Source organism: Molossus molossus, unplaced genomic scaffold (genome assembly GCF_014108415.1).
Source record: "Molossus molossus isolate mMolMol1 unplaced genomic scaffold, mMolMol1.p scaffold_m16_p_15, whole genome shotgun sequence".
In the NCBI taxonomy this organism is placed as follows: Eukaryota; Metazoa; Chordata; class Mammalia; order Chiroptera; family Molossidae; genus Molossus; species Molossus molossus.
In genome coordinates, this window is record NW_023425350.1 from 6,989,693 (window position 1) to 7,061,781 (window position 72,089).

The following is a 72,089-nucleotide window of genomic DNA, read 5'->3' on the forward strand; positions in this document are numbered from 1 at the left end:
AGACCAAGCAAACGAATATCCTGAGAACTGGGATATTCCCAAACATGTTCATTCTTCCTCACAAGTGAGCTCTTGACGCTCAAGCCTTCCTAGGTGAGCTGTGCAAAACAGCGAAGGGTCGCCAGGGCAGTACTGGGGACCTCAGTCCCCTGTGCCTTCTTTCCAGTCCCATGACTGACACTGCCTCACACACCCAGAGTTCCATCCCCTCATCCCCTGCCACTCACCACATTTTTCTACCGGAAAGTCTTACCACCACATGTAGGTCATTAAAACACATTGTCCTACCCGCCGGTGTGGCTCAGTGGATTGAGCATCATCCCATGGACTGAGAGGTCCTGGTTCGATTCCTGGTCAGGGCACATGCCCGGGTTGTGGGCTTGATCCCCAGTAGGGGGCATGCAGGAGGCAGCTGATCAGTGTTTCTCTCTCACATAGATGTCTCTCTCTCTAAAAAAAAAAAATCAGTAAAAACATATTTAAAAAAAAAAACTCATTGTCATTTTATAAGCCAAATAAATTTGAGCTTTTTTGCTCTTCCCCTCAACACTGACTTCAAATTTGTTACATTTCACAAGAAATCTACACTAAAAACTGAAATCCTAAAACGTCTCGCATTCCTCTTCCGACAGCATGAAGGGTCAATCACCACGCACAGTATACACACAGCAGTCCCAACAGGTATTCAGTGATCGTTTGTAAGCCTGTTTCTGTTCATTTGCTCAACTGCTCAGTCCTATTTGTCTTGTATCGTCATGCCTGGTACTTTATGGGGTTTAGGCGATGTTTCCTGATGTAATTAATTCTGCATGCAGGGTGTTCCGACTCAAGGTAACATCCACCCCTTGATCCTTGTCTGCTCTCTGAACCACATGGATGAGGTCTAGCGTATTTTCAACATGAGAGACTTGAAGATATATAAAAACAATTGAATCACCCAGAGTGTGTCTTTTCATCTCTAAGGAAACACCTAAGCCTTTCTAGTTAGCCCAGGCATTCAAAAGTACTTCTAAAAAGTTCCTTACAACACTAACGTTCAGATCCCTCATCACCATGACCTTTCTTACACTGAGTGGCCAAGAGCACTGTCTCTCCTACCTCCGTACTTCCATAAATCCAATTCCAGAGGCGTATTTCTCCCTCCCGTCTATTTTATGCACTCTTTCTAAAAGTGAATCATACATATTTTCATACAGTGTGTAGGTGCAAACATTACAAAGAAAACAGTCCTGTCATGCCTCATCAGAAGTGTTTCTATAGAATTGTACTGGTTTATGCCTGCATTGGATTAATGTCTGACCAGATTTAAATCCAGTGTCTCGTTCTAGTGTGTGTGTGTGTGTGTCCACGCATGTGTGTGTGTGTGTATGAATCTTGTCAAGTTCCTCTTTCTTGCTAGTACTAAGATTCACTGTGTTTATGGCATTGCTCTATTTTATGAGAGAGGGAGAGAGAGGGAGAGGTTGTTTAAAAACTGTGGAGATGGATGTAAATTTTTATTCCTCTTGCAAAGACTATTCTGTTAGATGCTTTCCTGACCCTTTTTTTCCTCTACTTTTCATTTACTCCTTTGAATTCTTATGGGTTTTTCCTTCAGATCTACATGTTGTTTCCCACAAGACAATTAATAATCTCTGACAAAGAGAAAGATTATTGATCCTAAGAAGGACACTGATTTAATTGTCTGTACCCAATTGCATTGAAAGGTGATGAAATTCCATTCACTTAAGTTTAATCACTTTGTGTTAGACAAATCTGCCTTTCCTTCCTTACAAAAGTGGTTCTGTCTGTTATATGGAGAAGGGACAAGTGAAATCACCTATACGCATAACTCTCTCCATCAGAAGCTGCTTACTCCCATCACTGAGACAGGTACAACCCATTAAGGCTGTCTGAGAATGAGTACATAGTATGAAAGCAGAAAAGAGTTCATAAAGTTGCTGGCTGTCTCTAATCGAATCCCACCAGTATGGAGATGTTACCGCAGTAACAAGGTTTGTCAGAGATCATTATGCCTAAATGGATCCACCCACTCATTCATCCCTGCGATTATAAAAACAGATTCAGCACTGTGCTCATACTTCGAGACACATAAAGACGAGCCAGACACTGATTATACCCTCCAAACAGCCTCAATTACAGAAGACAAGGGCATGTACACTTATATAAGATGATGCAAGGAAGACCCTAGGTGTGCTTGGAGACATGGTCACATGCAAGCGTCAAAGTTTCTCAGAAAGTAGAATAGCTTTCAAATAATCAGTAGTGTAGGAAGCCATTCTAGTAGTGATAGTGGAAGGAACAAAGTCTCCCAGGCAAGACATCAAGAAACTCATGATAGGAATATCGAGTTCTTTCCGATTAGCATCAGAAGTCCATGGTGTTCAGAAGAGGGGTACATGCTCTGTGCATGACACCATGCTGCAGGCGAACGTGGAGAGGGAGGAGATGGAGCTGAAGTGAGGGCATTTGAGTCATGAAATGAGTAACAGACTCATGAGACATTACCTGCGTCTATTCTCATAACGTCTCATGAGCAACACCAGGCAAAGTCTCAAGCTCTTTAAAAGCTATTCAAAAGCTGCATTTGTTGAAAGTGAATTGGAATTTTTCATGGGTGCCCTGATGGCCTCGAATATATATTTTTAACAACAGAGCTCTTAAAATAAACTCTCTGATGGGAGGAGTTAAGCCCCGGGGTTGGTAAGACCAGGTTTCATATGGGAGCTCTGCCGAATACGGGCTGTGGGGACTTGGCCAGTCACCTGACCTCACCTGCAACAAGGAAATCATCTATCTCTTTGGGTTATTCTTTTAATATGTGTCATGTTAGCAATAATACAGCATATTATGAATGGCAGGAACACAGATGTTGTCAGAAATGCTAAGAAATCCCAAAGAGGTGGTTGGTAGAAAAGCATGGAGGAAATCAGCAATTCTTTCTCCGCATCCTCTTCCCGGAGGTGCTGAGAAAGGGAAGAGATGGCATGCATGGGTTAATTATTTTAGATCTGCGTAAGAGGAGCCATGGCACAGATGTCTTCCGACGACACTTTGCTCCATACAAGTTACTGAAATGTCAACTACATCTACTCACACCTGGGACATATGGCAAACTTAAAAAATGACAGTCCTTCCCTCCCTTGGCTTCCCCTTCCTCCTGCACTGGAGGAGCAGCAGGAAGCGAAGCTGACAAGAAGGTGATGGGACTGATGGAAGGTGCACTCTGTCCCCCCACGCAAGGTGAGACAGAGCAGCGTTCCAGATCCAGATGGGGGACACTCTTATCAGACCGGCTCAGTCCTTCTCGAATTTCTATGCCTGTGGTTCTCCCATAATAATTTCTATGTTTTATGGCTCTACCATCATAATTTCTGTTTTATGTTTTTTGGTTTTGTTTTAACAAAGCCAGCCCCTCTTTATCCTCAGAATAGGAGAGTAAAGGCATTTTATATCCATCAAGTCCACCTTCTATGAACCAGAAGAGCATGTATCTTGAAGCTAATGAACTAGGAGCCGCCCACTTGACAAATCTGTATACAACTTCATATCAGTATAAATACAAATATAAAATATTCCTTAACTTACAGAGAACGTTTGAAGTTGGGTAAGCTTCAAGCCCCAACATGCCCCCGAATAGCCATTATCAGCGTGATGAAGTCAAGTCCTTGCTCAAGATCCCCGTGGGCTCCCCCCTCCCTATCACAAGTGCCAGGGACTCCACGCAGCTTCCTCCTCCAGGCTCAGGTGTCACCACGCCCTTCCATTCACCATGGCCCCGTATCAGGACCTGGCGGTGGCACTTCACACCCTGAGGCTTTTAGACACACCTCTCTCTAGCTGGGATCTCATTTTCCCTGAGTCACCGAGACGAGAGACAATGTCTTCCGTCCCTAATGTGCTTCCAGAGCACTCTGTTCATTCTCTATTCTAGCATGTTCCCTGTGGTCTAATTACCTATGGTGTGTCTCTCCCCTCACTACACACCAGGAGCAGGGAGCACACCTTAGTTATTTCCTTAATCCGGGAGCCTACCATGGTCCCTGGCACAGGAGGGTATTCAGTAGGCAGCTAGCTGGGTGGCTGGGTTCAGTATGCCCCAAGCACCTCCACCCTACTTCACTGTGTCCTAACATCATTGACGTTAGAGGCAGAAGGAATATCCCTCTCCACTCCTGCTCTCTACCCACAGCCAAATTTTTATTTTCTCTCAGTTATCAACATGATCAACCTCTCTGCTTTTATCTTCTATCTATTGCAGTCACAAAACACCATTTTAGAATAATTTTGCAATATTACCTCATCTTCCGCAAGCTAAAGGCATATGCAAATTTGAGTTTAAAAACTAGATGCTTTGGATGAGTTTTCTACAGCATAAAGGCCAATTGAATTAACTAGGCACATATCTGATCTAAAAGAAGCTGCGGTGTTTCATTAGACGTTAGTGACTCCTCCATCCACATATCTGAATAAGTCACTTCACTTTGTATATGGACATGGACAGACACCCTGGACCCGGCAGGGAAGAAGGGGATGGGAATGCCGACCTCCCTGTCCTCAGTTAATGGATTCATTCTCCCATTCATTTAGCAAACATTTATTGAAGAGTCAATACGTGACAGGCACTGTGCTCTAGCTGAGCATATAAAAATGAACTAGCCCCGGCCGGTTTGGCTCAGAGGTTAGAGCGTCAGCCTGCGGTCCAGAGAGACCCGGGTTCGGTTCCCGCTAAGGGCATGTACCTCGGTTGCAGTTTGTCCCCGGCCCTGGGTGGGTCGTGCGGGTGGCAGCCACTCAATGTGTCCCTTTCATGTCGATATTTCTCTCTCTCTCTTCCTCTCTGTCCTCCCACTCTATCTGAATAAAAAATAGAAAAATGTCCTCAGGTTTTATAAAAATAAAAATTAACTAGACACAGTCCCAGGCTAGTCAAGGAATCCAAAATTTAGAGTAGGAAGAAAGACCCGTGCATACATCGTTACAGCCCAATTTCAGAAATGCTTTAATAGTAAGCGCTTGGAGTGGAGTAAGCTGAGAGAGGGGACATCTCTGTTGGAGTTCGAAGACTGAATGCCATTGTAAATACAGTTAAGACAGATACTGTGAGGGTCTTGGACTTAATCCTTAAAGCATGGGTGTCCACTGGAGGGTTTTTTAAAGGAGGGCTCTCATCTTTAGAAAGATCTCTCTAGTGGAAAAGTAGAATTTAGGGGAGTAAGGGTGGAGATGTGGAGAACAGCTAGAAGGAAGTAAGGAGTTTCCACAATCTGCATGGTCATTAGGAAAGTAGGAAAGGTAAGGGAGAAAAAGGAAACAACTTTAAAAATGTTTACGCATAAGAATCCAGAGGACACTGTTCCGGTTGAACGTCAAGGGTGAGAAGAAAGAGTCATGAAGGTGCTTCTGATATTTCTAGTTGGCACTGAAATATAAGGCAAAGAAAACTGGAGCTGGCGATGTCTGTGAGCTGCAGGCAGGAGAGGAGCCAAATGACTGGCAAGAAAAAAGTTTAGCTCATCAAGGGGCCAGGGGAGAAATGAGGTTAAAAGTAGAAATAAAATCACGAAGCAACAAGCTTATACAATCAGAGCAATAGGAGATGGGGAAAAGAAACAGGAAAGTCGGTTCTCAACCACGGCTGTGAATAATGAGACGCCAGGAAGAATCTGTTTTTATATGATGCTGGCTCTGTGGGAGAGATCTCAGTTCCCACCAGCAAGTCCGTCTTCCCCATCTGTCTCCCAGATCAAGACCGCGGGAGGCCTCCTGGTGAGCGCAGAGATTCGGGTCTGGTTCTAACTGGTGGGCTGACGTCAGCAGAGAGGAACCTGGAGTAGACAATTCACAAGAGTGGGGGTTTAAGTAAGCTTGGTTTTAGATGATTAGCCATAGGTAGCAAGCCAAGGGACTAGGGCAAACCAACTTCATTTCCACAAAATACACACAGTAGTTGGGTACACGCCTGGTGAGCCCATGGCTCGTGACTGGGGCCGAGTGCTGCACGTCTGAAAGGACAGTTATTTTAATGCCGTGGCGATGTTGTTTAGACACTGCACAAAGAGCTGTAGACTCAGATGCTGTGTATCTAGCCATTTCATGACCCAGTTGTGCAACATTTAAGATTGCCACTTACTTTCACTGACTTCGTTTTCTCATCTGTTAATTGGGAATAAGAATACACATCCATTGAACTGGAGCCAGAATAGAATAAACTCTACAGGACCCAGCACAATGCCTATATGGAGTGAGTACTTAGCACTGATGATGAGTACAATCAGCCTTCTGCATGAGCAGGTTTCACATCCACGGATTCAACCAATCGCAGATCAAAATGTTTGGGGAAAAAGTCACATTGTTGCCGACGTGTACTATGTAGTTAGACCTAGGATGGTTGTGTTGATGCTGAATATGTACAGGCATGTTTTTCTCATCATTATTCCCTAAATAATACAGTAGAACAACTGTATTTACATAGCATTTCCATTGAATTCAGTGTCATAAGGAATCTAGAGATGATTTAAAGTATAAAGGAGGATGTGTGTAGGTTATACGCAGAGACTGTACCGTTGTATATGAAACTTGAGCATCCATGGATGTTGGGATCCTTCAGGGGTGTGGTTCTGGAAGCGATCCCCCATGGACATGCGAGGACCACTGTATTCCTCTCGATCACCTGCTCATTTTGTTTCACTGCACTTTGTATATGAATTAGGGCAGGCGTGGGTGTTGGGATGAGCCTCCATGGGAACAGTTAATGGAAGGAGACGTGAAAAGATGGGACAAGGAGAAAAAGTCAAGGAAATTAGGTCCTGGGCTGACCATATCAGAATTTACAAATAACTGCTCACTCTAAATGAATATGGATTTGCTCTAAAAACAATGACAAGGCCAGAAAGTCACTCATCAGTGCTGTCGCATGTTCTAATGACACAGAATCCCCTAAACTTGTATCTGTGCCAACAGAAGAGACTGAGAATGGCCACAGCTGGCCCGTGGGCACCATCAACTCACCAACCAGCCAGAGACAGAGCAATTACTCACATTTTTATGGACAGCTAATTGCTAAAGTAGCAGCTTGCTTGAAAGACAGAAACATTCTTTAGATGCAAGCTGTGTAATGAGGGAGTTGCTTGAGTAAGCAAATTTTGGGTTAATGGAAAACAGACCCTTCTGTCACCACGAGCAGCGTCTGCCTGTGTTAAGATTAAATTGTGTATATTGCTGACTGCCCTACATTTTTGCATCAAAAAGAGAGCAGAGAGATGACATTTGTGGTAATTCGGCTAAGGGCTATAGCAACCTAATTAGTGCTACAAGCTCACAAAATTGTATTGAGGCCATTGCTCTTAAAAAATTCAATTCTGAAAATGCAATAAGAAAACCCCGAAACTAGTAGATAACACGTGTTCTGAAGATGAGTATTAGAAGCAAAACACAACAGCTCCAGGCCCCCAAGGCAGTGACGACGGGCCCCTGTGTTCTTAGAGCCAGGTCTGGGTTCCTGGTTCCTCGCTCCTTGGGTCCCATCTACGCTCAGGACTTTCTCCTGTTCCTACCCCACACCTCTCCACTTGCCCCCTCACTCTCCCCAGAGAGTGGTTCCTAAACTGCAGCTAGGGAACACGAGAATGCCCTAGAAGGCTTGTAAAATGCTCAACCTCTGAATACATTTCTCTTCATCCACTCATTGTTCAACATCTGACCTTGACTGTCTACCCTGTGCCAGGCACTACCTTCTAACACTTTGAGTTCCTTTTAAGAAAGATCATCGTCAGCGTTGTCATGACAGTGCCCTGGATGTTATGGATACATAGCAACTGAGCACTGATGTTTTCTCTATATTAATGGTCCTCACATTGTGCATCAAAACAAATGTCGGGAATGTCTGAAACTTAGCAGTGCTTGAGCTCTGGACCAGGTCAACCACATCGGGATTTCTGGAGTGAGGTCCAGCAATAGTATGTTTTAAAAGCTTCCCAGATGATTTAATGTATAGCGAGGTTCGAGACCCACTATGCTGCATCACCGGGTCTGCTCAAGAATGAAATACTCATCCGGCCGGTGTGGCTCAGTGGTTGAGCATGGACCCATGCACCAAGAGGTCGCTGGTTCGATTCCCAGACAGGACACATGCCCAGGTTGTGGGCCGGATCCCCAGTGGGGAGCATGCAGGAGGCAGCCAATCGATGTTCTCTTTCATCGATGTTTCTATCTCTCTCTCTCTCCCTCTTCCTTCCTCTCTCTAAAAAAATCAATAAAAAAACAAAATTAAAAAAACAAAAAATGGTCCTGGCCGGTTTGGTTCAGCAGTTAGAGCGTCAGCCCGCAGACCAGAGAGTCCCACTAAGGGCACGTACCTCGGTTGCAGTTTGTCCCTGGCCCCGGTTGGGGTCATTTGGGTGGCAACCAATCGATGTGTCTCTTTAACATCAATGTTTCTCTCTCTCTCTCCCTCTTACTCTATCTGAGGATAAATGCAAAAATGTCCTCAAGTGAGGATAAAAAAAAAAAAAAAGAATGAAATACTGTAATTACTGGGATCCACCCCACATATACATTTACGCAAGGTAGCTTGCATGAATGAATGAATGAATGAATGAATGAATGAATGAAATGCATCACCTCTATTTTGCTGCCTACTTTTGAAAGACAATCTGCCTGTGGGGCAGGACATCATCACATATGAAGAGAAGAGCTGCTTCGATCCTGAGCTGTTGATCTGATGTAGGTAAATGTTTAGTATAATCTTGGAACAAGTGTGACAAATGATCAGTTTAAAGTACTTAAGAAGGTTGAATTTTTCAGTGCTTTACATAATTAAAAAGGGGGGGGGGGCACCAGTTTAGCAATTACCTAGTTCCACCTTGGCACTGTCAAGGAGAAATTTTCAAAGCCCCACCTGAATGCTGATTAAGAAATGTTGGGTGGCTCATAAGAATCTGTGTTTTTAAATCATCCCTGGAGGTGTGTGCGTAGCCAGTTTGAGAGTAGTTCTATCCTTCCATGCACTATTTTTTTTTTTGGTCCAATAAATAAAAGGTGGTCTTTACACACAAGACTGCTAGTTGCAAATTCTTCCTGCTAAAAAGAATACACTCAGTGGATCAAGAAAGGGCCCCAGTGGGGTTTTTGAGATAGATCAAAGGATGTTATTTCTATAGAAATGTAAGATACCTCTTGATTCCAACCTAAGAAAATGTCACACCCCCTCTGTGCCTCCTATCAGTGATTTGTTTCTACCGTGGCTTCTGGTCCTTTTCCATTGATCAACAAGGTCTTAGAACGAGAAACGTCATTCATCATTCAACCAGTTAGTTAATCAATCACTGCTCAGGACGTTGGCCGAGTTGCTCGTGTGATCTGTCGTGGCAGCTTTGGGTGGGGTGGGCAGGTCTGTGTTAGACGCTGGGAGACGGTGTCAGAGGAAGGAGGATGGAGCAATCCAGAGGCAGGGACCATCCCGCCTCTGACACAGAAATGTCATCTCCGCTCAGTTGGATATTGACCACTTGCTTCATGTGATTCCAGTGTCTCTGGGGAAAATATCAGTTGCAGGTGGACAGTTTTACATCCCGGTGTTGTCACCTGCCTTGGAGACCACTGAGCCTGATCAGTCACCTGGCTGCCTTACTATCCTGAGGGAATAAGGACGATGCCCTGGTCCCCCGACACATTGGTCTTTGTGTCTCAGCAACAGTCTCCAAAAGGACCCGCTCGATGTCTGTTTCCTTCCTCATAATCTTAGAACATCGTCGTGTTTACTGGGGTCTGTGCTCCTAGGTGACAGCCTAATACAAACTGGGTGCCTGAGTTCATAGTGAACGTCATTCTTAACTATCGCTTGTAGGCTTTGAATCACTGTTACGTCTTGCACTTTCAAAATAACAGAAAATGAAGCTGCCACCTTCAAGTAATAGTGTGCTTTGGTGGATAAACTGCACAATGTGGGAGTCAGAAGACCTTGATTGCAGTCACTCGCCACTATAGGCTGACTTTCCTATGCAAGGTGCCTTTTCTCTCTGAGCCTCATTTTCCTTACCAAGGAAATGGACATTTTAGTGCATTCTGCTTCACTTGATTGGCGTGAGCTATAACAATGATATATGTCTCACACACCAATTTGGCAACCTGCGTATTATAAGTACCTGATAAATATTAGCGACTGCCGTGGCTAACAGTACTCTTGGTAATACTCCAGTGATGGCAAATAATATTTTGTTTTTACAGAGGAATTTACTAAAAATAATGATATCTCAAAGAAAGGTATAAGTAAAAAGTATATAACTCTCACCTCTCATGAAGGGAGTTATTTTAAGATTACAGGAGTGGGGGTGGGGGGAGCAAGCCGTGCACATGACGTCCCAGGAAAGTTAGCACAATTAACTCCTACCAGGTCAAATTGCTTCCAATTTCCAGCCGCTTTAACTCCTGTCGTTCACAATGGCAAAATGATTAGGAAAGTTCAACCGTTTGTCTGGGGATACAGCTACTCAGTGGAAAACCTCAAAATTCAACGAGAACCATTATAACCTCTGAATTACATGTGCCCAGTGCTTTTTGTTTGAAAACTGTGCAGTGGGGCTGTGGGGGGAGTGGGTGGCCGGTCCAGGAGCAGGAGGAACTGAGTTCTCCAAGCTAGTCTGCTCTGAACTAACCCAGGGCAAACCATTTCTCTCTGGAGCCACGTTTCTGGGTCCCCCACACCCCGACCACAGGCAGGCAGCTGAGAGACTGCACCAGAAAAGGGCCAAGTGCACGGCCTGGATCCCTGGGCCCAGCACAGGTCCTGCTGTCCCCGCGTCCCCACCTGGGAGGCCAGACGCAGGCCCAAGGCCGCCTTCCTGGTGACTGCGAAGCCCAGACCAGGCCTGAGCCAGCAGCCCTGCGTGTCCGGCACTGAGTCCTGTCCCCACCTCCCGAGCCTTCCGTGGTCGAAGCGGATTCCCAACGTAGAGTCCCATTCTTCCCCCGTGTCCACTTCCATGAGGACTCAAAAGCCTTTAAATACCAAATGTATGTCTCAGAGGGCCTCACCGGGCTTGGAGTAAGAAACCCAAGGAGCAGCGCCGGGAACTTCTTTGGTCCTCGAGACGTATGTGTGGGCGGATTAACCAAAAATAAAAGCAAGATTAAATGAAGAAAGTGCTTTGCTAGTTAATAAGCATGTGAAATTGAGTCACTCAAGTCCTGAGTTCCTTCCTTCACTATTCTTTAAAATGTACTATCCTCCCGAAATAACTCTATATTACTTTGCTATAATCGCTGCAGCAAATTACCACGAATGTGGCGGCTTGGAGGACTAGGACTCTGTTCTCCCACAGGCTTAGACGCCAGGAGGCTGAAGTCAAGGTGTCGGCCGGGCCACGTTGCTTCGGGAGTCTCTAGAGGAGAATCCATCTCCAGTCTTTTCAAGCTTCTAAAGGTCACTTACATTCCTTGCCTCCGGGCCTGTCCTCAGTCTCCGAACACCGTCGCTCCTAACTGATTCCTTTGTCGCATCTTTCCTTCTGAGGCTGACCACCTTGCCTTCTTAAAGCAGTCTTGTAATTATGTTGGGCCCACCCTGGTAATCCAGAAGGATCTGCCCCATCTCAAGATCCTGAATCTTATGTACAAAGTCTCTTTTGCCATGAAAGGGTTGCAGGGATTCAGGAGGGTCTGTTACCCTGCCTACCAGAGTGCCCTGCCTCATCGGAATTCCGCGAGGGTTATACAGATATAAGCGACAGTGGTCCCTGATTAATTTTCCTTTGTATGCCTATAACAAGATAGATACAAGACAAAGTATTATTCACTTTTCTCTAATTTACCCGAGTCTGAGGTCAGCGCTCTTCCTTGTGATGTGGTTCTGTAGCCACCTCCCTCCCCCGTGGCACGTGGGCACGGGACAGGGAGAGCAGAGGATCGGACTGCCTCCTTTTACCCCCGAGTGGCGTCTAGTCTCCTCTCCTCACACTCTTATTTGTAGCATTAACCTTATTTGACATCCCCACTTGTCTGGCCCCATTGTTCATCTAAGGGACCCAGAGTGTCTGTAACAGGAGGATGTGGGACCTGTTGTAACCCAGGAGATCGACCACACTCAGACTCCATTTTTCAGTTTTGGGGGATGCTTTATTACCTGCGCAGGGACTGCAGCCAACCTACACAGAGGAGAACTGCAGCCCCGAGCTCAGGGGGAGGGTTGCTTATAGAGGGCAGGGGTCACTCAAGAGTTTAGCAGAGCAAGCAAGCTGCGTGTACAGAAGCGGAGGCAGTTAGCGATAAGCAGGAGGGAACGGAGGGGGGAGGGAGCTGAGGCGAAAGGGAACTGGGTGAACTGGGTGAACTGGGTCAGCACACATCTATCCTGCTATTCATTCCATTATCCAAGTTTTAAAAACTAATAAATTCGAGACGGATATCAGCGGTCAGTCAGGTGCAATACACACATGTTGAACAGTTACAGTTTTATGGGGTAAAGGGAGCTTCAGTTTCTCCCTATCAGTTTCTTTACAGAGCATGCAGGACACTCTGGCCTTGGGGCCATTTCTGTCCTCCCTTTTCCTGAAGGATGTTGCTTTTCAAATTCCCAGTGAAGGTCAAACTCTGGTTAATTTTTATGGGGCTAAAGCCGTCTATTACATTCCCCGTTGTTCATCTTGCTGTCCCTGAGGTTGTTAATTAGGGCAGCTCAGAGACAAGTTGGATTCTAAGGACAGTGAGCTACAACAGGACCCATGTCAAAGCAGGAGCTGAGTTCAGTGGTCTCCAGATGACTTCCAGTGGCTCAGATCCCAATTTTCTTCCCCAACTCTCGCAACTGTACACACCCCTCGTGACGGTGGTGTCAGGCGTAAACTTGGCGTTCGACTCCGCGACTCACTGATGGCAATTTCAGGTGGGACCAAAATTTCTCCTCTGCGAAGCTCTGACGTACCCTCCCCTTCGGTCACGATGGTGCAGAACTCTCTCACAGCTATTTGTGGCGGACTGAAGACCCTCCTGGGACTTCCATTCACTCCCCAGAGGTCCAGTTTGGTTTTCATAAGTACAAACATTGATATCGCAGGAAAAGGCTTACATTTTAGCTACATTCAAAGCACCTGAGCGGCTACATAATTATGAAATCATTGAATACAGACCAATTAATTTTTGGTTTTAATGATGCTTGTTATGAGTTGAATTATATCTCCATAAAATACGTTGAACGCCTAACCCTCAGTACCTCCGAATGTGGCAACAGGGATACTGCTGATGTCATTAGCTAAGATGAAGTCTTTGGGTGGGCTGTAATCCAATATGACTGCTGTCCTCCAAGGGTGAATTTGGACACAGAAACAAACACGCACCGAGGGAAGAGAATGTGAAGACCCAGAGCGAAAGGAAGGCCACTGGACAACAGAGGCAAGGATGGGAATAGCATGTGTACGGGGAAAGCCTGCAATGCCACAGCAGGACGATCCGAGGGAAGAGTCCCCCTTGGAGCCATTGCAGAGTGCAGCCGTCACCTGCATGTCTGACTTCTAGCCACCACGACTGTGATACGAGACACTGCGATTGCTTTAGAAGAGTCTGTTTTTGGAGCTCTGTAGGACACCAAGGAAACTAACACTACAGTTAATGCACTGATAATTCTCAAAACAGAACTGACCACGTGCTCCTTCTGTCTGTGGGAAGTAATGATGAAACACCAGAGATGATGAGAGAGCAGCGGTCACTATAGTAAGAGCAGCAATAACCAGCATTTATAGCACCCTTGTTTGTGCCAGGTGCTACCTAGGTACTTTATTTTTTTTCATTTTTTAAAATTTGTTTATTTTATCTTTATCGTGGAAAGTATTACAGATGTTCCCATTTTCCCCCCATTGACTCCCACCCCCCTGCTTCAACCCCTCTCCTGTTTTCCCCAAACTATTGTCTGTGTCTATTGGTTATACATATAAGTTTTTGGTTTATCTCTTCACATACCCCCATCACCTTCCTTCTGAGGTTTGTCAGTTTGGTCCCTAGTTTTGTCTCTGGATCTATTTTGATCATCAGCTTATTTTGTTCATTATATTCCATAAATAAGTGAGATCATGTGGAACTTGTCTTTCTCTGACTGGCTTATTTTGCTCAGCACAAGACTCTCCAGATCCCTCCATGTTGTCTCAAAGGATAAGAGATCTTTCTTTCTTACAGCTGCGTAGTACTCCATTGTGTACATGTACCACAGCTTTTTATCCACTCATCTACTGATGGACACTTTGGCTGTTTCCAGATCTTAGATACTTTAATACATATTTATATTAAAAAAAAAAAACTCTGAGTCTCATGTTCATGAGGTCTTGCAAAATCCCAAAACTGCTGAGTGCCAGGGGAGGCAGTCCAGTCCAAAGCCTTCCCTTCCGACGAGCCCACTCAACTTCTCTCCTTCCAGAAATAAGTTTGTGAGCTGACTTACTTCCAAGTCATTTTAAGATATATTTGTTTCAATGTCATTACAGCTTTTACCTGTGAACAAAGTAAAAACTGTGATCTTCTATTTGGTGAGCAATTAGAGGAAAAAGCTAACCGTTTTTAGCACTGAACTACTTGGGTGTGCATATATTGTATCGTGTAATCCTCACCAGTACTATCTGATGCAGTATTTCAGTGTTCACCGTTCGTGAGAAAACTCGGGCTCAGAGGGAACTAAATTGCTCCTTTTCTGAATGATAAAGCGAACAGAACTTGGTTCCAGCAGGCTGTTAAGCAGTGCTCCATTTTCGCGGGAAGAACATTAAACCATGAAGATTCATGGTGCAGAATTCTGACCCTTGAGTTGGCTGCATATAAACCTATCGGATCTCTATTTCCTAAACGATAAAATGCTGACAATACCAATTTCTCTGCATACCTTACAGAACCGTTATGAGACTTCAATGCCATAATGTTTGGGAACCTGTTATATACTCTGTACCATAGAACAATTTAAGGTAATTTTATTTAGAATGAAAAGGAGTGGAAAAAGAAGGGAGAGGAATATTCCAGAGGACTTTCTGAGTTCCAGGGGAACTGCAGACACAGTCTCGTCCCATTTCCACAGCAAGTGTGCCCCTGAGAAAACAGGATCTCAGATGAGGTTAGTGCTGGGACCACATCACAAAGCAATTAACAGGGGAAAAGGGGGCCTTGGGCAATATAATGATGAGAAAAGGCAGCCACACTCCCTTGTCCTTACGGAGCTGAAAGCCCAATTGGATACAGGGACATCGATCACAAAATCAAATATAAAATGGCAATTTCAAGAAAGGCCAAGACGGGGAGGTATGGCATGTTTTATTCTTTGGGGATCTATACCCACAGGATCTTCACGGCAGAATTGAGAACATACTCCGCACCCAAATGTTTTCTTGGTTCCTCGATCTAATAAGACTGTTTTCTTTCAGCCTTTTTTTATTTATGAAAATTGTCTTGAAATTCCCAAAGCCTATTCAAATATGTGTCTGTCTGCCTACATGGGTTACACTCCTTGTTGTTTGGTGAGCTCAGGGTTTCTTGACTGTGTTGAAAAGACTAAAACACCCTTCCCTGCCTCTGGGGTCCGGAGGTTTGGTGACCACCCTTCCTTCTCAGCGCAGAGTCTTGTTGGTCATTTATCCCCCTGAGCCTGCCATCTGCTGGCATCTGATGGTCCTTCCCTGCGTGAACTGAGTCCTCCACCAGCACCTTATCATCCCTCTCCGAGGGGGAGCATCTGAGGCATTTTGATGAATTTCTTTGAGGGCTCGGAGCCTCAAGGTAATCAGTGACGAGGGCTTTGATGTGATAAGACCAATTAGAGGCCAATCTGTGGTGATTTTCTCAGTCGAAGGTAGAGTCTCTGTAACTGGAAAAAGGGAGTGGGGAACTTGTGAAGCAGGTGATGACTGTCATACTAGTAAAAGCGATGACAACACCCACAACTCAAGAGCAGCTAGCTTTCGGTTAGAACCTGCTCCAAATGCATAGCCTCCAATTCTCACAACAGTCTAAGGGGCAGATGACACACCCAGTTTAGAGAAAAGAAGGAGGACCAAGGTCACAGACGAAGCAAAGGATAATCCATGAGTTTGAAGGCTTCCCAACCCCATTCTGTCTAGGAAATGGATCTCACTGCTGTGAACTTTGAGGCCACGCCCTCTCTGTAGCTCAGGTATCTGGATCCTGTTGTTTTGTCCATTTCACGCCATTGTTATCCCTCACAAGTCAGATCCTACCCCTATTCCTCCAACCACTCAACCGAGAGGGACCCTCTGGAGACGCCCCTTTGGATCTTCCTTGACTCCAAGTAGTATTTGCTTCTATAACTCGTGGTCCCAGCACCATGGGCTCTTCGCTATACACTCCAGACGGGACCCCAGAGAACAGCACCAGTTAGGAAGCAGATCGAGGCGAGCATGCTCCGTTGGACAGTATATTTTCAATTACACAATTTACTCTTTGAGTAGATTAGTTCTTTCAGCCCTTAAACTCTCCCAGTGTGGATTCTCTTACTTTTTCCACTCAGCATATACTTCTGAGGTCCCGACATAATTCAGGACAATTTTTGAAAGTGAAAATTGGTTCAGGAGGACTTAGGCATCGTGGTCAACGTGGTTCTTCAGTAATGGCTGTGGGGCCACAGGTCTGAATTGTTTTATAGTTTTAACACAATACCTTGAGTTGAGAAAAATACATGTGATCTCTCAACCACTGGGAAAAAGTACTAATTCGCTAATCATCACAAATGCTCTGAACCCATAAATCATGGCTTTCTAGTGAAAGACGGATTTGCAAACTTAGAAAACACAGTTTGGGCCAGAGGTCTAAGTTGCACGTCCCATTTCTTTCACAAACTGATGATAACCAATACAGCGTTTGTTTTCAGGCTGTGGAGATAGCAAAAGTATCTGGGCATGGGCACTCAATGCAAAAAGACAAACATGAAGAGATATGTGGAGGTAGTTAGGAAAAGCAATCCTATCCATTAAAAAATGGCCCAATAAGTTTCCATGTATTAATTTTCCAAGCAACTACTTCTCCTCCCTTGAAAAGAAGCACACAGACAGTTGAGAGTGAGTTTGAACTCTCTGTGTCTACGCAGAGACTGGATTGCAGGAAGAAGAACATGGATTTTCCTTCCAATGCGCCAAGTGCTCTGTTGTCTTAGTCCACAGTAGTTTGCTGCAAAGTTTATTTCCAACCAATGTGTGTATGTTTCTCTTCTCCTTGGGGAGTGTGTCCTTGCGAGGTCACCACTCTGACATACGTTTCGGATCCTTATGGATCCTCCTGGACCCAGAGATGGGCAAATCAGTCCACTAGTAATTACGTATCTAACAAGGAATTAAGAAAAAAGAAAGTGAAAAGACAGTTGTGTCAGAAGTACTCTCTTCCAGAGAAAATCAGGAGAACTTAAACACAATACCCTCCTCGCCACTGCGTGAAGGTGTACCTCTGCCTGACCCAGGCCACAACACGTACTGTTTGAAGGATGAACGGTGGATTAGGACACAAAGATCCTGGCCCAAATGAGAGAAAACTATTAGATAAACTTGCAAAGTATGTGTCACAGTATGTGGGTCTAGGATCATCTTGACACTCATAGGGCCCTGGAAAAATTATTTAATATTCCTGAGTTTCCTGTTCTTCACCTGTAAATTAAAGGCATATTGCCCTTGACTACCTACTATGGTTGTTCTTCAATTTGCCTAATAGTGTAAGTGAAATATTTTCTAAGTCGTAATAGTCTGGCTGCCATCCCCTTATTCATGGCACCACAAGAGAGGGAGTGATATTCTTCCCCACTGGCCTCTCTTGGGAGCTGAGAGAGAGCCCTTCTTGGGGGTGGAAGAAGCCGTGAATTTAGTCTTTCTGGACCTAGAGGAAATGCAACCTCTCTGGAATGAGGCGTGACTCTGAGACCCACCGCTCATGCCTCATACGTAGCTTTCATAGCTGTAGCGGCAGCTGGGAATGGGTGCAGCTGGGGACAGGAGCCTTCCGCGTCCTTCACTGGAATTGTAGCAGCTTTTTCTTCTTTCTTTGGCATAGTAATCGCCACATTTGCAAGGTTTGTGCTAGACGTGCAGTGACTTCCCATCTGGCTTGCAAGAACTCTCTTTCCAGCCAGTTCCCCTCCCCCCTCCCCTTCCTAGGACGCATGCTAAATACCCAACACTGATACCACATGGCTCAACGTGGATAGCTGTGCCCAATGAGAGCGCAGTTTTTACTTTACATATTCTAGTTACCGACTGGGTGGTTTATGCATGAGTTATTACTTGATGACTGTTTCTATTCACCTTCTAGCAAGGTGTTCCATTTCAAACGTCCCTCAACAAGCTGGAGAGATGTCTGTGCCCACCAGATCTGTGTCCCAGGAGTCTAGTAATCCGATGAACTCACAGGATGTTCGGTTAGGTCACAGAGCACAGCTAAGCGCCCTCCCGTGAGGACAACCAGAGGCTGGTGACATACGCAGGACGGCTGACTTCTACAGTTGCCCAGCCTCACTATGACCTACCATTCAGCTGACAAATATGGGGAGAAGCATACAAACATATGCAATCTTTTGTTTTACTGTTTTAGGATCAGACTCTTCCCCTGTAACATCATTTCTGCATCTCATTGTTGAAAACGATTTTATTAGAAAGAGGGGCCACCTGCCTTGCTGGTGTGGCTTAGTAGTTGAGTGTCTGCCCATGCACTAGGAGGTCACCAGTTCAATTCCTGGTCAAGGCACGTGTCCAGGTTGTGGGCCCAATCCTCAGTGGGGGGCATGCAGGAGGCGGCCGATCAATGTTCTCTCTCATTGATGTTTCTATCTCTCTCTCCCTCTCCCTTTCCTCTCTCTCTCTAAAATCAATAAAGGAAAAGAAAGAAGAAAGAAAGAAAGAGAGAAAGAAAGAAAGAAAGAAAGAAAGAAAGAAAGAAAGAAAGAAAGAAAGAAAGACCATTTAATTAAGGAATCGTTACAGAATTATAGCATCAGATATTTTATTGTTTTTATGATGAAAATTTAAGACAGATCAGTGAGTAAAAATAACACTGTTCTGATGCAGTCTTCATTTCTTCTTGACTTTGCTAATTAGTGTCTTTTCAACATAAAGCAAGATATTTATGACTCTTGCATCTTCCTCATTAGCTGATCATGCTTATGGAATAAAGTATTATGTAATAAACTGCTTTGTAAACTTTAAACTGCTGTGCAGATATAAGGATGGTTATCAAAGAAAGGCTTACCATGCTGTAGAACTGGTCTGCTCCCCTGCCCCAATCAGGAAAGCACATCAGATTTCACATCTATAAAAAGATGCTTATAAAATGTAAAACTAAGGTCCCTTCTAATTCTATCATTAGATCATTCTAAGTGGGTTGGACATTTCATCCAGGATATTTTTAAGGGACGAAAGCATTTGCCTATTCAAAGAACTTTTCAAAAGAGAACACTTTGAACCTTCCTTATGAGTCATTTCACAGTTGGGGGATACCTTCTAATTTTATTTTCAACCAGCACCAATCAATCACCGAAAGAAGGGAAATAACCTGAGTTACAACGTCTAAAAAGCCTTAAATTAATCATGGAGACTAACTGAAAAATGCCTACAGTTTAAGGAAATCACTCATTTCCATAAAATTTGGACATTCAAACTGTCCACGAAGTCGATAGCATTTAAGAGGCAAATTCAGTTGAATAATTTGCTAGGAAGGCATATAAATGGGATATTAGGACTGCTTTCTTTAAGAGATCATAATTAGCCCTGATTATAGACCTGGCTTTCATCCCTGTCTGAAGGCAACTCTAAAGAAGAGTCCCAAGAACACGTTTTAAGTTCGCTTTCTCCCCTAATTTCGAAGATAAGGAATGAGAGCAAGGACGGTGAAATGATGTGATCAAGGTCACACAGCAATTTGGCAAAAGAAACAAAATTAGATATAAGTTAGAACTCCAGCTCCGGTATTATTTTTGTATATAACATTTCTCATGGGAAGCCACATTTCTGGGAGAGCCCTGTTCTCCCTACACCAGGAACTGAAAAGTGACATCTTACTATCTACGGAGCAGCCCTTTTTGAATAGTATGATTTCTATTAAAAAGTTGATGCTATCTCCTCTCTTTATATGAATTTGGGAATGGTTATAACTTATACTTAGCTGATTGACAGATCACTGTGTCTGCAGCAGAACTAATGAGAGTTGTTCATTACATCCCACATATGAGTGAAAACATACAGTACTTGTCTTTCTCTGGCAAAAAAACAACAACAACTTATAGACACAGACAACAGTGTGGTGATTACCAGAGGGAAAGGGGGTGGCGGAGGTGGAAGAGGTTAAAGGGGGATAAATGGTGATGGAAAGAGACTTGACTTGGGGTGGTGAACACACAATACAATATACAGATGATGTAGTATAGAATTGTACACTTGAAGCCTATATGATTTTATTAACCAATGTCACCCCAATATTCAATAAATTTAAAAAAAATCAACAATAACACAAACAGAGTTGTTGTCTTTGGGGCACTGGGCAAACACCAGAGGACTTGAGATCTTACGTCAGTTAGAAATCCTTCCATTTCCAGTCCTGATAGCTCATCCCCTATGGCTGATACTAAAAGTTGAAATATTAGAAGGGACCCCAGAAGTGTCCACCAGTTTGCTGGTCCCACCCTGTTCTTCAAGTCATATAATTATATTAACACAAACCATTTCTGACCTCAAGGGTCCTCGAGAGAACCAATTCAGGACACCGCTCAACCTTCAAGGTTCTTCAAGATTCACAGTCAATGATGACATCTGCCCCCGCCCCCCAGCCTGTTTCCAGAATGTCAGCCTGAGAGATGAGGGGACTGCACTCCACCAAGAGGCATCACCTTGTGACACCCAAAGGATGCTTTGTTGGTCTTGTGGAGGTATTTTGGGACACCATTTTTAGAAAGCAAATGTCTACCAAATAAATTACATTTATTCTATAATGGGTAACACTTTAATTTCCATTTGTTATTGGACAAAGAAATATGCGACTGTCTATAGGAGCTTCCTATCAGCATCAGCTTTCCAGTTGTAATTATTTCTGCCAACTTGCTATTCCAGTAAATCTGTGTAGTCTTGTGGAGAGGTAATGCATAATGCCTATTTTAGTATCGTACATATTGATAAGTTCCATAGGGCCTTAGGTATTATACAGGAGCTGGGAGAACTGCTCACAATTATCCCTGTGGCCTGCTAGAATTGAGAGATGTAACTATCCCCTGATATTTAATACTCGATGAGAAGAACTAAGTAGATAATTGGACTCAACTAAGAATAGAAGGAAAAAATAAATATTAAGAACAAACTGAGACATTCAGGTTTTACTCATTTTTAATTAGACTACACACCTCCAGGTGAAACATATCTTCTTGGTTACATTTTCTGGGGGTGTTAATGCATTCTTAACTCATGATGAGTCAAGAGTATATTTCAGAGAAATGTTGAAACTCTCCCCAGTAAAACTTGAACACTTAAGAGAACCCTGTGGTTTAAACAGTCTCCTTTTAGAACTCTGCCTCTTCCCAGATGGGTTTCTGAGTAATAGATATTTTTAGGAAAAGAGCACACACCATGTACCACTGCAATTCTGGCAGAAAAGAAGTAACCAGCTCTTCACAGTCACACATCCACAGTACTGAAAATACCTGTGCTCTAGCTCGGAGGGGGGTGGCCCCTGACCCCAGGGAGCCTGAACATTTTCAGAGTTCAGTTTCTGCTTCTATCAATTATAGAGGTTGAACCTGATGTGTCAAAACACCTTAGAAATCTCTGAGGCCCTTTCCAGGTGTAATGCCCTAAGAAGTAAAGGTGTAGGTACCATGTCATCTAGGTTTGGTTTTTCTGACATCACAACCTCGCTTTCTGAAGCGGAGGACTCAGGCAGACAAGACCAGTTCTAAACCATCTGTCTCATGTGATTTCATACCCATATGTATTCATTTCTTCACTCAATCCCTCGGGAGTTTGGTGGAGCACCTACTTGGTGCCAGGCACAGGAGCGAAGCACAGAGGACTCACGAAAGCACAGGCGCAGGGGTCGAGAAGTGCACCGGGTAGTTACAGAACAGTCACGGGGACGTAAGGTACAGCACAGGGAATGTGGGCAATAATATGACAATAACTCTGTATGGCGCCAGGTGGGCACTGGGTATCGGGGGGACACTTTGTAAAATATCTGTATGACTGTCTAACCACTATGCTGCGTACCTAAAACTAACACAAAATCATACTGAATGTAAAAAAAAAAAAAAAAAAAGGCAGGATCTGTCTTCAAAGCACTTACGAGTAGTGGTTAAAAACTCACGCGCTGGGTCACCGTGATGAATGTGGTGTGAGTGTTGAGGCAGAGACATGGACGCAGCGATGCACACGCAGGGGACACAGCAGGAGGGACCCAGGAAGAGGACTCTCTGGAAAATACAAGTCAGTGGGATGAAAGGAATGTGGTATCATGAGCACAACCACACACTTTCTTTTCAAATCCTCACCTGAGGAAATTTCACTATTTATCTTCAGACAGAGTGGGAGGGAGAGAGAGGGAGAGCAAGGGAGGGAGAGAGAAACATCGACGTGAGAGGAACACACTGACCGGCTGCCTCCCCACAGCCCGGGGGCCGGGGACGAACCGCCGCTGAGGTATGTGCCCTGGACCGGAATCGAACCCATGACTCTTTGGTCCGTGGGCCGATGCTCCACCAAACCAGCCAGGGCAACCGCGCAGACATTTAAGAACGTGGTCAGGAGCTTACCAGACCTGAAGGGTACGGGGAGGCTGGGTGGGCAGGACGGCTCGGTCCACCCAGTTAAGCACAGAGCAGAGATTTCGTGAGCTGGGCAGTGGCTTGGAGTTCAGCCTACACTTACGCGACGTCACCGGACAGTGTGCCGGCGAGGGGTCAGGTCGGGCTAGCGTTTCAGAGTCACGTGTGCTGCGAAGGAAGATGAATGACCGGAGGCCAGAGGGGAGGACAGAGACAGCCCGGTGGCAGAGGGACAGTTAGGGACTTTGGCTGGAATTCAGGAGGAAGCCTGAACTCAAAAAGCAACAACAACAAAAACCAAACAAGGCCTTGAAGAGATTAGAGAGACATGAAAGGAAAACGACAAAGGACGCTAAGGGGCGAGACTCTCGAGATCCAAAGTTCAGTCTCGGATCACCTTATAAATTACAGCAAATATAATTGACCACATGTTCCGCCTGTCACCGGCCACAGCCGCACTTTGTATCTTTCCCTGTAGACCCTCTGCCGCGGTTTTAATGATTGGAAAACACAGCAAGACAGAAATCCTTCCCCAGACAGAACTCTCCCCAAACCCCATCGGACAGTGTGTAATGAAATGTTACAAATAGATTACAAGGGGAAATATAAATGACCGTCCATCCAGAGGCGATCACCTCTTCGCTCCAGATCAGACCCGCCTTTATTAAAGAACCTCAGCAGGTCCATGCATTTCTGCCAGCTGTGGATGCAGCCTCGGTGAGCAACAGCATTTATTTCCAGAGAAAGAGGGGCTGGGAGCGGTGCCCGAGCAGAGCCTCGATGCCCAGCCCTGGGAGTCACGTCGCGTGCGGTGGTGATGAAGACTGGAGAGGAAACAGCCCAGCAAGCCTGCCTCTACCCCTGAATTTCAAACGTGTGCCCCCCACCAGACCCCGCTAATACCTCTTAGCCTGCGGCCAGGGCGGCCCGGAGCTTTGTGTCACCTCAAAGGGAAACGGAAGTGAAAATGCTGTTTATTCTCTCCTGTGCTTATGACTCTAAATAAAACTCAAAGAGCTGAGTTCAGAAAAGAAAGTTTGTCACAAGCCACCTTCACCTAAGAAGGATGAGACTGCAGAGAAGCAGAGCTTCCCCACCACGGAGCGAGCCGTCTTGGAAGGGGAGGGGGGGGGAGATTGTCTTGTCTATAAAAATGTCCTAGAGGAGCCCGGATGGCTGGCTCGGTTGGCTGGAGCACTGCCATGTGCACCGAAAACAATCACAGGTTCAGTTCCTGACCAGGGCACACATCTAGGTCTCGGGTTAGACCCCAGGTGGGGCATGTGCAGGAGGCAACCGATTGTTGTTTCTCTCTCACACCAATACCCCCCCCCCCAAATAAATATACGTGGTGGGGATTTAAAAAGGAAAGTCCACGAGGAAAGCAGGTGAACATGGTAAGATTCCCTAACTCTTCCCTGCAAGGTTTTATAACCCTTATCTGCATTGGGACTAACGGGGGCCAAACTGATTCCGACCATCCCTTGTAAATCCAAAAATCTCTCATCTCTTCTTTCCCTTTTTTCTCCATCGTCCCTTTTCCTCCCTCTCACTCATTCTCTATTTTAAATGTGACCCTGTGTTTTTTCCAGAAGAATAGTTTGAAATAGCTTACAGCAATGTTGCCAGAAAACACAATGTTGTTAAAAATAAGGAAATGGAGCAAAGCAGAAATAAAAAAATGCGATGATACTGATGATACTAAGAGGGAATATTATCTAAAGTGTGAACTATAAAATCGTGTGTGATTTCTGGAGACAAACCATCCATTTTTATTGGTGCTTCTTCGTGGCCAAAGGAATCTGTCCTTAAAACTAATAAATGAGAGGTAGAAGAATAAATACAACAGCAAAATGTAGTCTTATGGTGAAGAGAATAAGCTAGTTGCTTAGGAGAAATTATATATTTTCTTGGTCTGGCCTCTGAAATTTCTCTCTGCATGTTCTCATTAAAGACAGGACTTTGAGATATGGCATATCACATCCTCAAAATAGTCCTACAGTGATTCCTACAAAATAACTTTCGTATGCTACAACATTCTAAATTTAGTTCAGCTTGTCACTCTGTAATCAACCCCTGAAAACAGATACTCATCAAGTTATCTTTGTAGCTCATTCAGGATCAACACATAGCTAGCTCATAGTATTTTTTTCACATTCGTTTATTGGATAAATGAATAAATGCAGAAACTAATGAATACATACATGAATACGTATTCATGGCAGATCTAGTGTTCCTGCCACAGTGAGGAATAGTTTCTTCTTTCCCCTTTCATAGGAAATGTTTTCTTTGTGTTTTAATCATGAGTCCCTGTGGCTTATTATACTTTATTATTTTATGTTATAATGCTACAGGAATAATCTGAATTATCAGTAACTCAGAATTCTTGATATATATAATAGTGTGTGTATATATATACATATATATGTATATATATGCAAACTACTACTCAGTCTAGTATTTCCTTACAACTGGCTCAAATATCCCTACTGCAAGAAAACTATTTTATAAGAGAAACAATAAGGGGGTAAAGAGAGACTCATTCTGAACAAAATTCTACGTGACAAGGGTTGCATTCCTGTCAGTATTACTATCTACCACTTCTGTACTTCTGAGTGAGAAAATCAATCTGAGTTCCAGCCCTCTCATCCCTACAAGGGACAGGTCACCGCGCCTTCCCAGTTTTGTTTGAGGCTTCAGTGCAACAATGCAAACCAAGGTGTCTGCAATTCGTGTATCTCATGCATTTTCACACTTAAGCTGACAACTGGATTACAAAGGACACGGTGTCTTTGAAACACTGACAATTTTTGTGCTAATTCAGTGATGTTCTGTAATTATCTCAGGGATTCAGTAGAAAGTAAATATAGGAAAAATAAATAAATAAAACAAGGTGTTGCTTTTTGCTCTACCTTTCTGAGAATTAATATATATATATATATATATATTTTCTAGTAATAAATAATCTCTGGGAAACCTTGGAGATGCTGGTTTCAGCTACTAGTAAAGTGTTTATAGCCACAAAGGTTAGAGAAGAAATGTCTAATAGAGGCAGTAAGTTAGGGCAACAGGAAGTGGGAGTTTTATTGTTAATGGTCAGGAAAACTGTGATTGTGCAAACACAGAAAAACTTCAAACAGATGGAACTTTCCATCAGCCAAATTTCTTTTTCTTCCCTCTATACCTATGCATTCACATTAATAATAAAAGATAGGGTGGCCCTGGCCGGTTTGGTTCAGCGGTTAGAGCGTCGGCCTGTGGTCCTGAGAGACCCAGGTTCAGTTCCTGCTAAGGGCACGTACCTCGGTTGCAGTTTGTCCCCGGCCCTGGTTGGTCATGCAGGTGGCAGCCACTCGATGTGTCCCTTTCATGTCGATGTTTCTCTCTCTCTTCCTCTCTCTCCCTCCCACTCTATCTGAACAAAAAATGGAAAAATGTCCTCGGGTAAGGATAAAAAAAAAAAAAAAAGATCAGGTGCCAAACCGTCGTCTGGGTCCCATGTCACCCTCCCGCTACCTCTTCTGGGGAGCTGAAGCAATTGCTTTCACTTCCTGAAATCTCTCCTGCTCCTGAACATTCTGTTCTCTCTTGTTTCTGAAATGGGGGTATTTTCTACCCCTCTTCAATAACTTTTATTAAATCCTGCCCTTTTCTAGATATTTGTAAATTTTATTTATTTTACAATTGACTCAACTGTCTTCTGTTGCACACCTTCTGTTATAGTCATAGATACACAACAGACAGGGAGCCCAGGAGAAGATTAAGGCATAAATATGTTTGTTCAATCAATATTATGGGTGCAGGGATAAATTAATAGGTTATAGTGGAGAGACAAGAACAATTCTACCTGGAGTGGTAAGAGATCATGAAATGTGTCTTGAAAGATAAGTGTCAGCCAAGAGCATGGAGATAAGGGTAGAGTCTTATGCCAGATGAATAAAAGGAGAACAAGAATAATATGTGTGTTTGTGTGTGTGTCTCTTACAGTAGAAAGGCAAGAGATCATTATACTTGTACACAAATATTGTTAAATATAATCTCCAAAGCTGGTGACTGTGTGGATTGATCATAGAGTGTAAGAGAGAAGAAAGGCAAGTATAACTCCTGAACCTCTGGAGAGGTGGCTGATCAGTTCTTGGCACAGTCACTAGAGACAGGGGACCCAGAAGGAAGAGCGGACAGTCCACCTGGCTGAGCAGAACCGGGGTGCTGTGAAGCACCTGCGTGGAGTACCACCCAGGCAGATGGACAGGCAGGTCTGGAGCGCAAGGAGCCTGGGCTGAGCAGACAGATTTGAGGATCATTTGCATTTGCCTGAATTTCAAACTAGAGTAGAAGGGTCAGTCAGGAGACCGAGGGGGGAACAAACGCCACAATGGAGCCCTCTATAATGTATCAAAATAGAAAAGAAGACCCAGCAAAGGTGCCTACAAGCCACGTCAGAGAGGAGAATCGAGCCGAAGAGACGTGTAAGCCATAGAAGGAACGGGTCGAGAAGGGTAGCTAATGGTATCAAGCCCACCAGGGAAGAGAAGAGCCCCATGGCAATTAGAAAGCCACTGATGGGATTTTTATGAAGGCGGTTGATGGAGGCAAAATCGAGCTGCCAACAAGGACGAACAGAATGCAGGTCCAGGGATGGAGGCAGTAGTTTGGTGGAGGACTTGTACGCAAAGAGAAGAAAAATAATGGGATGGTATCTTGGAGAAGACGGAATGTTACATAGAATCTTTTCAGAGATGTGTGATTGCCCGGCCAGTGTGGCTCAGTGGTTGAGCATCAACCCCTGCACCAAGAGGTCGCCAGTTCGATTCCTGGTCAGGGCACATGCCCAGGTTGGGGGCCCGATCCCCAGTGGGGAGCATGCAGGAGGCAGCCAATTAATGTTCTCTCTCATTGATGTTTCTATCTCTGTCTCTCCCTCTTCCTTCCTCTCTCTCTAAAAAATCAATAAAGAAAAAATATTTTTTTTTAAAAAAAAGATTTTTGATTGTTCATAGTCCACATATAAGGAGCCAGGCAACAAGGAAAGTTTATTTATTTATTTATTTTTTATCCTCACCCGAGGACATTTTTCCATTTTTTGTACAGACAGAGTGGGAGGGAGAGAGAGGAACAGAGAGAGAGGGGGAAACATCGATGTGAAAGGGACACATCGAGTGGCTGCCACCCGCACGACCAACCAAGGCCGGGGACAAACTGCAACCGAGGTACATGCCCTTAGTGGGAACCGAACCTGGGTCTCTCCAGACCGCAGATGGACGCTCTAACCACTGAGCCAAACTGGCCGGAAAGTTTACAATAAAGGAGAGAAGTGTAATAATCTGGGCCGGCCAATGTTCTCTAGGAATCTAATCTAAAAGTAGAAGTTGTAGGCTTGAACCATGTCATTGCTTTATTTTCACAATTAGACTTTGAGATTTTTTGAAGAAGCAGAATCATTCAATAATTTTTAACTTCAGTTACCAGAAACATGTATCAGCCCATAGTATGTATTCAGAAAACATCTAATAAGAATTCAACATTTAGTGTGAGTTATACTCAAAAATAAGTATAAATAAGACCCTGGAGTATTTTAATAATTAAGACAATTTTATTATGTTTTTGTGTTCGTTGAATAGGATAAACATATCCACAGTTTTTAGAAGGTCCACATTCTCTTCTCAGTAAGGACAGACACTCTATTGTAGTTATGGTGAGCACAGCAATTCTTTAATTGGAAGCTTTGTTTACAGATGAAACTGTATCATCGACCAAATATGTGGACCTCCTTGGAGAGAAACCCACATGCCTGAAAGGTATCTGATTGGGTGGAAGATCAGAGTTGGCATGTCCCCAGCTACTCCCTCATAGTCTTTTGTATTTGGGAACAGGGTTGCCCTTTTATTTCGTTTGAACAGTTGCAGAGGAATATTTGTCCTTATGTCTGCAGTGTTGTGAAACATGCAATGCTTGAATAACAAATATTAAAAGCTGGCATATCATTAAGAGAACTTTCAGTAGTGTTTCCTAGACTTCTGTTTTCCCACACTTCATGAATCCCTGGCTTAGCTCCCTGGGGTCACACAGCAGTTCATTTACTCTCCTTGGGGGCAGGAATACCCAGGGCAGGACTGTGGATGGAGATATGACATCAGAGGCTACGAGGATGAAGTGGGTACTGGGAAAATGCAGAAACCCTGGAAGCAAGCTACCTGGCTGAACATAGCAGATCACGAAGACGTCAAGGACAGCACCTATATATATATAGACACTTTGCAGGAATCTCAACTGCACACAAGTTTCTTTTTCAGTACCAGGGCTAACTGAGATCGTGGGAACTCAGTAGGAGTCAGAATGCTGCTACTGAGTATTTGTTTGTTATTAACCACCCATGTGACCTTGGCCAAAGTCAGTCCCAAAAGAGGAGTGTATGTTGGGAGAACTCAGATTAGGGAGAAATCAACGTAGCCTGGTCCAAAGCCTTGGAGGGCAAGAGTAGCTGTGTTCTACTGTTTCCTCTTTGCTGTGCAAACTGTGCCTTTTGTTTTCAGTTTTAGAGAGAAACAAGAGTGATCTGGTCCTGGCCAGTTTGACTCAGCAGTTAGAATGTCAGCCCACGGACCAGGGAGTCCTGGGTTCAGTTCCTGCTAAGGGTTGCGGTTTGTCCCCGGCCCTGGTTGGGGTCATGTGGGTGGCAACCACTCAATGTGTCTCTCTCACATCGATGTTTCTCTCTCTCTCTCTTCCTCCCTCCCTTTCTCCCGCTCTATCTGAAGATAAATGCAAAGAGGTCCTCGGGTGAGGATAAAAATAAATTAAAAAATGAAACAAGAGTGGTCTGGAGACCAGTAATTAAGGCCACTTCATTCTCTTTGAGTCTCAAAAAAAACCAAAAAACCACTAGTGAAAGGTTAGGGACACGCCCAATTTACAAGTGGAGAAATTGAAGAGGCTCACTGTTAATGACTCGCCACAAACCATGCAGAGGGTAAGACGACAGAGTCAGGACCCCAGTCCGAGGCTGAGCTTTACCATCTCTCCTTCCATGTTATCATGTACCTACTGAACACAAGATGCAGAGACGCTGTCGCCCTCGTTAGAGTTGGGCTCCGTTTATATGCCCCTAGTGAAAGAGAGGCCCCATTTCTCAAAACACCTATAGAAGCACTTTCCAAAAGAGCTCCGAGTGACAGCTGTTCGGCACGGTGCTCAGTGAGACCACCTATTCCATGTCGTGGGCATGTACCTCGTGAGGTGTGCCAGCCCGGGCTTGGCTAGGTGTGAGATCTACTGTTGCTTGTGAAGGAACCGCAGATTGCACCGAGGAGAGTTTAACTGGAAGGGAGGGAAGCATGCGCACCCCACAGTTCCTGGTTCGAGGGAAAGAACTGTTCCTCAGAAAGCACTCAGCATGGTCCTTGGTAACGGGGAGTGGAAATAACTAGGGTTCGTCTCCAAAACTCTGTTCTCATTTTGAAGCCGACCTGCTACCTCTGCACACATCCTGATATGAAAGCTGAGCCTTGGACGAAAACCGTGCTATGATTCTTTGTTCTCGCACACAATTTATTTCTCCTCGGTGTGTGAGGGATGTGTCTTTATTCAATCATTAACTCAGCAGTTGTTGAGTGCTGAGAAGGGAACATGAGAAACGCTTCAGCCACGGGCCCCGCAGTCTCACGAGGACGGCCAGGGAACACACAGATATTCCAAATTGAAGGCTAAGTGCACTAGTAGAGACCGCAGTCCAGGTGCTGGACAGTTCCCTCGCCAACGCGTGCAGGCCTTGTAGACTGCCGGCTTCTCCTTCAGACCAGTCACTCGATTCCGTCTGGGGTGGTGTCTCCCACCCACCGTGCCATTTATTACAACCTTGTACCTCACGTCCTGAGATTCTCTCCTGTACGTTCTCTTCTACAAAATCTAATACCAAACCTACCTTAGGAATAATGATCAAAAAAGGTAGCGTGTCATGAGCCTGGATTCACCCATTCGTTGCCCATAGTGATAAACTGTTCTGCTCTAAGGAAAGAAAAACTTTCACATACAGACACCTGTGAAACATAGTATCAGACTCAGGCCACACAGGTTCCTAAAGCCTACACGGGTTGGCTGCTCACCCAGCTAGTTCCCGCCCACACGTTGTGTGTGTGCAGAAAATTAACTCTCACGTTTATACGTTTCTAGTGCTTCATTATTCATCCCGTCTCTATTTCTACAAGGAAACAATCCCAACCTTCTTCATCAGACATGTGATTTTTCCAACTAATTAACTGAGTGGTGACCTCAATCAGAAAAAAATAACTAGCTCTATAGTCTATGTCTGCTTAAAACTGGACTTCACTTAAAAACTAATTAACATATACTAAACAAAGTAATTCATAAACATTTATCTTTTGAGATAAAAATACTAAGAAGTCCTACCTTAGAACATTTTCACTGATCTGTATATAGAAGTACAGAGAGTCTTTTTTTGAGATCATATTAAGCACCTATATAATATTTTACCTTGAAATCCTTGTAAGTTGTGTCTAAAATCAAATCCATGAGCCATAATTTATGTATAGGTAGAAATAAAATATTTTAAGGAACCGTAGTATAATTACTTATGTATAATAAAGAATCCCTCAGTATATATATAAATAATCATGCATTCATGCAACAGACATGTGGTGGGTACCTCCATGTGCCAGCAACCGAAATGCTTTAGGAATAAAGGGATGATTGAGAGAATTGCTATCCTCAAGGAGTTCATAATCCAGCGAGAACACAGATATGTCTATGATCATGGTAATAACCTTTTGTACATAACAACACGAAAGGACACACTTTGGAGATGGAAAACAAGGTGCGGGTCTATGATTGTGCGGATATTGGCAAAGCTCTCACTCATGTGTCAGAAGTTGCCTCTGGAATTTTGCTTGGCTTCAACATAAATACAAATTGCTCCATAAATAAGAGAAACGAATCATTAAATTGTATATTTTCGATTTCCTTGAATTTTCGTGAAAGAGGAAATATTAGTAGTTAAAAATAAATATAAAAAGTTAACCATGCCCACCTCCTAGGACTATGCTTTAAAAGCTTCTAATAATAAGATATTTATAATATTTACAAGATATTGATCATCTCCATTTATCTTCATTTAAGGTAACCATCATAAAAACTTGATCAGTTAGATGTCACTATCTTCTTATTAAAGAAAATTTTATTCTACCAGAAGCCTTTCAGCAAAAAATGGGGGAGTTTTTGAAAGCAGGTCTGTGTTATTCTGTAGCATATGTGTCTGTCCAGTCTTATATAATGTTCTCAGTCCGCTTTCATGGAGCATCTTCAGGATTGCTGATGATAATTATTTAAACTTACAAACGTTTTGAAATAAAAGGGAAAATATGATCATCCTTAGTTCCTGAGGGAAGAAGGTGAAGTAAATTTCACTTGATATATAGTTAAGAGGAACTGATAAGCTCATTAATTATTTACACAATCTTTAAAAAAATCAATGATAATAATTATAGCAATAATTATCAATAACATATTAACATACAATGTGTTATCATGCTTTGGAGCTTACAAGTTGCCCTTACATACATGATCTTATGTGATCTTCATTTTGAGAAGTTGCCAGCATGAGCATTTATATTTTCCTTTTGACAGATGAATAAACAATCTCAGAAAATAAAGTAATTTACAGACATATATCTAGTTAGTACGGCAGAGCTGACACAGAACTATAACGCTTCCTAAATCTGTGAAAGAACCAATGCACGATACTCTTGAATGTAAAACACACAACTTCTGTAAGACATGGAGAAGGTCAAAGGCCCACAAAAGCAGGAACTGTCCCTTTACCTGCTTATTCCTAGCGCATAATGCCATCCCTAGCAGGGGCCTAATATTTATTGATGACTAATAAATGATTGAAGAATGAACAATGAATAAATGTATGATCTGTTCTCTCCTTCAGCAAGGTACACAATGATTCTATGACTTTTAGCAAAATTGTAAGCTTAAAGTCAGCAACAGAAAGTCTATTCTTAAATAGCAGCTCTTAGCTAATAGCAAGTCCAGTGTCTAAAACATGCACATGTGCGCGCGCACACACACACACACACACACATATACCAAAGTCCACTGTGATGAAATTCTCCAGTATGGAAGGGTGCAGTGTATATCCCTAATACTGCCTTCCTACTCAGCACGTAACTTTGAAAACAGCAGAGGCCCCGGAATCAGAGAGATCTGGGAAGTAATAAATTGCTCTTCTTTGATAGTTGTGTGACTTTGAAAATATCAGTTAAACTTTCTGAATCATAGTTTCCTTGCCTAGAAAATGGTGTTTCATATCTATTTGGAAGGACTCTTGTAAAGCATCAAGACAATGTTTTAAAACCACCTTAACACAATGTCTGCATATAGTAGGAGCTAAGGAAATGCTGCCTCCTATAGAGTACAGTTCCTAGAATAGGCTTTTTAAGGGGGAAAAAATAGTCACTTTCCTCCCAGAAGCATTTGGAAACAGAATCACCCACTGCCCGTTCTACAGAGCCAACGTGCCGCTGCAGAGAGCCAGGGCTGGGTGGCGGAGACACCCGTGTGCGGTACCAGAATGATGCCCACACGCTGTTGCGACTTCGTGCACCAGCAAGTGAAGCCACACACAGCGCTGCCGACTGGGACCATTTGCAGCCGCCATCAGCATAGACTTGAGCACATTTCTCAGGCAGGAAACGAACAGACGGTGATATTTCTCAATTACATTCCCAGGGCCGTGAAACTTGGCATCTTCAGGCACCGTTTCTACCCTGAAGAGAAGTGACTTTTAAGGAAGTGAAATACCCGCTGTACAGATCCCAATAAAGATGAGAGAAAGGAGAGAGAGTGTGCGATTGGGAGAATCCTTTCCAGCTGCCTCCTCAAAGCACAGCCAGTGTCCAGTGAAGGCGACACGGTCAAGTGCTGGGAGAGTCGTGGAGCAGATGACGAGGGGCCAAGTCACAGTGCCGGGAGAGGGAAGGAACTCTTCAGGATTTAACACACATCGCTGTTTCCCAAGCAGGGGCCTAATGTATGAGACCATTTCAGATGGGTAGTTGGAATCCATCCACCCTCTGGGCCAGGATTAACACAAAAAGTGTGGCTCACGGAAAAATTATTATTATAAGTAACATTCCGAAAGATAGGGAGAAAAAGAAATGGGGACAGAATTATATTCCTGATAAGTGACCAACGTTGAATTCAATGCTCTACAAATAGCTGCTCATTTAATCTGCCTCGGGTATTGGATCATCAACAACTATGTTTTTCGTAACATAGGTTCAAAAAGGTCTAAAATCCCAACCAAGGTCACACTGCTGGACCCCAGATTTCCGGTGTGTCCATTGCTGTGGCTCTCAAAGCGAATGTGCCCAAAGCACAGGGAGGGCCTGCTAGACACGCTGCTGGGCACCATCCTCAGGAGTTTCTGATTCAGAAGGTCTGGAGTGGGCTCCAGAGTCCACATGCCGCACCCCTCCTTGGTGGCACTGACGCTGTGGTCTGGGGGCCACATTTAGAAAACCACTGCATGAGTCTGTGGAAGACCAGGATTCATTCTTTAGCGGCAGGCTCTTCTTCTACCCCAGATCCCACTAGTTACAAGAGGAACAGTCTGGAATCAGGACTGGAATGATTAATCTCAGCAAACAAACAAACAAAAAATTGCTAGAGGGTGTTGGCAAGTCTGCGGCATTCAGTGCAACGTGTATTAAACAGTTCACACTCACACGGATGTGCCGCCCTTTATAGGCTTGGTAAAGACCCTGAGAAGGCAAAACAGGAGGCACTGAATGATCCGATGGAAAAGGGCGGGGCCAGAGACATTGGAAACAAGGAGACAGGAGCGGGGAGGAGGCAGGAGTGTCTGGGCCTGCACACGTGCAGGTGAGTCGAAGGAACTGAGGCTACAGATGTTACAATCCCACCAGGGAGTGAGTGACAGCCCAAGGAGGTCCCAGGGGAGAGCAGGACAGCAAGGACTTTGGAATCAAAGCTGAAAGCTGTGAAAATAATTAGGTAGCTCTTCTGTTGGGTCAAGTATCTATTTCTATTCTGGAGTCAAACTGGCATCACAGAGTGCTAACCTTTACCTAACACCTAGCCCCCCGTGTTTTGCTACCAGAATCCTTAGTCTTTTAAAGTGGAGCCGTACCCAGCCTCCAGGCATAAATCATAATTTGTCTAAACAGTGATTGTTCTCGGGGTAAAAATGTACCTCACTTCAAGCCCAAGCTTCATAAAAAGTCTGCTAGGTGACATCCAGAATGTATTTTCCTTTGGTAAAGATGCAGTTGCATGAAGAAGAGATGCTGTCCCTGCTTTAGACTGTGCTGTGTGAAGACTGGATGCTTAGGTTTGCAGCAGCATCTGGTCGACCTAGGGGAGCAGCCAGGGCTTGATTGAAAGGGCAGTTCCAAAGGGAAAGAAAGGATAGTTGGGTTCCTCAACTTCCTGCCTTCAGATTTCGTGTTAAACGGCATCATTAAATGCTATGTGGTGCTTAACGTAATGTTTAAGAAACTAACTGATACAACTGAGAAATGAGATGTGATCTTTAACAGGACTTACAACTAAGGCCAGTTCTCTCAGTAACAGCAGTGTTTGGGTGGTAACGTTTGACACATTTTCTCATAGAACATTTGAGGACACAGTAATGTTCTAAATCATTAATCTCATTGTACCGGTGCCCTAGTTAAACCTTGTTTGAAAGCTCCTTTTCACAAAGGATTGAGTTGAGGTTTCCATGGGGTCTTTCCTATTCTCTCCTAAGTCTCCAGTCTATTTTTATACTACTCACACAAATTCCCAATGTTTAACTCTCTTTTCCATCGACTGCAACTTTTACTCTATGTAGAGAGGCACTTGGTTCCGAGCTATAGAGGAAGTACAGTATGTTAGCAATGTCTTGCCAATCTAATTTTATAGACTAAATCATTCTCCAGCAGTTAAAATTCATCTAAAACAGATTACATTCTTAATGTAAATTTAGGGAAAGAACAGGAATATGAAGGCATCTAAAATAGCCAAAAGAAGTAAGAGGGAGAGGCGATACCCCAGCTAACCGAGAGCTGCCACTAGGAAAAAAGGACTCCTCCCCCCACCCCATGTTTTCCTCCTAATTAATCCCTCCCCTAGGTCCTTCTACCTACTGCAACTTCAACAGAAAATCTACCATCAAAAGCTAAAGAATAGATAATGATAATGAAGTCATCAAGTATGTTGAAAACGTCAGGCACCCCTCCAGCCAGATGTGATTAGAGATATCGTTTGCTCTAGTCTTCTTCTGCTATGGATGGTGTACTAGGGACAGAGACACACACACACACACACACACACACACCCCGTAATCACTCCCACTCTCAAGGGGACTCTTGACTGGAGAAAAGATACAGTGTCTGCACCACAGTGACAGTGTCTAAATCATCACTGAGACTGGTCTTCCCACATCTTTATAAACATGAACCAATAGCGATCGAGACACAATATTCAGGAACCATATAAAGAGAAACAGCAACTCTAAAGACAAAAAAGAAACCTCAGCTCTGGCCGGTTTGGCTCAGAGGTTGGAGTGTCAGTCCACGGACCAAAGGGTCACAAGTTCGATTCCGGTCAAGGTCACGTGCCTCAGTTGCAGTTCAGTCCCTGGCCCTGGTTGGGGTCATGCAGGAGGCAACCAGTCAACGTGTCCCTCACACTGATCTCTCTCTCTCTCTCTCTCTCTCTCTCTCTCTCTCTCTCTCTCTCTTCTCCTTCTTCCCACTCTATCTGAAGATAAATAGAAAACTGTCCTCGGGTGAGGATTTAAAAAAAAAAGATAAACTTAAGCTAAGAAATTAGAACATATTAAGATGTTAGACATGAACAAGTTAACCCATTTAAGCAGATATTGAACTGATTAAAATAATAGCTGACAAGTCTAAAAAGGGGTGGGGGAATGATGAAGAGACTTGTTCGAAATAAGAGAGTTTCATAGACACAGAGAATAGACGGGTGGTTGCAGAGGGTGGGGGCGGGGGTACTGGGTGAAACTGGTGAAGGGATTAAAAAGAAGTACAAGTTGACAGTTACAGAACAGTCACAGGGATGTAAAGTACAGCGTAGGAAACATAGTCAACAATATTGTAATAGCTGTGTGGTGCCAGGTGGGTCCTGGAAATATCTGGGGGACCACGCTGTAAAGTATGTGACTGTCTACCCACTATGCGGTACACCTGACACTAATACAAAACAACATCGAATGTAAACCATACTTGAAAATAAAAAATAAAGACCATAACAGAGTTTGCAAAAGCAACAAATCGACTCTCAAGAGGAGCAGGACACATCTGAATGGACACCGCCGAAACCACATTCTGTCGTGTAGAAGTCCAGCCCAGATCTCCAGGACATGACATAAGAAAAAGAACGAGAGACAAGATCAGACAGGGCTGATGGATTTAGGGAAGACGTTGCCCGTGACACAGGGCACTGGAAGGAGAGAAGGGAAGAGGAGAAGTGAGGGCAATTGTTACAGGAATGAAAGAAGACAAATGACCTGACCCAATGGAAAACGCGTCTTCACACCGGAGCAGACCTTCTCCTACACATACTACAGGGCATGTTCCTGGACTCGAAGAATAAAGGAGAAAATCCTGGAAACATCTAGACGGAAAAATAGGTAACTAAAAAGTAGCTATCATTTTTAAATAAGCGAAAGAAAACTGGATGAATAAATCAATAGTGATAAGAACAAAAGTTAAGACAGTAAAAGGCAAAGCCTATAGACTTAGAGATGGTTAAACTAGAGACAGCTCTTTAAAAAGATCGTTAAGGTCAAGACTGCTCACCTGTAGCAACAGCATGGCTGGACCTGGAGAGTGTTATGCTCATGAAATAAGCCAGTCAGAGAAAGACAAGTACCAACCATATGATTTCATTTGCATGAGGAATCTAATGAACAAAATAAACTAACAAGCAAAATAGAAATAGACTCATAGATACAGAGAACAGACTGACAGCTGTCAGAGGGGAGGAAGGCTGGGGGGCTGGTTGAAAAAGAAGAGATTAAATAAAAATGAAAAAAAAAACAACAACTCATAGATACAGACAACAGAATGGTGACCACCAGAGGGAAGAGGAGGGGTGGGGGGAGGTAGGAGAGGATAAAGGGGGATAAATGGTGATGGAAGGAGACTTGACTTGGGGTGGTGACCACACAATACGATATACAGATGATGGATGATAGAATTGTATACCTGAAACCTATGTAACTGCATTAACCAATGTCACTTCAATAAATGTAATAATTTTTTAAAAAGAGACTATGAATTTCAAGTAGAAAATACAAATTTACAATATTAAGAATGAGAAGAGGATACAAACCCAGGTATAAAAAAAACTATTTAAATGAGGAAATATTAAGTACAGTTTTGTGGTAATAAAATAAAAACTAAATGAATTAGATAATTTTCTAGGAAAATATAACAAGACTGAATTTAAAAAAGTGTATACACCTTACAGTGATGTTAGGAAGGGGAAGATTTTCCCTACCTCTTGTAGATTTATATGTTAATAGAAAGCAATTTTTTTTTATGCTGGGCACACAATGACACAATGCAACATACAAATCATGCATCATAGAAATATACATTTGTGCCCTGGCCGGTTGCTCAGTGGTTAGAGTGTAAACCCACAGACCAGAGAGTCCCGGGTTCGGTTTCTGCTAAGGGCACATAACTTGGTTGCAGTTTGTCCCCGGCCCCTGTTGGGGTCGTGTGAGCAGCGACCAGACATGTGTCCCTCTCACACTGATGTTTCTCTGTCTCTCTTCCTCCCTTTTTCCCTCCCACTTTATCTGAAGATAAATGCAAAAATGTCCTCAAGTGAGGATAAATATATATATATACAATTGAAACCTACATGGAATTTTCTCTATGCTTTATTTTATATTTAAAAGGTAAAAAGAGAGAAGACAGTACACAGTTACTATTACTCATTAAAAGCTAAGAAAGTGGTTTATTTCCCAGTTCATATTATTTAATTTTTAGCATTTGAATTAATAGTATGTGAATATAAGTTAATATAAAACATATATTACTAGTATACATCTGTTTATATACATAATTACATAATGGGTGGTTTGGATAATACATGTTTGTTTGAAGTTCATACCCTATGTACTTTCAATGCATCTGCCCATGGAATTTCTTCTCGGGACCAGCTACATAACGTGTCATATCCAGGGTAAATAAAAATATGGGGCCTTTGTTAATAATGATTAAGAAGAGGGAATAAAAATAAAAGCAAACTTTAGAATATGTCTGTGCAGTGCGATGTGCCACGACACTTTCCTATCACTCCCCTCTGTGGTCTGCACGACACTGCCTATGTGGAAAGTGTGGTTTGGGATGGTTACGTGATATTCCTGAAGTTGCGTCTACGAGCAGCAGGAGTCGGACCTCCACTCAGGCCTCCCAGCCGCAAGCCTCCACCTCGGCCGCTGTCCGGATGCACTGAGCTCCCAGCAGAGCATCTGATCGCACAGCATCGGCTCTCCCCGCACACGCTGCCGAAGGACGAGATCGCGGCTGGAGGAGCCAGAGGTTGGGCCGCCGGCGCATCTCCCTCCTTGGAAGGGCCGAAGCCGCGCAGCTGGCCCGAGCTGGCCCGAGAGTCGGCCGAGCAGACAGAGCGGGGCGGGAGCACCCCCTTCCCCTCAGCTGGACTCGCGTGGCTGAGCTTTTCTGAGAGCCGAGAGGGTCTGAGGGAGAAAGCCAGGAAAACATCGTGTCCACAGGAGTCTCCTGGCAGAGTGCATCGGGTCCAACGGACAGAAGCTGGAGACGTTGGAGGAAGGAGGCGAGGAAGGAAAGGAGGCCACAGCCCGTCACCCACAGAGCCTGTCACAGATGCGGAGCCTCCCTGGAAAAGCTGCAGCGGGGTCCCTGGGGGGTCCGCAGTGGTGTCCACGAAAGGAAAACCCAGCAGCTGGCATCGTGTACCCGCAACACCCAGAGGGCATCAACGCTGACTGATATTGCCTCCGCCACATCAGGTACTCGGTGACCCTTAGCATCTTCTGTCCCCTTTCTCCTCCGAGTGAGATGGATATGAACGCGGAGAAATGGAGAAATAAAGTGAGAACACACGCAAAAGCTGACCACAGCCCCTCCCGGCGGCAAGTGTGCAGGGCCACGTGGAATCTGAGTCAGCTGACCACAGCCCCTCCCGGCTGCAAGTGTGCAAGGCCACGTGGAACCTGAGTCAGCTGACCACAGCCCCTCCCAGCTGCAAGTGTGCAAGGCCACGTGGAACCTGAGTCAGCTGACCACAGCCCCTCCCGGCTGCAAGTGTGCAAGGCCACGTGGAACCTGAGTCAGCTGACCACAGCCCCTCCCAGCTGCAAGTGTGCAAGGCCACGTGGAACCTGAGTCAGCTGACCACAGCCCCTCCCGGCTGCAAGTGTGCAAGGCCACGTGGAACCTGAGTCAGCTGACCACAGCCCCTCCCAGCTGCAAGTGTGCAAGGCCACGTGGAACCTGAGTCAGCTGACCACAGCCCCTCCCAGCGGCAAGTGTGCAAGGCCACGTGGAACCTGAGTCAGCTGACCACAGCCCCTCCCGGCGGCAAGTGTGCAAGGCCACGTGGAACCTGAGTCAGCTGACCACAGCCCCTCCCGGCTGCAAGTGTGCAAGGCCACATGGAACCTGAGTCAGCTGACCACAGCCCCTCCCGGCGGCAAGTGTGCAAGGCCACGTGGAACCTGAGTCAGCTGACCACAGCCCCTCCCGGCTGCAAGTGTGCAAGGCCACGTGGAACCTGAGTCAGCTGACCACAGCCCCTCCCGGCGGCAAGTGTGCGAGGCCACGTGGAACCTGAGTCAGCTGACCACAGCCCCTCCCGGCTGCAAGTGTGCAAGGCCACATGGAACCTGAGTCAGCTGACCACAGCCCCTCCCGGCTGCAAGTGTGCAAGGCCACATGGAACCTGAGCCAGCTGACCACAGCCCCTCCCGGCTGCAAGTGTGCAAGGCCACGTGGAACCTGAGTCAGCTGACCACAGCCCCTCCCGGCTGCAAGTGTGCAAGGCCACGTGGAACCTGAGTCAGCTGACCACAGCCCCTCCCGGCTGCAAGTGTGCACGGCCACGTGGAACCTGAGTTGTCGACAGGGATGAGGTGGGAGGGAGAGCGAAGCTTTACACTGAATTTTAAAAACTGAAGTTTGAAACTTGATAAGAAATTGAAGTTTTGACTTGGCCAAGGGGCTGGTGGACTTGGAGAAGGTGAGGGAGACGAGACCAAGACCGAGGAAGGCAGGAGAAAACCAAGTTGGCCCCTTCTCTCATTTCGCCAAGTCCACATCTTTCCATAATCTGTAAAACATATATTTGGTACCTACATATTAAAATGTTAAATCAAAATGACATGACATGGCCTTTTTAAGGATTTGAGGTTATTATGAAAATGGTTTATTATAGAGCCCAGCAAATAGGGTGGACACTAAATCAGAACTGTTATTACTCTTACAACCTGTGCGGATCGTTGTAGTGTGAGTTCTCCGGGGGCGCGGTGTGTTGCCTGGTTACCCACACCGGCTGGCCGGGCTGCCAGGTCCATGCTTATTCCAGAAGCATGGTTGTTCTGCTAAAGGCCTACTTGGGGCAAATTGCCATGTTAAGTCCTAGGATGATAGGAAACGTGACTACTTTTAAATGCTACACTTCCACGGTAAAAGAATATACATTATCTGGGGAGATAAAATGTTTCTGAAGTCTGCATGGCAGTTTACATTGGGAATTAAATGAGGTGTACATTCGTGTTCTTTGTCCCAAGTAATTCTCAGGGGGAAGGGACCCTAAGAGGGAGAAGTGTGCAGAACGGCTTCTGGAAACCCCACGAGCGAAACGAGTGGCCTCGTAGAGTAGGGCAGAGCACACCCCTCCAACGGGAACTGCCAAGCGGCTTCCATATTCAAAGAGATGGAAGGTTAATGTTCAAGCTGTCTGCACGGGGTGTAACGGGGTTATCTCTTCGGAGCGAAACATGGCCCCTCGTAACATCGAAGCTCTTTGCAAATGGAAGGTGCCATTTTTCAAGAACTGGAGATGAATCATTATTATAGCTGTTCTATTATTAAAAAGCCAGTGTTAAGGATGATGAAGCTTCTAGAGGCCGCCAGGGCATCAGATAAGAGGTGGCGTGCTTTGACCAAGTAATTGCACTACTGCGCGAGAATCTGAAATTTTAACAGGCTTCTTCTTCCGAGGGATTCATCACCACCATTTTATTATCCTGAAATATTGGCTGGCAACCCAGGCCCAACATTATGAAAACGGTTAATGAAACCATGGCAAAGGAAACTACTATACAACTCACACTTTGGAATTCAGACATCTATCGGCCAGGTACCCAGGGAGGAGGAAGAACGTTGGCAGGTGCAAATTCTAAGAGGTTAAGCTCAATGTCCTTGGTTAAGATATTTAGAGATTCATTATGGGACTTGGAGAAGGACTTGAATTTATCAGTGAAAAAGTTCTGAGGGATGAAAATTTAGCCCGTAACAAAATGCACAATACAATTTCCTTCTTAAAGGCATTAACTAAAAAATAAATAAAATAAAATAAAGATGTAAAATAGAAAAGGGATTTCCATCCTAAAATGAAACCAGGATGTAATTGTAATCACTTCTTATTGCACCTTCTAAATATGAAACTAGACTAAATAAAATACAGGTAAACATTGATTCAACAAATTGTGCTAAGATCCGAGATGCAATGACCAACAGGGAAGAAGTGACCTCTAATTTCATTGGTTTTATTTTGAAGTGCTATATCCATAAACTAATCAATAAATTATAGCTGACATCATAATAGTAACAAATGCCATAGGAAATTATTGTAGGGAGAGGACACTGTTGTGAATGAGCAAGCCCAGGAAATACTACCTGAGGATGTGACCTTTAGGCAGGACTTGAAGCCTAAGAATGTAAAAGATGTTTGTGTAATTTATCTCTGACTATTTGTGTGATTTAAATCCTCAGAATTTCAGAGAGAAAAGATGAGAACTGAAAACAAACAAACAAACAAAAAAACAACGAAACGTAACCATGAAAGGTGATGGATGTGTTAATTGGATCGTGGTAATCGTTTTACAAAGAGGCATGTCAAGTCATCCCTGTGTCTACCACGAAGAATACATGCAACTTTATATGCCAAGTATACCTCCATAAGGCTAAAAGCAAATGGAAACTTTTTAATTAAAAAAATAATATGATATATCTACCAGAAAATCTTCAAACAACATAAATGTTCAAGTAATGTGGCATATTTGTAACTGAGATACTAGGCAAGCTGAAACCAAACCTTTATCTTCACAATGGTGAATCCAGTAATCAGGTGCAATCACAGATACAACATGACAGCATGAAGGGAAGTGAGAACAAATAAGCACACCTACAAAGTGGTGTGGAAGGACACACCCAAACCACAACCCTAGCTTATTTTAGGGAGGAAGACTTAGTCATAAAATTGAGCAACTAATGAAAATTATATTCCCCCAATATATTGTATGATTGGAGCTTAAATGATAAATTATTTTTATTAATTCTGAACATTGAGTCGATGGGTGTCTGGCATTTCCTTCTGAATTTTTTTTACTTTTCATAATTGAAACATACACGCACACAGCACTCGGTGATCATCAAAGTAAAGAATGAGAGAATAATGGATGAAATGGCACTTGGAAAGTCTGGGAACAGGGAACCAAGAAATGGGACAGTTAATGGAGTAAACTTATGGGAGACACAGCATCAAGGGATATTTTTTGGGGGTAGAAAAGCCTAAAGAATGCCCCTAAGACTCTGGAAAAGATTGACCAGAGAAGCTAAGATGAATGATGCAGCAGTGTGACTAGCCTGTTGAAAAGCAAGAGGAGCCCTGGCCGGTTTGGCTCAGCGGTTGGAGCGTCAGCTTGCGGTCCAGAGAGACCCAGGTTCGGTTCCCGCTAAGGGCACGTACCTCGGTTGCAGTTTGTTCCCGGCCGTGGTTGGGTCGTGCGGGTGGCAACCACTCGATGTGTCCCTTTCACGTCGATGTTTGAAAAGCAAGAGGAAAGAAATCTGACCTTATTGTGAAGTCACGGGAAGGTGGAGAGATGCTTTCTTAGCCAAGAATAAAAAGAAGGAATACCCAGGTGGATGGTTGGACCCCTGGTTGCAGTGCCTACAGGAGGCAACACATGAATGTTTCTCTCTCTCACTGATGCCTCTCTCTCTTCCTCTACAATTAATGTCAATTAATTAATTAATTAATTAATTAATTATTAAAATAAAAAAGAAGGACAAGATGGTGCCAAAGTGTAATATGGGTTTGGTGGTACCAAGAATGTCAAAGTCTTCCCCAGTCTGGGGGCTGTTTTTCCTGACAGCTTTGGGGAAGTCAGCTGAAAGAGTGTCTTCTACTCCTCAGCGGAGGGCTGAAGCTGCCCACTTCCGCTGCCATTATTACTGAAGCCCATTCTGGGGGGAGCAACGAGTCTACGAAGAAGCTGGATTGATGTCACATGCATTGCATGGAGGAGAGCGCTCACAAAGAGACGGTGCTGGCCTTCAGCCACGCCCTGCGGCCAAGGTCGTCTAGCTGCTTGCGGTGCTTTGTTCTTCTTGGGTTGCGACAACTCCCTCTTCGCATCTGTCCCTCCAGCAAAGATTTCTCAACAGGGAGGGTGGAACCCCTGCACCAACCATTGGGGTCATGAAAGTGAGACTTCATTTCCCCTTTTTCGGAAACTTAGAAGGATGCTGAATGGGACACGTAAGCAGCTTGGAAGCTGCGAAAGGGAGGTGTGTTCTCAGTCTGGAATGTGCAGTCTTAGATATACACACCTGAGAGGCGAGTACCACCTGGCACACAGTCTTTATTAAGGGAACCTCCGTGCCAAAGAAGATAAGCGATTCACATCCAGTGACTTTTATTTTTGGTTTAACATATGCAGGAAGGTCATCCGCTGAGAATGATGAAGGGGTGGTTTGAGGAGAGAATTCACTTTGTGATAGTCATCTTATACCGTGATCAAAAATATACATATATTAGAGATACTTGGACTGATCCCAGGCAATTCTCCTTTCAACTTAGTGGTCAGGTGGGGAAAACAAAATTTGTCAGCTCACTCATGTGATTTTCCTCGGTCAGAGTCAGGTGCTCAGAAACAGACCCCAAGAATATGGATAATCTCCATGTGAGGTGAGTAAAAGCGAGAAAGATCAGGACAAGTGAATTGACAGTATTTTTCAGAATGTACTAATGAATCAAATAGACTAAACAGCTAGAAGTGAGGGATTTTTTTAACAATGAGAAAATGATAGGGTCATTGGTTTGAAATCCTTTGTATGTTTGTTTTTTAAAGGAGAGAAGGGAGAAATGGGAGTTTTTAAACAAAGCAAGACAAACAGGTAATTATGGATGAAAATAAGGATGTTTACTCTTGTAACTGCAGAGGTTACCTAGTGGAAGGTGGTCATAAATCCTGGAGTGTAGCCTGTGACGGAGTTGCAAATAGGATTTCCCAAGTTGAAGACATAAAGAACCACAGAACCTGGAGACTATTGGATGATTTATTCATGTAGATGTTGAAATCCTTGACAACCAGGAATTGAGACAGAAATGCTCTGGTCCTCGAGGCAAAAAGAATCGAAGGAAAGATGAGGCTATTCATCGACCAGCATGACCAGGAGGAAAGATGAGGTCCTCCTTAAATTATAGCAGTTTCAAAAGAACAGGAATCTGTCCATCCTGCCCACACTCCCCAACAGAAGGGAGGGTGTGGAGGACCTGAGAGTGGCAGTTAGGAACCAGTGGACACCGAACCAAGTCCTGGCCCAGGATGAGACAGGAAAAACAAATGCCATCATCTGCTCCACTCTGAAAGGACAGAAAGGAGGGTAGTGTCCTCATAGAACAGCCTTAATTTACTGAAGTCCAAGTAGGAAAAAGGAATATTCAGAAAAAGAGGTTTGGAGTATAAGAATGTTGACAGAGCACAGACAGTGTGGCTCCGTGGACTGAGCGCCATCCCATGGACTGAGAGGTCCTGGTTCGATTCCTGGTCAGGGCACATGCCTGGGTTGCAGGCTCGATCTCCAGTAGGGGGCGTGCAGGAGGCGGCCCATCCATGTTTCTCTCTGACATCAATGTTTCTCTCTCTCTCTCCTGCTCTCTCTAAAAGCAAACAGACAAACGACTGTTGATAGGGAACTGTCCAGAAGTTCCATAGAGGCTCGTGGGAAATTTGGAGAGGAAAGGAAGAGTGGGAACTTGTATCAGAGGAGGGACAGGGTACAGACTACACGGGGAGGACAGCAGAGGTGGCCAATGCCCACCTGGGAGACAAGGACTTCAACATAAACCAGTCAAAACCCCAGTAAGTCATTGTGGCTATTGACCAGCTGATTGAAAGGCAAAGGGTACAGAATATCAAACAGTATTGAAGGAGAAGAACAAAGCCAGAGGACTGACACTATCCAACTTCAAGCCTGACTATAAAGCTACAGGCATGGAGAGAATGTGGTAAAAGAACAGACAAATAAACCAATGGAACAGAACAGAACGCTGAAAAATACATATGAATAAATGTAATCACCTGGTCTTGGACAAGGGCGCGGAGGCAATATAATAAAGACACTCTTTTCAATAAATGGTGCTGGAACAAACTTATATCCTCATGCAAAAAAGAAAAAGAATCCAGATGTAGACTTTACACCCTTCAGAAAAATTAACTCAAAATGTATCATAGACCTACACATAAAATGTAAAACTATAAACATTTTAGAAGGTAACATAGGATAAAACCTAGACGACCTTGGATGTGGAAACAAAGTTTTAGATATGACACAAAAGACATAATTCATTAAAAAATTGATTAATTATATTTTATTCGAATTAAATTTCTGCTATGGAAAAGACTGTCAAATGAATGAGAAGAAATGCAACACAGACTTGGAGAAAATATTTGCCAATGATAAATCTAATAAAGAACTGTTATCTCAGATATACAGAGAACTCTTAAAATTCAACAGTAAGAAAACAAACAACCCAATTTTTAAAATGTGCCAATGATCTTAATAAACACCTCACTCAAGAAGAGATACATACAAGCATGCGAAGGGACATGCAAATTCAAACAAGATGCCACTACACACCTGTTAGAATGGCCAGAGTCTGGAACCCCAATAACGCCAAATGCTGGCAAGGATGTGGAACAGCCAGACCTCTCTTTCGTCGCTGGTGGAAACACAAAATGGTACACCTCCTGTGCCGTTTCTCACACAGCTAAACATACCCTTGCCATACAATCCAGCAATTACACATCTTGGTGTTCATCCAAATGGGTTGAAAGTTAAGTCTAACATCCACACACTAATGTTTACAGCAGTTTTAGTCACAATTGCCAAAATTACAAGCAACCAAGATGTCTTTCAGTAGCCAAGTGGATCAACTAGTCCATCCAGACAATGCGATATTATTCAATACCAAAAAGAAATGAGCCCGGCCGGTGTGGCTCACTGGTTGAGCACCGACCCATGCACCAAGAGGTCACTGGTTTGATGCCGGGTCAGGGCACATGCCTAGGTTGTGGGCCAAATCCCCAGTGGGGGGTATGAAGGAGGTGGCCAGTCGATGTTCTCTCTCATCGATGTTGCCATCTCTCTCTCCCTCTCCCTTTCTTTAAAATCAATAAAGGAAAATAAATAAATACCAAGTTAAAAAAAAAAAAAGAAATGAGCTATCAAGCTATACAAAGACATGGAGGAAACTCAAATGCATATTACTAAGTGAAAGAAGCCAATCTTAAAAGGCTTATATTCTATGATTCCAACCATGTGACACTCTGGAAAAGGCAAAACTCCCAAAACCTGAAAGCATCAGGGTCGTCAGAGGCTGTGGAGGAGACAACAGAGGTAAAACATGGAGGATTTTTAGGGCAGTAAAACTACTTTGCGTGATATTGTTCTGAGGAGTCCATGTCATTACATATTTGTCCAAATCCACAGAATGTACAGAACCAAGAGTGACCTTAGCCCCAGCCAGGTGGCTGAGTTGGCTGGACTGTCGTCCCATACACCAAAATGGCTGTGGGTTCAGTTCCCAGTCAGGACACATACCTAGGTTGCAGGTTTGCTTCCCAATCTGGCTGCTTATGGGAGTCAACCGATTGATATTCTCTCTCACATCAATCTTTCTTTCTCTCTCTCTCTCCCCCCACCCTCTTCCTCTCTCTCTAAAATTAGTGAACATGTCTACCTGTCTTTGGGTGAACATTTAAATAAAAAGAGTGACCTCAATGTAAGCTATGGAAGTTGGATGATTACGTCGCATCATGTAGATTCAGCGACTGTAACATAACAGCTCTCTTGGGGGACAGTGATGAGGGAGAGGCAGTGTGCAGGGACAGGTGGTGTACGGACTATCCTTGCACCCAGGCAGCTTTGCTGTGAACCTAAAACTGTCCTTAAAAACATAAAGCCTATATTTTTATCTTTATTGTTGAAAGTATTACAGATGTTCCCCCTCCCCTCCCCTCACTGACCCCCTCCTCCCCGCTCCCACCCCCCTCCTGCTTTCCCCAAACGATTGTCTGTGTCCACTGGTTATACATATATGTTTGCCTGTTTTTGTAAAAATCTTCCTCATCAGATAATTCAGTCATGTCATTTGAGAGTTAATCACACAACAGTATGGTTGAAAAAGTAAAATTCTTGTTGATGTTCAGATTCAAAATAGTCATATGGCCAGACTGGTATGTACCAAATCCCTAAATCCAAAGCATCTTTATTGGGAAAAGTCTCCTTTCACTTCATGTCCATTCTCCAACCAGTTCTCTTTTTTATTTTTATTTTTATTTTTTTGAGGACTGCAAGCAAAGCTTTACTACTTTAAAGATTGACTTTAAAGGTTAATGCACTCCTTGCCAACCAACCAAGCAATTGCTCCAAAATTGCTAGTAAAGTCATTTTTGCTGAATGTGAAAATGTTTCTCTAGTCACAAGTTCAAACATTCAGTAACACAACTCACAACTGAATTAATCAAATGAAAATATAAAAAAATGAAGCAAGTATTCTCTGATTTCAGGTTACCCTAAAAAGTTTTACATATTCAAAGTATAACTAAAGTACCACAATTACAAAGAGAATGGAATGAAAATCAGTCTTAATAACAGTGAAAGGGACTTTTTGTTGGTAATTTGTTTGTAAAATAAACATCTTATTCCTTAGAAAACTGCTCAGGACACCCAACTGAGGGTCAGATCAATGTCACTGGAAATGAGTTTGGTCTTGTTTTCATTTTCCCTCTTCCTCAAGGTAGTAGCTCACATGCTCACTCTTCAAAGTAAACACCTGTCTCCCCACACCTCCTCACTGCTGCCCTGTGGGGACCCTGGGCACGGCCAGATCTCTTGCCATCGCAGGAAGTATCTGTCCACACGCCAAGCAATGTGCACCTTCAAAGTCTGGATGGAATGTAAGAAGCAGGCTGGAAAGAAGACAGGTCATTGAAAACAGAGCTATAAGAGAAGGATTCAAATAAAGTCATGATACTTAAATTTTTTTTCCTAATATTCACTGGCAACTCAATTCTTTATTAGCAGGAAGTCCAATAATCTCCTCTAAATATTAATCCCTTTAATTGTCTAAGAACTCAGTGTCATGCTGACCTGAAGAGCTAATGCTTCTCCTAATGCCCAGCAAGGAATAAACTAGACTCCAGCTCGTCTGTTATTGTCATAGATCCCAGTGGTCACAGTGCCTCTTTATGGGAGTGCACCTTACCCAGTCTGATGGGCGAGATGCTCACCCCCTGTCACAATGATGCTTCTGCTTGTTGACTCCCAGGTTCATCACGGAGGGATGATCCACTTTCCTGACTGTGGGAGCCAACTCGGACAGCACCTAGTAATCTTAGCAGCCCAGAGGCATCCAATCAAGGATCTGGAATTACCACGCCTCCTGCCTTCCTACTGCTTATCAACCCCCAAACCATTACGTCACCTTCTTTGTGAAATGTATAAAAACAAGGAGCCTTATTAAACCTCTGCCGAGACAATGAAAGATATCCTCCACCCAGCTGACACTTAACAATGCTATGATTCATCAGTCTAAGACATAGACTTAAGAATTTCAGGGTGATTTTCTGCTCTGACTCATACCAAGAAGTAGGGTACTTCTGTCGCGAAGAAAAGAGAACTAAGTGTTGATAACCTCCAGGGCAATCCTTTGATCAAGCACCTGGTTATTCTAAGAATAGAACCTTTTGTGTTTCCTGCCTTCTGAAAAGATAGTAATTTATCAAAATGTTACTCTCTGCTTGCTGTTCTATGTTCTATTCTCACTCACTACGTATTTCAACGATCTGTTTTATCCCTGTGCAACAGAGGGAAAAACTGATCAGCGCTGATGCATTTAGTGTTAGCCTTGGACCTACCTGATCTCGTCTGGTTTTCCGAACTGTGAGGTACCTTTGTGGGGAAACAGTGAGTCATTAAGTTTGAATGATTTGCTCTAAAACTCCAGTTCTACGGGTTGTGGGCGGGATTTGAACCCAGTTCTATTTGTCTCTGAGGCTCATTCATATTCCCCCCTATTACTCCAAATTTTATAATTACCCCCATGTCAGAGGTAAAGAAAATGTACCTCGAAGATATTAACTAACATGCCTAAACAAGGTCTCTCACATGACAAACATCAGAGGTAAAAGTCAAACTCTCAAATGCTGGGTCTCTTTCTCACATCAGTGTTCTCCTTTCGAAAAGTAAGAACGAAATCACCTGGCATTAGTGGCTGCATCTGGCTCTGGGGCTGTTCCCTTCACCCGTTGGCAGCAGAATGAAGAATGAAGACAGGCGCCCCGGCGAGCTGGCAGGCATTTGGAAGAAGCCCCGAACAGAGCCCATTTGCCACAAACACGGGATGTTGGGGGCACCTTTCAGAAATTCTATTTCAGGGACCTTTTCAATACAACGTGACCTTGTCTGTTTCCAAAGAACTGTCAGCAAGCACTTAAGGAATTCAGCTGCCGGCTCAATGCCCGCGGCCAGTGGAAAATTCCTCTCCACAGGAGCTGGAAGTGGGAGGGCCTTCCTGACGTCACCAGACCAGGGGACAGCCTTGCACAGGTCAGCCGGCGGCCACCTGCCTGCTCCACTGACCTTTGTCAGGATGGACCTGACCAGCAGGGGATGAAGAATCCGAGGAGTCCACCCCTCCGGTCCTTCCCCCCATCGCCTCTGAGAACATTTAACATGGTCACTTTCAGAAACAAAAATGAAACAGCAGACAAGCCAACAGAAACCTCCCTGAGTTCATGGGTAAGTCGTTCCTTCCACAAGGCTTACCCTGCAGCGGTTCTCAACCTGGGGGTCGCGGCCCCTTTGGAGGTGGAACGACCCTTTCAGAAGGGTCGCCTAAGATCATTGGAAAACACACATTTCCGATGGTCTTAGGAGACACCTCTATTCTCTCCACCTCCAGGCGGGCCCGCCCCCACGCAGACACGCCCACACGCGGACACGCCCACACGCGGACCCGCCCACACACGGGCCCGCCCACACGCAGACACGCCCGCACGCAGACACGCCCACACGCAGACACGCCCACACGCTCACACGCAGACACGCCCACAGAGAACAGAGGACCTGCACCCAAGGGTCCGGCATTGGGAAGGCTGAGAACCACTGGCTTAGAGGAAGGCGAGCCCTTCAGTGAAATCAGATGTCGGGATCCACCACCGTCGAGTGTTCTGCTGTAATTTATGTGCATTAGTGCACTTAAGCCTCATAAAAACGCACAGGTGAGGCCTCGGCTGTCGTGTGGGAGCCATGTCAAAGGCTGTCTTAGCGCTGCAGCTAGTGGGGAGCCCAGCTGCTCTTTCTACAGCACCAAGGGCCACCCCGGAAACTGCCTTGCAGAACATGTAAGAAGGAAACATGGGGAAGCATGGCAGCGAGTGCCAGGAGACGGGGGCAGGGCTCACATGCCGCCCCCAGGGAGGTGCAGGCCTCAGCCACTCCTCTGTCCCCGTGCCCTGTCCAAACCCACGGTGGACCCGGGGCCAGTGAGTGGCGAGGCCGAATCAGGGCATGAGCGTCGGTGCCTTGGCTCAGCCGAAATCAAGGTGTTGACCCATGCAGCTGCTCACTCTCTCTGGGCCTCAGTTTACACACTCATACAAGGGGTTTCAGACTAGAAAATCTAAGACCCCTCCAGTTCTAATTCTCTGAGTTCATAACCCCCAAACACAGGTGGTCACAATGACAGGGCCTCAGTTTACACACTCATACGAGGGGTCTCAGACTAGAAAATCTAAGACCCCTCCAGTTCTAATTCTCTGAGTTCATAAACCCCAAACACAGGTGGTTACAACGACACTGTGGGTTGACTTTAAATATTAAATTGTCTGATTCAGTAATTGACTCACCGACATAAACAGGCATGATGTGTTCATTTCTCAATAACCTGTGACCCAATTCACTGAGGATTAGACAAGGAGCCAACTCATTATACAACTTTTTACACCACAAAACGTTTCTGCTTTCGGAAGGGCAAAGGTACATATTAACTAATACTATTACAATACTGTACAGTTTATAAAATCCACACATATTACATTATTAAATCTTCCCAAGTCTTTGAAATGGGCATTAATGTTCCCAGTTAAGAAGCATAAGAGCCAAGAAGCATGAAGGAGTTTTCCCAGGGGACAGGGAGAGTCAACGGCAGACCAGGCCCGAGACCCTGGCCTCGACTCCACACCACGTTCTCCCCAAGGGCATATCCTCCTTACGATCAACAGTAAAATCCATCTTTACCCCACCTCGAGGCAAAGGAAACAATTACCCTCAAAGGCATCACCAGACCTATTTACTCCATCTATTTTGAATATGACGCACTTTCTGAATAATTCGAGGTTAATTATTTATGACCGAGTCATAAGTTGCTGCTTTCCATTTTATAACAGCAAAGAGGAGGGAGGGGGAAAAAAGATGTGATATTTCCACATTTTGTCGCTGACAAGTAAATCATTGTTTTAAACAAGAGGCTTGGTAAGTGCCCCATGCAGGGTTGACTCCACTCTGGGCGACCAAGCATGGTTTCCTGCCCGGAGCTAAAGCCGTACCTGACACGGCTTCCAAACACGTGCCCCAGCTGACCAACTTCTCAAGTTTCTGGTGTTTGAATCAAAGTATTATTACTGGAAAAACCAAACATGCATTCAAATGCCCTGAGCACACCTCTCCTGCTAAGGGAAGGATGGGCCCCTGGGGAGCTTGGCACAGGTCCATGTGTGGGGTACAGAGAGGTCGGGTTTCCACCCTTCCAGGTGCTCTCCCGGGAGGGTCCGAGACAGGTGGGACAGAAACAGGAGCATGCGCACCCTGTGGGACCCTGGAGCTGGCTGAGGAGCCAGCTAGCTCTCTGGAGTGACCTGCAGAAGGAACAGACAGAAACTCGGCGTTCTGCGTGGGGCCCAGCGGAAGCTGATGGAGTCAGGACTTCTCCCCCTGTGCTCTTCAGCTTCCCGATGTCATCTCTGACATGGAGGCCACCCCAGGCTGCGGAGAGAGGGCCTGGATCACCTTTAGGGACCCGCAGGGAGAAGTGGCAAGGCTGAGCAGTCACCGATACCAAAGGAAAGAACTGGCCATGTGGGTCACCTGCAGAGACAAGGGAGGAGAGCAGAGCCCTGGGCCGGCGTCCGCTCCGAAGGGCCTTGTCCCCACTGCCACCCATGTCCCAACCATGGCCATGTCTGCGAAGAGCTAGACAACAAGCTTCTGCTCCCAGCTAGTGACATTCCACTCTGTGACGCTGAGCGAGGGGCACCTGCTTTGACAGCCTCGGTACCGAACCACACAGTGAAGAGCACACCGCTGGCCACGCCCCCCTTTCTGAACCACCGCAGAGGGGCCTTGGAAATAAACCCTCGGAAATGTCTGGAAAGGGGCAGACATGCAGATGCACGGTACCATCCAGCCGAACCTTCGGAACGAAGGGAGAGACAAGCCCGGAGTGCGGTGACGTCGTCAAAGCTCGTGTCGATAAGAACACAGGCTGAATAAAACACAGAGGCCTTGAAATCAGAGCGGATTCTTCTTCCACGTGGTTCAGAGTTTCAAACGCTGGCCTGCAGACCTCCTGCTTATCAATTCCGGCATAAGCAGCTTTCAGAAAAGTGCCCCTTTGAGTGAAGCAGCCTCTAAAGCCCCATGAAATGTTCTTTAAAGTTTAACAGACTGTGAGTAGGTCCCTGGGGTTAGCTTAGCCAGTTCCCTCTTTAAAAGAATAAAGCAAAACATGTGCATGTTTAATACAGTTTTGCATCGAGCCCTGATCTCAAGGAACAGTTTTGAAATTTCTCTGAGACAATGGCCAAGAGAACAATGTTTCAAAATAAAGCCTTTGTCATGTCCTCGTGTTCTTAATTTTACTCTTCCCTATGATGTCCCCATAGAAATTGGCAATCAAACCTTCTAGTTATATTCTTTGGATGATAGGGGGCCAGAGATCCTTTGCAAGTCTAACAGAAGTTGTCTGAAGGTCCTCCTGGGTAAGTGAATTTTTTTCAAAAGAAAGCTGTGCTGGATTTTTTAAAGTATTACTATTTTTCTACGTTGGTCAAGTGATAGCAACTGTCCTGGGCCCACTGAGCTAAAATGGGAAACAGTTTCCAAACTAAATACCAAAAACCACGGAATCCCTTACTCGCTATGTCAGATTAAAGGATATTTCTCAAAACGGTATGGGGTGAAATTCTTGGTGCTGTCCCAAGACTTCTGCAAATGTTAGGAAAACGTTTCTTTTGTAGGAAGGAGACAGAGAGAGGGAGACAGGGAGGGAGGGGGCTGGCAGAAGGTCATTGCTACTAACCTGTACCAGATATAAATTTACATATTTAGCTATAAATACATATTTATAACTATATATATTTTTGTTTCATATCCATTCCACAAAAGGCTTGAAGCCAAGGGAATGACAAAGTTCTTTCAGTATTTTATCATTTATAGTCTTTTCAAATCTACTTTAAGTCCTGTGATTCTCGTACGTGTATCCACCCTCATTCTGTTGAAGAAACCAGCACTCAAGAGACGAAACTGGTATCAGTCACACACGGTAGCTTTGAGCCGGGGGGAGATCTTATGTCCCTGGACCATCTACATCGGAACAATCTCCAGTCCTTATTCAGGTCCAGGTCCCAGACTACCCTGGACCCCCTTACTCACACCTGAGCCACAACCCTCTCTCCTGTTCCAGTATTTCCTCCACAAAGAAAGCACAGTGATCCCAGAGACGTTATGAAGACCCAGTGAGATCACTTACATAGGCTCCCTGTATAGTACGTGGCATAAAGAAGAACCTCATCAAGCGTTGGTTGAATCTGCTGAATATCTCATCTGCAGCCACATACTAACGTATGACTGTAGACCACTCCCCTTGATAAGGTGTTCATGCCTGTCTCTCCCAGGCTCCAAAGAAATGGTTTGCATCCTTCTCCCTCCTTCTCACCTCCTCCTTTTCCCTGCTGAGCTTCTTTAAGAAGACCTCATCCCTGACACACAGCCGCAGCACATAGGGGTTCATGAAACACTTCCGGGCTCACGGAAATGTTTTCTTTTAATATCAGAAAATAAGTGAATGCAATGCAAACTGGGTTGTATGCATCTTTATACCATCACAGAGGTGTGTGTGTGTGTGTTATATGTACACACACAGACACGCATATACATGAGCGAGTGATTGAAGTACAGAGGAAGGAGCCTGTAAAGACAAAAATAACCCTTCATCTAAGACTCAGTGGAGGGATCAACTTCTACAGAAAGATGTCTCTGAAATAGGAGAGAGAAAGCAAGGAGAACTTAAAACTAGTCATCTGAGTTATTAGAGGGAGATCAGGCTCAAGTCAGTACCATAAAGAGAGAATGAGAAGCTTCTGTCCTAGCAAAAGGAAAATGAGCAAAGTTGTATATCCTGCAAGGAGTCAAACCCAAATCACTTTACACACATAATGAGGAATGAGAGAAATCTATAGAATCTCATTTCTTCCCCCTGGTTTGAGAGTACACTTATTTGCCAGTCAATTCTAGCAATTGAGTGGATAATCAGAGGCCCACTTAGAGCTGCAGGCAACAGTAGGTCCCCCATTACCAGCAACAGCACCCTCCCCGGGGAAGGAGCCAGGCAGCAAGGAGAAGGGTGGCCGGAACTTCTCTGCACCCGGAGAGTCACAGGAAGAAGCAAACGGTCCCTACTTCGTTACGAAAATGCTCTCGACTTTTCGAGAATTCAGAATGATCTCTGCAACTCATCCACTGGAAGAAACTTTTCCTAGAAATGCAACAATAGCGTTACTCTTTTTTATAAAGTTCAGGAGAGATTAGTTGCTTCTGCATTCAAATTCCATCCTCTCATTATTTTTACTGAAAAAGGACAAAAAAATATATAAAGATGTATAGTTTTAAAATCTATTTAAATAAATATTACAATAAGATGGAATATAATAATAATATGATATAATATACTACTAATAATGTATAATATATATTTAAATTAAATTATTAAAATCAGGTACCTATATACTGAGAATATTCCTGGAATTCTTATTGAATAAATAAGGTTCACTTCTAATTGTCACTTTTTTGTTTACTACGGGAGCTTAGAAACAGTTCCTACTAACTCTTCAAACATTCTTCTCTGTATTATGCTATTAATTTGATAAAGAAATGGCATAGCAATTATTAAAGACATTTGTATATTTAGGAATATAAGTATATTCTACTTGGGTTTTGAATAAGTGGAGTATAGATACAGATGTTTTCACAGTACTGGTGACTGCTTTTAAGATAGTTTCAAAGATTTCAAATGGCACTTTGTTAACACATAATCTCGATGTCCAGTGTCTACTGAACATCAGGAAAACTAGAGATTAGGAAATCTAAATAACATAACAAGAAAGTAATTAAAATACTTTAAGCAGCAAAGTTTCATTATGATGCTCAAATTTTCTATAGCTATCAACCTGAGCAATTTATCTGACTTCTCCTAGTCTGTTAAAAGAGGGGCTAATACCTACTTAGTTACATTGTTGTTACTAGTTGTAAAGAGGTGATCATTATTTATTATGTCAGCAAATACTCACTAAATTTCTGCCATTGCAGGAACTGTTTGATATATCAAACATTTATCAGTATCTGGAACATACTAGAAAAATATCATTATTTTAATTTTTTGTGGGCTAAATGAAGTGACCGTTGACTTTTCTACGTTAACCCCAAAAGTTACATTCTCCACCTAAATCCTGAAATTGTATAAAGCTCTTCTCATCACAATGGTACTATAAGGTTGGCCTTTGTAATGAGCACAGAACATCTACACACACACACACACACACACACACACACAGAGAGCGCTCCAGTCAATTTTTGTATTTCTGTTAATGTAGAGAAGGTTGATGAAATCAACTAACCAGAGCAGTTAACATGTAGTTGATAAAAACTCTATTTTCTTTTACTTGTGTTTCTTTTTTCCAAGCTTTATTAAAATATACTTGACATATAACATTGCATAATTTTAAGTTTGTTTGTTTGGTTTTTTTTATCCTCATCCGGGGACATTTTTCCATTTTTTGTACAGATAGAGTGGGAGGGAGAGAGAGGAAGAGAGAGAGAGGGAAACATCGATGTGAAAGGGACACATCGAGTGGCTGCCACCTGCACGACCAACCAGGGCCGGGGACAAACCGCAACCGAGATACATGCCCTTAGCGGGAACCGAACCCGGTCTCTCCGGACTGCAGGCGGACGCTCTAACCGCTGAGCCAAACTGGCCAGGGCCATAATTTTAAGGTTTACATGTGTGACTTGATATATGTTTATACTGTGGAATTATCATCACAGTAAGGTTAGTTAACACATCCATCACCTCACATAATTACTTTTTTGTGTATGTTGAGAACATTTGTGATCTACTCTTTTAGCAATTTTTAAGTAGATAATACTACATGTTTCCTATAGTCATATGCTGTACATTCTATTCCTGGAACTTATTCATCTTAAAACTGGAAATGTGTATCCTTTGACCAACTTCTCCCCCATCTCTCCCCCTTCCCAGCCCCTGGAAACCAACATTCTACGATCTGTTTCTATGAGCTTAGCTTTTTTAGATTCCACATATGAGTAAGATTTTATGGGAAAACACTATTTCAAAGTTTGAGACTTTTTAGTTAGAGACAAAAGCTCTTACTGTTTGAGTTGACATCACAAGCAGAATCCAAAGTGAGCTGATACAAAGCATAGAGACAGACTCATCAAGCACAAAGTCCAACTAACAACAGCAGAACATCAAAACCAAGAGGAAGAAAGACTCATCAACTGTCCTCAGCTAAAGGTTTTACCAATACCTAATTCATATGGTGATGTGATCAGATACTCTTGCATTGCAGAAATATCATGTTTGTGTTGTTTAATAGACAGAATAGAGCTCATTTCAGAGCATGAGTTCCTTCTGCATCAACCTTTAGTTGGCCCTGCAGCCTTCAGTTCACAGAACCACCCACATACTGTACTGTGAAAGACAAGCAGGTAGGTTGACCAGCTGTCTAGACCAAAAATCAGTTCACAAGTAAAACAACATCTTTTAACAACCTTGGAAAAGAACAAGGCCAAATCTTACTGTGTTTGGAACACCCCTAAAAATAAATGTCATGAGTTTAAACACTGCACACGGAAGAAGGAAAACTTTCAGGCATGAAGTTCTCAGTGGTCCTTTTTGCCTTTTTCACATTGACTTTTTGAGAAATGCATTCTTTTCTAACTGGTCTGCTTTTTCTTTTTCTTTTTAAAAATAACTCTTATGATGTTTCAGAGGTGGCTCATCCCACCCAAAATCCAACTGTGCTTACAACAGCCCACATACTTATTTAGCAATTGCTTATCTTCTTTGTATAAAATCAAATTCTAAAGCCTTTGGCTCACCATCATTAAATTGGTTCTGTTTGTTTTAGAAAACATTTTGATATCCAGTTTAATTTATGCTGGAATTATACAGCATGAGATTGTTTAATTAATTTCATTAAAGATTACTACCCATTCGAACTGTTTCACTAGAGTTGTGTTCTAAAAACATTGTTTTTAAATCATCAGTGCATTTTAATAAAAATCAAGGTATTGTGGCCTGGCCAATGTGGCTCAGTGGCTGAGTCTTGACCCATGCATTAAGAGGTCACCAGTTCGATTTCTGGTCAGAGCATATGCCCAGGTTGTGGGCCTGATTCGCAGTGTGGGGCATGCAGGAGGCGGCTGATTGATGTTCTCTCTCATTGATGTCTCTCTCTCTCTCTCTCTCTCTCTCTTTCTCCTTTCCTCTCTGTCTAAAAATCGATAAAGAAAAAAATGTATATATAAAAAAATCAAGGTATTGTGTAATTTCAAAAACCTAGGAACATTTCCTTTTTGTACCCAGTTTCGTTTTATTCCCATTGCTTTTTCTAAAGGGCGTCCCAGTCAATAGCGCTCTCAGATCAACGCAGCTCACTTCAGGGAACAACTGTATCTGTGATCTGTCTTTTGCCTGCAGGTGCAGGTACTAGGTTCGGCTCCATCTTTCTACAGTCGTCATACTACTACTGAACGATAACATCGATAGTCTGTAGATATAGAACAATGACATCGATAGTTCTGTAGATATAATCAGGTCATGTCAATTTCGAACCAAAAATTATGATTTTCACAAAGAACTCATAAAGACTAAAAGAATGATCATTTCAAAAAAAAAATAACTAAAATATGTTGTGTAACTAAAATAGCATCTTTTTAGTTACTCCTTTCCCCAGGTCTGCCAAACAAGGAAAGCCCATGCTTGGAACCAGAGCAAAAAAAAAAAAAAAGGTGCTATGGTTTCATGGGAAGGCGCCTCTCTTGCAGGAGTCCTTGTGCAGGGATAGAACTCTCAGCCTCCTGTGTGTCTCCATGATGTCCGACATTCTTTCTGCCTATGGAATGTTAGGAATCTAAGGACATTTTACAATTTTTACCTTTAAAATAAAGTTATGTGCCTTTCAGATTTAAATGCTCTGGGGAGAAAATAGCTTAGTCATTTCATGAGTCATATCTTTAGCCCAAGTATTTTTTATTTGAAAAATCATGAACATGTTGCTAAGTTATCACAGCAAGTCTTAGGGACACCCCGCCCACTTCCCCAAGATCCCTCTCTCCTTACTCTTGCTACTGCTGCTTCCCTGGGGTTCAGCTGCTCTGCTGCGGGGGACTTCCTGACAGCCGTGTCCTGACTAGACCACTCACCCACTGCCAGGCCTGGGCCCCCAAACCCCCTTTACAGCTTTACACTTTGTAAATGGTCACCCTCCTTTATCTCCTTCACTCAAAGCTGCATGTAACAGGTTCCTTTTCTGTAACCTCATCTCCTAGCTCATCGCGCTGATCCTTTTGCTGGTCTCTGCCTTCGTGGCATGTATTTCTACCATCATCACCTACCTTTTCTCTGTAAAGGAAATGGCAACAGATCAGTGTGCAGGTGGGGCAGAAGGTGTCTCCCACAAGACCCAGGTAGGAAGTTGGGAACCTGGGACAAGGTCAGACTTCCCACCGGCTCTCTGGGTCACCTGATCAAGTCAGACACATGCCACCAGCACATTTCACTTCCAACCTCCCCGGGCCTTTGAAGAGCATGGAATAAAATCCTCATTCCCTAGCGAGTTCCCGATCACGAGTGGTGGAATGCAAATGCGTGAACATCAACCTTGGGGACTCATTTCAGCCACAGGGACTTACCTTCAATATTTAATTTTTTTCAATTTAGAAATGACCTCATCATAGACTTTTCCATATCACAGTTTGGTTGCTTATTTAGCCTGATAATTAATGTACATTTTGATGTCAGCATGTCGCTTCCTCAAGGAATCAAATCAACGGCGTCCCCCTCAAGGTGGACCATCTTGCTCAAGTCCTTCCAACTGAAGGAAGGAAACAGAAAGCTCAGAAACCATCTTGGCCAGCGCAGTCCGCCTCCGTTGTGCCAGGCTGCCCTTATTGCTCACTCAAGGTTGTGAAACAAAGCTTCATACCAGCTTCTAATTGCTCCCTCCCCCCCAAACCCTCTGCTGCCCAGGCTCGAGAGGGCAAATTAGATCATATATTTGATGTACTTGGTCTCCTTGTCGGGGTCCATATAAATCCTCAGCATTGTCACTTTTTACTCTTTCCATGCCTTTGACCTTAGCTCGCTGAAAGTGATTTACAGTCGGTTTGTACGGGCACCTGAGAACACCTCCATCCCCCTCAGCAGACGCTGAGGCCCGGAGCACTTGGTGGTCACTCTCACTTGAGGACAGGACCCCCCTCTGCTGAGTAAACCTAATTATAAAGACGGCAGCAGCTGTGAAGTGTGCCCAGTGGTGGCTCAGGGGAGGGGCTGCCAGGCTAAGTCAGGAGACTAAATCGGAAGCTGCCCCTCACTGTACCAGACCTCCTCCCCCCACCGGCCCAGCTTTATCAGGTGATCGTTCAGCTTGTCATAGAGAGAAGGACTTCTGTCCTCTCAGGACCCTGTGGCCAGCTCCACGGGGAGGTGCTGCTGGCATCTGTTGTTTGTTTTCGTTCCCTGGGTTCAGGGACTCAAGAAAAGAAGGATGCAGACCATTCTTTACGAGGGCTGATAACATCAATAACAACGAACAAAAGTCGGGTATAGTAATTCTCTGGCTTGTTCAGTGTCAACATTTCCAATGGCCATACAGGTCATAACGCTCCATCTTCTGAAAAAATCACATTCGGTTACACTTTTCTATCAGTTGTGACTCCAGAATATTCTCCAACTCACCCCCTTCCACTTGTTCTGCTGCTGCTGCCTTCATGGGGTCCCCAAAGCCTGTGCTCTAGGCCCTGCAGGAAATATCGTGCAGTAGGATTTCTTCCAGAGCAGAGATGTTCAACCGGTGTGCAACAGGATGTTTAGAACACGCACTGCCTGCCTATATAGTCAGGGGCACGCACCTCCGTGCCCGCAGATGGTCACGTAGAAAATGACAATGACCAACACGACAAGAGCCGCCTGGTGTGAATGAATCAAAATTATACCTATATTTTTTTTTTTTGGTCAGATCGGCAGAAAATATATTTGCTGGTGTGCCGCGGAATGGCAGTCATTAGTCTGTGTGCATGAGATGAAAAGGGTTGGGCATCGCTGTTCTCGCGCATCCCTCTGACGCTCCCTGTGCACTTGGGGAGCCGAGAGTTCTAGACGGGGAAGTCGAGGCAGACTCAGTGGTCTGGGCTCAGCAAACACGTGTGCGGCAGCTATGAGGAGGGGAAGGCCAGGGTTTCCTGCGGCCGTCGGCCTGGGGATGGGCCGAGAGCTGGTCTCAGGTGTCACCAGACGCCATGGCATGTGCATCTCATTCTGAGACACCTGCTCACTCAGGATCTAACCCCAAAGAAGTTTTCAACCTCACCTTTTATGTCTCCCCCAGTCACCCAGTGCTCTAAACAAAACGTAAAGCTTACTGTCTTCAGCCCTTCTTGTTCATACCATGATAATTCCCAGGAATACTGTTTCACTCATCCAACTGGCAAATTCTACTTGGTCTTCACAATTAACCAAAGGACAATCTCCTCTCTTGAGGTCTTCTTTATCCACGGGCACCTGCCTGTATACATCTACCGGTGCCTTTTCATCGACATGGTGTGTTTTTTACATAATTCTATTTTAATTATTTCTTTATGTGTTTGTTTCCTCCACTAGACTGAGTTTTTCCCTGAGGAAAATTCTAGGTTTATCAATTATTTTATTCCTAACATCCATCACCATGACTGGAATACAGTTGCATAACACATACTTTTACTTAAAGCAAATTCAACTACGTGCAAGGAAGGATTACAAACAGAAAGTGAGAGAGAGAGGGAAAGCAAGCGTGAACTTTCAGGATTCAAGATCCTTTTCCTTGCTGTCCCACTCTGTGAATGTGTGCCGCAGAGTGAGGAGGTCATGGGGCATGTCCTGTCATGTGATGTTAAGACAGGAAGACATGCCAAGTATCTTCAATATGACAGTCAATGTGCCAAAACCCCCACGCCCTCCCCAAGACCTTCACTGTGTCTCAGGAAAAGAGTTTATGGGTGCATACTTTGATTCCAATCGGGCTATGCCAAACCAAAGTGCTTAGGAGTGCTTCTTCAACAGGAGCTAGGGGCAAGGTTTTTATAGAGAAGACATGAAAGCAAAGCCAATAAGTTATCTGACTGGTTATAGCTTAAGCAGCTGTCTTATTTGGGAAAACCTAGTTGGCTATTTGTGATGCTTGTTCTTAAGTATCTTTATCTGATTTTGTTTGTTTGTTAATTCTCACCTGAGGATATTTTTCCACTGATTTTTTTATAGAGAGAGTGGAAGGGAGTGAAGGGGAAAGAGAGAGAGAGAGAGAGAGAGAAACATCAATATGAGAGAGACACATTGATTGGTTGCCTCCCACACATGCCCTGACCCAGGTGGAGAATAGAACCTGCAACCCAGGTATGTGCCCTTGGCCAGGATCAAACCCCTGACCCTCGGGTGTGCGAGCCAACGCTCTAACCACTGAGCCCCACTGGCCAGGGTCTGGATCAGATTGGAGTGCACTGATTCTGTCTCGGGTTTTCGCGGACTTACATAAGCTACCAAGGCCTTCACGCCACCCAGTCGAATGCCCCCTTGTCTAAAGACTAACAGTGCCTCTGTCCTCTTCAATCTAGAGTCGTCTCTTCCTTCACCTCATTTAACGGGTTCCCTGCAATGGAACTATTTTAAGTGTATAAAATATTTTATACTCTGTTCAGAATTTGAAAGATCGGGGGAATTGAAATTCACCACATTCAGCACAGAAGCTGGGTGGCTCGTGGGGAGCTCATCACCCAATCATAGTTTCGAGCCCCGTCTCCACTCTTTTATAGCATCTGTAGCATGGTGACGCTATTACAATAGGTACTTTATGTGAACTATTTAATACACAGCTTTAAACGATGATCATCCCAAGCCATGCATAAGGAAGCCACAGTTCGGAAAGAGGACAGTGCTCGCCCGCCTTTGCGCAGGAAGTCAGCAGCAAACCAGGAATCGAGCTCAGGGTGTTCCCAGCCCACACCACGCATCCTCCCCTTTCCTCCCGCCCCTCGCTACACCCAAGGTCAATGCCGGCCTGGCGTCTCCACCTGCCCAAAGCCCATCACTACCACCAGTCACTTCCATGTCACTGTTTTTAAAAATTCAGTTTGGCTTTTTTTCTATCTCCCATGGAACAACCTCCCTCCTGCCCTCGCCATGACTTATCACTCAGCTTTCAGGACCCCAGCACGGTCTCTTCTTAGGCAGACGAATTACAAGCCTGATTGACAGCACCTGAGCACTTTCCCACTGGCATGTACTTAGCAAGAGTGTGCGATGAGGTTGGAAGACCAGTTAAAAAGAAAATAGTGTAGGATTTTTGAATCACCCATTCGCCAAAATCACTAAAAAGATGGAGAAATTAGCGCCTGCCCACTTGGCCAGGTACTTTGTGTGCTTAGGGTATTTTATTCACTTAACATGTATTCTGAGCTACGTGAACATACTTCCATGGGCAATGTTGGTGTCCAGCTGATCTGGGTCTTGTCAAGTGGAGACGCACTGACCTACAGGACCTGTACTGAGTCCTCTCAGACCTCTTTCTCCCCGGGGGTCACACACGTTCCTGCTCACTCAGCTCTTTAAAGAAAATCTGACCTTGACCTTACACGGTAAGGGAAGGAGGCAGAGGACCAGCCAGGTTGCTGGGTACACTCAATATTTTGTGAAATTCTAGATGTCCTCCCTCACAAATATTCCTGCAGAGTTCAGCCAGATCGAAGAGCCTAAACATGATTGGTAGGAGGGAATACACGTATTCTGTGTAGACTAGGTACACAAGGAAGGCTGGGGATGAAAGGTAGGGTATTTGTAAGAAAGACTTAAATTGGAAGCAACTATGCATAATAAAACCACTGCAGCTATTATTTATTGAGCAGCTGCTGTGTGTCAGCATTTAATTAAGTAATGCATAGAAATCGGTACCATAGATGGATCAGAGAAAGACATGGATGCCTACTGTTTTCAGTAGACTTCAAACCTTAGGATTGAGGTGTTTTGTTTGTTTGGTTTTAATTGCTAGATTTGTGGGAGCTGAGGAATTTGGAAAGAATATGGACTGTATCATACTTGGGATGCAGAAATCTACGGGCATATTATCGGTCTCAAAAGAAGGTCCTTATCATACTAAAGGAAGGAATGGCCTTCAGGGTCTCTGAGAAGCAGATGTGGCCAGCCCCGTGAGCCAAGCTCAGCACCCAGGCCCAAGAGCCGAAGGGAAGTCGTGCTGCTGGTTCTAGACCATGCTCTCTCCTGGCGGCAGCAGCCACCTGCAGAAGGAGAATTCAGGCACTGGGAAATAAAAGAACTATAACTCGTATGGCCAAGGCAAAAGTTTGCATGGGACCCCCAGGAAGGGCAGAACAAAGGGGATGAAAAGGGATGTTGTACCTAGAGGAGCAGAATCCAAGCATCCAGGGCCAGAATCCATGGAGTCCAACAAGTGACTGTGGTAGAACAGCTCACGGGCAAAGTCCAGAGCTGCTGTTGGGCAGTAAGAACCCAGCGCCGGGAGCTGTGGCCAGTGGAGAGCAGCAGCCTGCAGTAGGGTGGCCCTTAACGCAACAGGACCGGTGTCCTTATGCGAGGGGAGATGGTGCAAAGACAGACGCCCGGGAGGAATGCCTGTAAGGTACGACCAGGAAGACCGACGGACCAGCTGCAAGTCTAGGAAAGCCTAGACTGCAGGGCCCCCTCAGAAGGTAGGAAGAAGCAAGGAAGGATTCTGCCCAGAGTCTGAATGGTGGGCTCCTGGCTTCCAGGACTGTGACGGAGTGAATTTCTATTGTGTAAAAGCCACCCAGTGTGGTCATTTCTTACAGCAGCCCTAGGAAATGACCCTTAATGATAGGGAAGTAGGTGCTTCCTTTGGAACCTAAGTGATCCTTATTTCCGGACTGAGCCTGGGTTTGAAGTCTCCGGGGCTGAACACATGCTATCGAGTCAAAGCAGCGTCTTCACAGAATGCTGATGAAACCTCTGGAGCCTCCGGCCTCCCTCCTCCTACTGTCACCCCGCAAATCGCTTCTGGGGATTGCCTGTCTCTCTGCCGCCACCGTTCCTGTGACGAGGAGTTGCCAAGACACGGACACCCCTGCTGAAATCCCCCTCCGAGGGTGCTGCCGACCACACACGAGATTGTATCCGAACCAGCAATTTCGGGGATGGGAAAGGTTATCACTCTTCTGGGAGGGGAATATATTTCTGTGCCATTTTCAGACCGTGCCTCTGAGCCCCTGCTGCCCGTGGGGAGGGCCCGTGGAGGGAAGCAGCCTTTTGATGTTGAAATGTCCGTGTCGCCTGACAGGACCTGAACATTTGTAGATCAGGGACTGAAGCCAACACGGATGGCAGCAAGAAAGACAAGGCCAAAGTCCCACTTCCGTCCACGCAGAACAAATGTCAGTTCTTCTGAAGGCTCATTGGGAGCCTGGATACCAGCGTGACTCAGACCCTGTTCCGATTTAGAGAGCAGAGCAATCAGCCCAGAGAATCGTCAGTCGGCACATCTCGCGTGGGGTGAGGCCCGGCTCCGGGAAAGGAACCAGGAGCTGGGATTCCAGATGCAGCCCCGCCGGAGACCGACCCCCAAGGTGCAGAGGAGAAAGGTCGGGGTGCTGCTCCTCCCGTGTGATGGGCGCAGAGGGGAGTCCGCCGCAGGGAAAGGAGGGTTCACTTGCTTTGCAAAGAGCTGCGAGCTCCTTCCGACTACAAGATCAACATCCAAGCACATCTCACAGTGGCTTCAGTTTGCTCCGCTACGCCGAGTGACCTTCCTGCTTCTCTCAGCCTCGGCCCCCCCTTCAGCAAGCTCCTGCCTCGTGCACATGGCAGTAACCCCACACTCCAGGGCTCAGAGCTGCAGCCCGTTCTGTCTCGACTACCGTCTGGGCCCTAGGAAGCAGAGGTGGCTTCCACTGAGCCCGTGGAGGGTGGGGGCTGTAACTTCTCTTCATCATGAGGATGGATTAATAACAGGCTTTGTAGACATTGCTGTACATCCTATCCTTGTCTGTCACCAGTGATGGCAAGAAATGTAGTTCCGTTGTATTTTCCTAACATTCCACGGTTCTCCCAGCCCCGTTAGAATAGTTCCAGAGATGTTGCAGACCACCACAATAAAGCGAATATAAAGGTTTCTCAGTTTATATATGTTATATTAGCATTACATTATCATCTATTGAGTGTACAATAGCATTATGTCGGAACAAACAATGTGCATACCTTAATTAGGAAACGTTGTCTTGCTAAAAAATGCTAATCATCATCTGAGCCTTCAGCAAGTTGCAGTCTTTTTGTTGGTGGAGGGCCTTGGCCTCCAGTTGATGGCTGCTGATTGATCAGGGTGACGGTGGTGATTTTTTTTTTTTTATCCTCACCCGAGGACATTTTTCCATTTTTTGTTCAGGTAGAGTGGGAGGGAGAGAGAGGAAGGGAGAGAGAGAGAGAAACATCGATGTGAAGGGACACATCGAGTGGCTGCCACCCGCACAACCGACCAGGGCCGGGGACAAACTGCAACCGAGGTACACGCCCTTAGCGGGAACCGAACCCGGGTCTCTCAGGACCGCAGGTCGACACTCTAACCGCTGAGCCAAACCGGCCAGGGCATGATGGTGGTGATTTCTTGAAATAAGATCACAATACATTTGCAGCATGGATTCTTTCACAAATGATTTCTCTATAGCATGAGATGCTGTTTAATAACACACTGAACTCACTTCACAACTGGAGTCTCTCACACCCTGCTGCTCCTTCATCAATGAATTTGATGCAATATTCTAAATCCTTCACTCTCATTTCAACAACCCTCCCAACATTTCACCAGGAGTGGATTCCATTTCAAGAAATCACTTTCTTTGCACCTCCATTAGAAGCAACTTCTCGTCCTTTAAAGTTTTATTCTAAGATGACGGCGATTCAGTCCCATCCTCGGGCTCCATTTCCAGTTCTAGTTCTCGTGTTATTTCCACCACATCTGCAACGACTCCCTCCACTGCAGTCTCGAACCCCTCACAGTCATCCATGAGGGTGGGGTGACTCCGACCCTTCTTCCAAACTCCTGCGCATGTTGCTTGATATTCTGACCTCTTCCCATGAATCTTGACTGTTCTTAATGGCATCAAGATTGGTGAGTCCTTTCCAGAAGGTTTTCAATTCACTTTGCCCAGAGACATCACTACCTAGGGCAGCTGCAGCCTTGTAAATGTATTTCTTAAATAATAAGGATTAAAAGTCAAAATTATTCCTTGACCGATGGACTGTAGAATGAATACTGTGGTAGCAGCCCTGAAAATAATATTGATTTTATTGGACATCTCCATTGAAGCTCTTGGTTGACCAGGTACATCGTCAATGAGCAGTAATAATTTAAAAGGAATCTGTTTTCCTGAGCAGGAGGTCTCAACAGTGTGCTTAAAATATTTAGTAAATAGCCCTGGCCAGTTTGGCTCAGCAGTTAGAGCGTCAGCCCGCAGACCAAAGAGTTGTGAGTTTGAGTCCAGTCAAGGGCATGTACCTCTGTGGTGGTTCAATACCCGACCCTTGTTAGGGTCATGCGGGAGGCAACCAATCAATATGTGTCTCTCACATCAATGTTTCTCTCTCTCTCTCCCTCCCTCCCACTGTATCTAAAGATGAATGGAAAAATATCCTCGAGCGAGGATTTAAAAAAATATATATATATATTTTTAGTAAATTATGTTGTAAACAGGTGTGCTGTCACCCAGGCTTTGTGGCTCCATTTACTGAGCACAGACAGAGAAGATTTAATATAATTCTTAGGGGCTCTAAGGTTTCAGAATAATAAATGAGCATTGGGTTCAACTTCAAGTCACAGCTGCACTAGCCCCTCACAAGAGAGTCAGCCTGTTCTTTGAAGCTTTTGAAGCCAGGCATTGACATCTCCTTTATAGCTCTGGAAGTTCTAGATGGCGTCATCTTCCTGTAAAAGGCTGTTTTGTCTACGTTGAAAATCTGTTGTTGAGTGTAGCCACCTTCATGAATCATCTTAGCTGGATCATCTGGATAAACTGCTGCAGCTGCTACGTTAGCACTTGCTGCTTCTCCTTTCACTTTGGTTATGGAGACGGCTTCTTTCCTTAAACCTCACCCACCTCTGCTCGCTTCAGACTTTTTCCAGAAGCTTCCTCAGCTCTCTCAACCTTCATTGAACTGAAAAAAGTTAGAGCCTCGGTCCGGGTTAGGCATTGGTTTAAGGGAATATTGTGGCTGACTTGATCTTATAGCTAGGTCTCTCAAACTTTCTCCATATCAACAATAGGGCTGTTTTGCTTTCTTATCATTTGTGTGTTCACTGGAGTAGCACTTTTAATTTCCTCCAAGAACTTTTGCTTTGGGCTCACAACCTGGTTAACTGTTTGGCACAAGAGAGCTGGCTCTGAGCCTGTTTAAGCTTTCAGCATCCTCCTGCACTTCTAGCTGTTGATTGAAAGTGCGAGATGTGCAATTCTTCCTTGTACTCGAACACTGTGAGGTTATTGTAGGGCTATTAATTGGCTTAATTTCAATATTGTTGTGTCTCAGGAAATGGGGGAGCCCAAGGAGAGGGGCAGAGATGCAGGAAGAGCTGGTTGGTGGAGCAGTCAGAACGCACATTTATTGATTCAGTTTGCTGTCTTATATGGGCGTGGTTTATGGCACCCTGACACAATTACAGAGGTAACATCAGGGATCGCTGATCACAGATCACCATAACAAATATAATAATAATAATAAAACTTGAACTATTGCAAGAATTCCCAAAATGAGACACAAAATGAGCAAATGCTGTTGGAGAATGGTGTCAATGGACTTGCTCCACTCAGGGAGACCACAAACTTTCAATTTGTTAAGAACAAAAAAAGCAATAGTTGTGAAGTGTAATAAAGCAAAGCGCAAATCGAACGAGGTTGGTCTGCACTTTGCTTTAAAATTCAGGCAGAAGTTACTAAGCAAAGCAGGGTGGCTCAAAACGTTTAAGAATCACCCAAAGTAAGTATATTCACTGGAGAAGGATACCTCACATTGTTATGCTTCCAAATAATTACAGTTGTGCATATCCTACTTTATTAAACACATCTGATAAAAAGACAAGAACTGTGAAAAATCAAACCCTCCCTTCATTCTGTTATTCTCTGAGCAGAGTATCCTGCAGGCACTAGGAATGAAGTAGGAAGAAATCCCTGCTTTCACCCGTCGTGTGCAAATGTTAGTGGAAGAAAACTAGGAATGGGAAGTGGCTCGTATAGGAAGTACAGTGATAGAGGTGAGAAGAGAGTGCAGGAGAGGAGGGCGAACACCTCTGCTCAAAGATGTGCAAAGAACTTCTGTGCATGTATGCACTGCCCATGGACACAGACTACGGTGCAGTGAAGGTGGGGGGTGGAGCAAGGTGCAGGGGATCAATGGGGGGACAGGGGGCATCTGTAATACTTTCAACAATAAAAATAAAAGAAAAAAAAAGATTTTCAAAGGTGTTGTCTTGAAGGAGGGCTGAAAATGTGCCGTATTGACACAAAAGAGGAGGAAAAGAGCTGGGGGAGGTGGGCAGGGGGGACAGGGACGGTCAGGGAGAGAGCCTGGGTCCTGTGTCAACGTGGGAGCAAATCCTTAGCATTTTCAGAAAATAAGTTCAGCGTAGATGAGGGGAGATATAAATGAGGACAATGAACAGGTGAGACAAGGGCTTGACTATGGAGACTATTTCAGTAGAGAGTTTAAATGTTACCTTGCAATGCGGAGTCATTGTCGGGCTTTTCACACAGGAGTGAAAGATCACACAAGCTTCAGAAGGGTCCCTGGCAGCAATCTGGGGAATGATTTAGAGGGAATGAAACTGAAGTGGGGCGGAGAGACTTGTTTAAATGCTGTTGCCATTATTTAGTGAGCAGATGACAAATGTCTGCGATGAGAATAGTGGCTTCAGGAGGCAGCGGCATTAACCCTGGCTCTCGGAAAAGTCCGTACAAAGTGAATTAATCTGCCATCAATGTGCTAGTTGGGGAGAAAAAGAAGAGCTGCCTTGACCCGTGTGGCTCAGTTGGTGGGGTGTCACCCACGCAGCCATAGGTCGCAGGTTCAGTTCCCAGTCAGGGCTCACACCCAGGTTGCAGGCTCGATCCCCAGCAGGGGGCAGGCAGGAGGCAGCTGATGGATGCACTCACATGGATGTTTCTCTCCCTCTCTCTTCCTCTCTCTCTAAAAGTCAATAATAATAAAAAAGAGCCCAAGATAAAGATATCCAGAGGAAAATAAATGCTTTTCTCAACCCCTTCTCCTGTCTAAGCAGGTCACATCACTAGCCTGAATGACATGTAGAATGAAAAACGAATCCTAGGGCCCAGACCAATTTTCCCATGTAGATGAACAGTTTCGAATGTGAACGGATTTTTCTCCCACGTAGTAATTGTCTTCACTTGTCTCCATTCCGTCACGAACAGTGAAGCTGAGACTTACATTCAAAAAAATGGGAGATCACAAAAGACTCCAGTGAGAACACCAATTAAATCCTTGACTTGACTTTTTTTTTTTCCTTTATTGATTTTTAGAGAAAGAGGAAGGGATAGGGAGAAAGAGATAGAAATATCAAAGAGAGAGAGAGGACGGGAGAGGGAGAGAGAGAGAGAAACATTGATGAGACAGAACATCGATTGGCCGCCTCCTGCATGCACCTCCTAGGGATCGGGCCCACAGCCTGGGCATGTTCCCTGATTGGGAATCGCACCGGGGACCTCTTGGTCCATGCTCAGCCACTGAGCCACACTGGCCAGGCCTTAACTTGACTTTCTAACTAGATCTTGAGAACCTGTGGCACAGAGGCAGTAATCAGCCCCTGTTACCTAGTCTGTAGGCGAAAAATATATATTTTTTCAGATAAAGTGAACCCATGACTTTATGGCCACTCTCGGTTTTTAGATGGAGCCCTGGATTAGTAAATAAGACCCCCTTTTGGTACCACAAATGGTGTCCTCCTGAGAATGAAGCAGAAGAGCCTCCTCTTGTCCCAATGACAGCTTTGCACTCTGCCCATCCCTGCCCCAGCTCAGGGACCCAGAGCTCCTCCGTCTCCCTGGAAGGCTCTTAGGAAAAGCGGCAGGCACGCAGGAGAGCGGCCTGCACGCGGGGGAGGGGC